The sequence below is a fragment of the Equus caballus genome, chromosome 26 (genome assembly GCF_041296265.1).
Source record: "Equus caballus isolate H_3958 breed thoroughbred chromosome 26, TB-T2T, whole genome shotgun sequence".
Taxonomy (NCBI): Eukaryota; Metazoa; Chordata; class Mammalia; order Perissodactyla; family Equidae; genus Equus; species Equus caballus.
In genome coordinates, this window is record NC_091709.1 from 36928929 (window position 1) to 37000813 (window position 71885).

Genomic DNA, 71885 nt, shown 5'->3' on the forward strand with positions numbered 1-71885 from the left:
TTTTTCCTGTCTGACTCGCCTCTTTGACGGCGAAGTGAGAACAAAAATAGCAGGTGAATAGTTTTGCTTCCTCTTGGCTCTCCGTTTACAAAACACCTTCTACGCAGTGTGACCCCCCCACCCCCACCCCCGCTTTGTTCTTCCTGCTGCAAATGTGGTGTCTCAAAAGCTCACCTCTAGGAGATTCTTGGCTCATTCTGGTGCTACAGTCTTACTGGCCTTCCTCTTAGCTGGTTCCAGCTGCTCTGAAACAATTGCCTTTGGCTGTGTGCCCACTTTAAATCTTTACAATAGATTCTCTTTGAGTCTGGGCTCAAAAACATTCACAGGTAAACATTACTTTATTTGCACTCCTCTCTCATCTTCTTGCATTACTACGTAGTTGTAATTTCAGTTCCTAAGGCCTCTTTCTCTTTACGGTGCCTTGGTGGTGGCCTTACTTTGTTCTAAAATGTCTGGAAATGCCTTTCCTATAGTCTACGATGTCAGCACCTCTCACCTTTTCCATGACGGGGCGCCATGGAGGCAGTTCCCCGCTTTGTCCATAACAGCATCATGCATTCATTAAACCATGGAATTAATCCGGCGGTAGGATGGGATGGTGTGGTAGGCTGAAAAATGTCCCCTGAAAGATATACAGGTCCTAACCCCTGGACCCTGGGAATGTGACCTTATTTGGAGACAGGGTCTTTGCAGATGGGGTTAAGTTCAAGATCTTGAGATAAAGACTGGATTATTGAGACGGCCCCAAATGCCCTTCTTACAAGTGTGCTTCTAAAGGAGGCAGAGAGAGACTATGTGGACAGAAGAGGAGGGGGCGACGTGACCACAGAAGTGGAGATCGGAGTGATGTGGCCACAGTCAAGGGATGTCTGCAACTACCCGAAGCTGGAAGGAACAGACTCTCTCCTCCAGCCTCTGGAGGGAGCCCGGCCCTGCCAACACTTTGATTTTGGCTCAGTGGCACTGATTGTGGACTTTTTGGCCTCCACTATGAGAGAATACCTCTCTATTATTTTAAGCCACACAGTTTGTGGTACTTTGTTACAGCAGCCACAAGAAACGCCTACAGATGGGGAGGTTACCTTGTGCTCTAGAGGTAGCCTGGCCTGTGTGCCAATTCTGGCTCTGTCATTACCAGCTGAGCAGCCTTGGCAAAATACTTAACATCTTCTATCCGCCCAAGCTTTCTACTCTGTAACCATATGGAAGGTGACCAAAAGGATGCCCACCTTGAAGACAATTAACGATTAAATGTGGGAAGTGCATAAAATAACATCTTATATAGATCATTCTTTTAAGGTGTTTTCTTATTGAAATAAAAAATGAATAACCTTGAATTTATCAATTCAATGGTGACAATTTATATTGTGGGGGCCTGGAATTGGCCACCCCAAGATATGTCTCTTTGGCATGAGGATTTAGGGCTGGTTACTTTGCAGACAGGAAAGCAACTGAAAAGTAGAATTTACTTACCCTTTGTTAGGAGACATTTACATTGTAAAGGAAATCTCCATCTGTAAAGATGCCTCCCTCTCTGTACCAGGAAGAATGGGGATGACTTATCACTAGAAACTCTTAATCAATGCCAAAGGCAAAGACTTAAATCTGCATAATAATCTTATTCCTGTTTCTGGTAACCTCGTGTAACTGACTGCCCCCACCCCCAACATTCTCCTTTGTGGTTAACCGAAGATGATATTTAAGGTGGGGGCTTCAGCCATTTTGGCGAGTTACTCAGCTTGCCTGACCTCTCTCATGTATACATGTTATAAAGCTTTGTTTAATTTTCTCCTGCTATTCTTTCGTTCTCTGGCAAGAAGATCCCAGAGAGGGTAGAGGAAATGTCTTCCTCCCCTACAATATGCACAAAATAATTGAAATGCATTCTTTTTGGTCAGATTTTTATGTCTCATACTATGTTCCATGGCCTGAGCTTTTAGTAGAACATGACAAAGACAATGCTTCTTAATAATAATCGTAATAATAGTAATATCAAACACATATTAAGGGCTTACTCTGTTGGGCCCTGTTCTGAGTCCTCGCAACTCCCGCCGCAGTGGCACCGTTTTATTCCCCCCATTTTGCAGATGTGGCAGCTGAGGCCCAGGGCAGTTCAGGACTTGCCCCACATCACACATTACACAGCGGGGAAGGACAGGACACCAGGTGACCAGGACATGGACTCCATGCCTTGGGGAGGCAGAAGGAAGCTGTTCAGAGGAGAGAGGGCTGACTCCATGATCAGGGGTTTGAGTGACTCACACAGGATGGGGGCTCCCGAGGTGCAGAATTCTGATTCAAATACAAGTGATTCAAGAGACGAATAAAACGAGAAAAGACAGAGTGTTATGGGCTGGATTGCATCCTACCAAAAATCCTATGTTGCAGCCGTAACCTCCCAGGACTTCAGAATGTGTCTGTGTTTGGAGATGGGGCTTTTAAAAAGGTGAGTAAGTTAAAATGAGGTGATTAGGGTTGGCCCCAACCCGTATGACTGCTATTCTTATAAGAAGAGGAGATCAGAATGCACAGAGAGACACAGATATAAAGAAAAGGTCATGTGCAGACACAGTGAGAAGACGGTCATCTCCCAGCCAAAGAGAGAGGCCTCAGGAGAAACCAACCCTGCAGATGCCTTATCTCAGACTTCCAACCTCCAGAAGTGTGAGGAAATAAGTGTTTGTGGGGGGAGCCACCCAGCCTGTGGGACTTTGTCATGGCAGCTGTAGACAACTAATACAGAGAGGGTAGGTAAAAACAACTGGCGGCCTAGACGTAGCCACACATCTAATTATTGTTTAAAGACTTTGTTGAGAATGCTCAGCGACTCAGGTTTCCAAAGGTCTTACACTGGCCTAGAACGAAGGTCAGGTATTAAGAGCCTACTGCATACACAGCACTGAGCCAAGAACTGTGAAACACCAAGAAGAGTTACCCAGACACCCCTCCAGAGCAAAGACAAAGCCACTCAACTTGTACATTGCCTCACAGGCCTAACAGAACTTGCAACAGTGATCGCAGAACCCAGTGAGTGAGATTGGAGAAATTACAGTGATTAAGAAGATGACAACACACCAAATGTTGAAAAAGAAAATCACATTTTCAGAAAGAGGGAAAAAGCAACTATAAACCATTAGGAAATTATAGACCATTAAGATTAATTCTGATTTACCAGAAAAAAAATTAATATTTAGGATTGATTATTGAATGGATGGTTTTGAACACTGTCAAAGTAACCTCATCTCTTTCTCGGGGTGGGGTCACTTGCACAGTGAAGGAGTGGAATGTTATAGACCAGCTTCTCCTTCACGGTGTTTCTCTTAACACTAGTGTTCCTTAAAATGGTCACCATAAAAACGGGAATGGTTTGATGGAGGAATTTGCAATGCACTTGATCAAACAAAATGAGTTTGAAAATGTATTATTATTGCTGGACTTTTTGGAGCATATCGTATGCTAATACATGTAGCGAATTGTCCCAAAGGGTGAATATAGTACACATCATTTTTATTTTTATATTTTTTCGAGGAAGATTACCCCTGAGCTAACATCTGCTGCCAATCCTCCTTTTTTTGCTGAGGAAAACTGGCCCTGAGCTAACATCCGTGCCCATCTTCCTCTGCTTTATATGTGGGATGCCTGCCACAGCATGGCTTGCCACGTGGTGCCATGTCCTCACACGGGATCTGAACCAGCCAACTCTGGGCCCCCAAAACAGAACACGCGAACTTAACTGCTGCACCACTGGGCTGGCCCCTAGTACATATCATTTTTAAACATTTGATGAGAGGACCCATGTTTGGAAGAATATCCATAAATACTCATGAGACTAGTCAAGGAACCTAGTTTGGAAACTGCTACAATTAACATGGGGTATGTGGATTTCAGCAGGCCATGTAAAACAATGTCTTCATGATAACCATGTGCAAAATAAGAGGAAATATAGCCTAGACAATAACAATAGAATCAGAAGGATTTGTGGCCAAAGAAACAATCAGTTAATAACTTCCCTCAGCATAAGGAAGGTGTGCCCAGAACTACCTTTAGTCATTTAATCAACAAACTGAATAAAGGTCTGGAAGCCATTTCTTTCAAATCTGCAGATAAGACAAAGCTAAGATGAGTGATGAACATGTTTCACGAGACAGTCAACAAGACTTTGACAAGCTGCCATGATGGACTAAAACTAACAAGACTCTCTTACCAGAGGTTTCTCCTTGAACCGAGGTTTCTCATGGGTGAGTGCCAGAAGGAAGAAGGCAAGAATTGCAAATGAGCTGGAGAATGTGTTTAATGTCAAACCCAGCCCATGGTAACTGTGTGTGACAGGTCCCCCAAAAGTTATGCAACTTGCGACCGCATTCCCTGAATCCCAGTGCACAGGCCACACAGACGATCTGCTGAACCCTCACAGCCTTGTCACGGGCCCGTCCTGTTTTCTAAAAACACCAAGTACCAATCAGTGCACCTGGGTTAAGAGCACAGAGGAGTTCTTTGTATGGTTTCTACAACTTCCCTATCAGTTTCACGTTATTTCAAAATAAAAAGTTTGAAACAAAAAGGAAGAGAAATACTAAGTGTCCAGGGCCTGTGTCAGACCATATATGGAAAATTATATATAAGTCTTGGTACCACCCTGAAAACCTGTGCACATTGTGAGCAGGGTGACAGGATAGGGAGTTTTGTTTTTTTTTTTTTTAAAGGAACTGGGAATACAATCGGGGGTCGGGGGCTGAAGATTTCCCGGGCTGTCTTGTGGAAGACTGATGAGAAGGCAGACCAGCGGAGGTGGGCGCACCGAGGGAGACTTCGGCACCGTGGACAGAGACGTGTCCATCAATCCCTTGGGTCTACAAGCGGACGAGCTGGCTCAGAAGGTGGTGGTCTCCTTCCCAGCATGAAGCCGATCAGCCAGGGGTGAACCGGGTTGGAGTTTGAGCTGGACGCAATGATGTCTAAGGAGGCTTCCAACTCAAACACCCATTGGGAGTCTACACAGCTGTTTAAAAAGCCTAAAGGAAGCAGTGACAGGTGGTGCATCTCAGGACTCATCACCATCGGTTGTTTGCTCATAGACAGGCTCACTCCATTCCATGACTTTGTCCTAATCAAGAATAAATCCTAGGACTGGAACACAATAAGTTGTCCGTGGCTCCAGATTTCTGAGGACTTCAGTGCTATAATGAGAGGTAATTTGAAACTAGTGAAGATAAATACATGAAAATGTTTAGTAGCTGTACAGGGATGAATAGTGTCACCCCAAAATCCACATCTACCCCAAACCTCAGAATGTGGTCTTATTTGAAAATAGCATGTTGGCAAATGTAATTAGTTAACTCAAGATAAGGTCAAACTACAGTAAGGTGGACCCTAATACATTGACCGGTGTCCTGATAAGAAGAGACACAGGGACACACACAGGGAGCAGGCCATGTGAAGATGGAGGCAGAGATTGGGGTAATGTGTCTACAAGCCAAGAAATGCCAAGGATGGTGGGCCACCATCAGAAACTAGGGAGAGGCAAGGAAGAATCCTTCCCAGAACCTTTGGAAGGAGCGTGGCCCTGCCACACCTTGATTTCAGACTTCTAGTCTCCAGATGTGTCAGAGGATGCATTTCTGTTTCAAACCACTCTGCTTGCGGTAATGTGTTCAGGCAGCCAGGAAACTCACACAGCAGTGAAAGGCTGTCTCGCTTCCCGCTGACCAGTTATAACCTCTTCTTAGTGCTTAAAATGGGAAGAAGGGAGAGCAGGGGGTCGGCCCACTTCTTTTATGGGAACCTGATACCTCACTTTCCTCAGCAAGGGACTTACCTTAAGGACAGACAGCTTGCGGTCTGTATCTTGAGCTCCCGAGTTCAGACCATGCTCCAGCCAGTTCACTTCCTTGAAAAACAAAAGAAGAAGTCTGTCTCATGCAGCAGAAACTCAATGTAATTTTCTTCCTGAGTCAAGTTCACGTTCCGTCTCCTGGTTACCTCAACGATCAGATCTGGGCCATCAGACACCACACCACGCCTCTGTTTCCACGCCCATCAGAACTCTTCGTTAAGCAGCCACTAACCCACGAGCTGGCATTTGATGATCCCAGATTTATTGCCCTTGGTTTATGACTCAAAAATTCTCAGAAAGTTCAACCTATGGGGGTAAAGTCTCTAAGCAGGAGAAATTGTGGCATGAACAGGGTCTAGATTGGACTGAACAATCCCACAGAAGGAGGAAACACGGGGCAGCTTTCACTGCACTTCCTTTAAGGGTTACGCTGCACGCCTGCCCAAAGGAGCAGGAGTAACAGCCAATTGTTACTTAGCTCTTCCGTGTGCAGGCCCTGTTCTAAGCACTTCTGTATCCTTATTTAATTCCCACAACAACCTTATGAAGCAGATACTATTATTTGCCTAATTTTTCAAAGGTTGAAGCTAAAGTACAGAGAGGTTAAGTAACTTACCTAAGATCACACAGGAAAGAAGTGACAGAGCAGGGATTTGAACCCTGGCTCCAGAGTCTGTGCGCCTACCCACCTGTGACAGGCAGACTCAAAGATGAGATGGCCACCTGCTCCCCATCTCTTAGTCTTCATAGCTTTGAGTAATCCCCTCCTTCTGAGTGTGGACAGTACCTATGACTCAATTGAATGTGACGAAGGTGATGGATGCTGCTTCCGTATTTCGGTTACGGATGATTATGATTCCATCTTGCTAGCAGGCTCTCTCCGCTGCCTTCTCAGCTGGCACCCTTGGAGGAAGCAACCTCCCACAGCGGAAAGGCTCACGTGGCAAGGACCTGAGGCCGCCTCCAGCCAACAGGCAGCACAGAATTGAGGTCCTCAATCTAACAACCCTAAAGGAACAGAATTCGGCCAACAACCACGTGAACTTAAAAGTGGATTTGCCCCCAGTGGACTGCAGCCCTGGCCGACACCGCGAGAGACCTTGAACAGAGAGGCCAGGGCCAGCTAAGCTGCGCCTGATTCCTGACCTGCAGAAACTATGACATAATAAACGTCATTTGAAGCTATTAAGTTTGATGCAGCAATAGATAACAGCGCCCTGGGTTGAGTCCCAGCTTAGGCACAAACCCACTGAACATGCACCATCCCGGGCCTCCAGACCCTCAATCCAGGGAGAGATGGGTTAGTTTCATCCATTCGCTCAAGAACCAGTTACTAAGCAGCCACTTGGAGCCAGGTGGAATTCTAGGTGCTGGGGACACCACAGAGAAGGAAACGGATAGAGTCCCTGCCTTCATAGGGCTTCTGTTTTAGTGAAGGGAGACGAATGTGATGGTGACTTTTATGTGTCAACTGGACTGGGACAGGAGGTGCCCAGATATTTGGCTCAACGCTATTCTGGGCGTGTCTGTGAGGATGTTTCCGGATGAGATGAACATTCGATTCCGAAGACGGAGTAAAGCAAGTCGCCCTCCACAATGTGGGGGGGCCTCGTCTAATCCATCGGAGGCTTGAATAGAACAAAGAGAGAATTCACTAAAAGAGAATTCATTCCCTCTGCCTTTTTTCAAGCTAGGACATTGGTTTTCCTCCTGCGCGTGGAGTGGAACTTACACCATCAGCTCTCCTGGTCCTCAGGCCTTCAGACTCGACTTGGAACTACACCACAGGTTCCCCAGAGCAATTGGAGACTAAGAACGAGCTCTTAAAGTGAAAAAGATTTCAGATGCAATCAAATCAAGCATATTAACGTTTCTGAGATAGAAGTTTTGAATAGTCACACTAAAAGGAAAAATTCAAACTATAAGCGGATTTACATCAGTTTGGGTCACATTTGCCACAAATACCTTCGGGCCAGGTAAGGGCTTGCCATCAAATGAGTTCAGTTCTAGCTTTGCCACCAAAGGAAGGAGGGAAAAACTACACTTGGTTTTCAGAGCTTTTTAGATATGGAGCATTGCAGGTAAGTGTCTGTGGACAGTGACTCCTTGAGTAGACCTCGGTTTTCCTGGAAAATTTCGAAAGATGAACCTCTCACCTCTAACCATGTTACTCCTATAACTGGCAATGATCTCAGGGATATTTCTCTCTAAAAAAGGTAAATTGAGGCAAATGAGCAATGTTCTCCATAGTATTAAACTCACTGACTGTGTCTACATGTACAGGATAAAATGTTTATGTCCACTTGCAGCTCTGTGATAAATTGTCTAACTAGGAGCCACAGCAAGAAAAAGGAAAAAGGAAAAGCTGACTATAAGAATTTCCTGGGCAGAAAGAAAAAGGCCAGGAGGGAGGCTCATGTGGGCTGTCACGGGCCTGTGGGTGACAGCAGTCAGACTCTCTCTTAAATGGTACAGCCCATTGACCAGCCCAGGGCCACCATCCTCTGACACCTTCCTGCCAAGATCCCCCTACCCCTGCCTACGATTACTGAGCCATGAAAGTCAAACTCCCTTTGGCAAAAGCAGGTGACTCCCACTGTAGAATGTTCCTGAGATTAACTGAATTCATTCTGACGTCAGGAAGAGGTGACACCACACTCAGGTCCCTTCCATGACTCTGCAGCCTTAAATACAGCGAGGATGCTGCAGACAGCAGCAGAAGCTGAGGTTGGAGAGGTAGGCAGGATGGGGATGGCACCCAGAGAAGACACCTGTGCCTGGCGTGGAGGAGCTTGGATTCTCTCTGAGTCATGGCAGGTCCACATCTGGCTGCCGTGTGGAGGAGGGTGTGGGAAGGGTCAGGTGTGGAATGGGAAGGGAGTGGGAGGCTCTCCTTGGTGGGGTGTGCTGGAGGTGGGGGCAGGAGAGCAGTGGAGGCATTCGAGAAGGCAGAAGCAACTGAGTAAAAGAGAGAAATCTAGGATACAGCCCTGGGTTCCAGCTTTGAGAAGCTGGATTGGAAGTGGTGCCATTTTCTGAAATGGAAAAGAGCAGGCAGGGAAGGAACAGTTACAGTGGAGCAGGGAAGCCAAGACATCTGCTGTGGCTGTGACGAGTAGATGCCTGTGAGGTACCCACAGGCTGGTAGCTGCATGTATTAGCTAGAAGCTCAGAAAAAGTTCTGGGCTAGAGACATAAACATTGGCATCCAAGAGCATTGTTTTTTTTTAACTGGTGAGACGGTGTGAGATCACTGGGAGAGAAGAACCAGAAGAATGGAGTGCCCAGGAGGAGGAAGGGGAGACTCTGAAAGGGAATAAGGAGAAACGGCCAGAGAGATAGAAGAAAAAAACAAAGGTGTGGTCTCCTGGGAACCAAGGAAGGGCTCTTTTCTAGGAGGGAGTGGTCAACCGTGCTGAAGCTTCTGCGAAGTTAGGTAAGAAGAGGACAGGAAATGCTGCAATAGACATGAGGGCACCGAGGCCGTGGGTGTGCCGTCCAGGTCCCCCTTCAGGACAGAGGTACTCATTCCCCCAGCTGCTAGCAGTGGTGGCAGCTGACAGCTCACAGCAGAGCCTCCAGCCAGAAATGGGCCTCAGCCAGGGGAGCTGCATTGTGCGATGTCACACACACACACACACACACACACACACACACACACACTGGGGAGCAGCCCACACCCAACTCCTGCTCCAAACAGGAGTACAAAAGCCAGCCCCTTACCTAAACTTGGACAACACTGAAGCATCACCCCTCTTCCAGAGCTTTCTGTGGGTCTGGCTGAGATCTCTGTTCTGACTGCCTCAGGGCTCAGCTTCTCCCTCTGCCCAGCCCTGCCTCCCTCGCTCATTACAAGCGTTGTTGCTGAGAGCACTTCCAAATCAATTTCCTGCATACACATCTTCATTTCAGAGTCTGTTTCTAGGGCACCCAGCCTAACACAGAGACTTAGCAAGACCTGTTTCTTTGGACTGATGAGAATAAAATCTAGATTTTAGGGAGTTGAGGGGTGAGGAGGAGGGTGTGGGGAAGTTGAGACCACAGGCATAGCTGACTCCTTTGAGAAGTATGACTTTAGGGCTCAGAGAAATGCGACAGTGCCTGGAGGAGAATAAGAAAGTCGAGGGTTGGGTATTTCAAGGGAGCGACAATACACCGTGATTGTGTTCTGTCGGTGGCCTCAGTAGACAGGAAACCGAAGAGTCTAGCTCTCTGCCAAAAACCTTCTGTGTGATTTTTCAGACCTGACCACAGGCAATTACAAGACTTGTCCTGGCAGGCCCCATGGGGTCTCTGAAGGGAGCTGCAGTAAGGACTAGGCTCCTGGCTGGCCACACAATTACACGTCCGCTCCCGGCCCGGTGTTTTCACTCCTGGATCTCTTTATCTGAGGTTTTCTCCAGGGGCCTCTGCCAAGTCCTCCTTGTGAGGGGAGGAAGGGAAAGCCTTGAAGACACTGTTATCCCCTGACTTGCGCTCAGTCCTTCTCCGTTCCTCGCCCCACCCTCCCCCTGGGGCCAGATTCATAAGCCAGCAGGAGCCTTCTGTTGAGTGTCCCCTTAACAGTGAGACCACCCCAGCCGATCCACCTGCCCCCTCCACCAGGGCACCTTCTGTGGAAGAAATAGAACAGGGGTGTCCTCATGCTTAAACCATCCCAGTAAGTGATTCAAGGCTTCTGTTACTCTTATTTGGAGCTTGGGGCTTTGATCAGCTACTCTGACTCCTGGCAGCTCAGCGCTCTCTCCAGCTCGGCTGAGCCCTGACACAAACGTTGATGATACCCATGGGAGAAGGACCAAAGCCCTTGGAAAGAACGTGAGACCAGGCAGAGGACCCAGAGCCCCAGCTCTGGCCCAGCACTGGGGAGAGAAGAGAACGTGGGTCAGGTACAGGCAGGGTGTCCAATATCTACAGACTATCTGCGGAGTGCCTGGCGTGGCAATGGGCATAGCAGGTGCTTCGTGGTGGCTGGTTCCCCATTCCGGTGCCACATGCATTTCTGCCACAGCAGGGCCAGCATGGCACTGTTAGATGGGGAAAGGGCTGGAGGAAAAGCCCTCCCAGGGAGTGATGTTGACATGTTGCTGTGTTTCTAGATTCCACAGCAGTCCAGAGAGAAGAGGACCCAGCCAACGTTTGAAGGTGCACCAAAAATGGACTTACATGCCCCGCCTGAGTACCTATTAAGCGGTAGGCACTGTTCTAAGGGTGGTCAAGCTCTATTTGCTGAATGAATGTTCGGATGAATGCCCAGAGTCATCCGGTAAGTTAGCGGCAGACTCAAGACTCAGAGTCGAGGTCTTCGGCATCCCTTTTACTGGTTGTTGCATTGCATTCTAGGACTTTCCATCTTTCAGATTCCTAGACGCTACACGTACCCAATTTGGAATCAGCACACACAAACCTTAAATTATTCAATTTGTGGTTTGCTTATATCTGTACCCATAGCTGGGGCTTTACAGCATCTTTTTGCCCCGTATGGAAATTTGAGCACTGTCCCATCGATTCTCTCTCAGTCTAAAACGCAGAAGTTATGGCAGATTCTGACCCCCTCATTGCTTTCTCTCTCCCGCCCATGACCCCGTGCTTCTGTCTTTGTCACAGGGTGTGGCTCGTACCAGGGTTCTTATTACATCTCTCAGGCTCCCCTCCTCTGTTGGGAGCTGCAAGGTGCTGGAAGGAGCATCTGGGAAACTCGCCGTCAGGTGCTCTGGCAGAGTGAAGTTCAGGGCCTGCCATGGAAGAAAAAGCTTCACATTATATTTGAATCTGATGTGCCACAGGCAATATTTTGCTTTTTTTTTCCAACTGAGGTGGAATTCATATAACAGAAAACTTACCATTTTAAAGTATACAATTTAGTGGCGTTTAGTACATTCACAGTGTTATGCAGCCAACACTCTTGTCAAGTTCCAAATCGTTTTCATCCCCCCAAAAGAAAACCCATACCCATTAAGTAATCTCTTCCCTTCTCCCTTCCCCCAGTCCCGGGCAGCCAAGTCTCTATGGACTTGTTTACTCTGGATAGAGTTCATACAAATGGAATCATACAATATGTGACCTTTTATGTGTGGCTTCTTTCCCTTAGCACGAAATTTTAGAGGTTCATCTGCATTGTAGCATGTTTTAGTACTTCATGTCTTTTTATGGCTGAGTAATAGTCCAGTGGATATATATACTGCGTTTTGTTCATCCATTCATCCATTGATGAGCATATAGAATGTTTCAGGCAGTGTTTTTTGAGCAAGTCCGTAAAAATAAAGCTAAGACTAGAATCTACTGCTTTCTGACTAACAAAAGAATCTCCACCACAATGATGAGTTGAAATAACACGACTGGTGCGGTCAGACAGTTGGTGGTGTCGTAGATTCCAGTGGTGGGTTAAGTATAACAAGTGTGTTCATTTACAATGTCTGAGCAAACTCAATTGCCAAGAAAAAACATACCTTATATATTTGTCATCAAAGAAATTACATTTCTCCACAAAGCCTTATTTTTTTCTTCTTCTTCTTAATTATTAGTAAACATAAGGAGAAGGTTTATAATAAAGGCAACATGGAAGATAGTGTGTATGATGTAAGCTGTAAAGACCCTTCCCCCACCTAGCTAATGGTGTTTCGTACAAAAGAGCCTCTAACCTTCTTTTCCGTACCTCGCTCTTACACAGAGCAGTTGAATGCCACAATGTTTCTTCCTATACAAAATTGTAGCATATGTCATGATTAAGGTCTATCAGAGACATCGTTTCCGCTTCCCCATTGCTTAGGACACGTTGACCGGGTCATCGCTACACCTTCACTGCTTCCCTTCACCTGCCTTCTCTCCAGCACCCTCTCCTCCCAGCTGCCTTGCTCCTGCTCTCCCGCTCATCCCCTCCGACCTGCCAGGGCCCCCTGGGTCTCCCCCACACTGTGAGGCTTTGCTGGTGGCCCTCCTGGCTCTGGACTGCTGGCCACACCTTCCACCAGCTCTCAGCTGAGGTCATTCTTCCCCTCCTGCCTCCTCATTCTGGCATCACTTTCCATAGAACTTCCCAGAAACATTGTGATGCACAAACTCCTCAGGGACTTTATTCTTTATTCTGGGAAACACAGTGCAAACACATCAAGGTTAAGGGAGAGATCGGAGTTTTTCCCTCAAAGAGTAACACATTATCCTGTACAAAGTGTCCTGAGAGATTGGAAACCTCACAACATTTGACAGGAACTGCACTGTAGTTGTAAAGATGTTTGGACATGTTAATTGCTACATCTGAAAAGAACGAGACTGCTAATTGTGTTTAAAATTAAAAATGAAGTAGTTTAATATTTTACTGAGGTAAAAAACTGCTAATGTGGAATAGACTAGCCAGAGGATAATTCTGTAAGTACACAATTCTAAATATCCTATCATCACTAATAAGACGCTTGGGTGGCCCACTAGATACAATGCAATCACAGGAAAACCACACAGATCGCATTAGAAGAGTCAGCGAAAGGAATACAAGAAGGGACAGAATAATCATCGAAGGTACGGTGAGAAGAACATCAAAATTATTTATAAAGGATTGGTTCTCAAAGTGTGCTCCCTGAACAATAGTAATCACCTGAAAAGTTATTAGAAATGCAAATTATCTGGTCCCACCCCAGACCCACTGGATCAGAAACTCTAAAGGTGATGCCTGTCTTTTCATCTGCTTTGTTTTGGGTTTTCTTTTTGAGGAAGATTAGCCCTGAGCTAACATCTGCTGCCAATCCTCCTCTTTTTGCTGAGGAAGGCTGGCCCTGAGTTAACATTCGTGCCCATCTTCCTCTACTTTATATGTGGGATGCCTCCCACAGCATAGCTTGCCAAGCGGTGCCATGTCCGCACCCGGGATCCGAACCAGCGACCCCCGGGCCCCTGAAGCAGAACGTGCAAACTTAACCGCTGCGCCACCAGGCCGGCTCCTCATCTGTGTTTCAACAAGTCCTCTGATATACACTAAAATTTGAGAACCACTGCCTTAAATGACACACAAGTTGTTAACTGATAACGAAATTTGCAGATTTCTGTGTTACTGTGACTTTCTATTTTTGCAGGAGTAGGAAAGGACCCTATTGCGGGGGAGATAAACGGATATGAAACCCCAACATCAGCACAAGAGATTCTTTATGACAGCTGGAGCCTACATCCCAACTGGTCTTGCAGGTTTGTGTTCGTTGTGGTTTAACAGTCTCAGAAACAAATCTGCCACATTTAGGGTGCCTGAATTCTTCCTGCCATAAGTAGGGTCAAACACAGCCTAGGAAGCACAAGAGTGGAAATTGGCCCCTCTTCACCAGACTCTCTTAATGAACTTTGGGAGAGGGAAGCGTGGGGCTTTTGGCATAAAGAGGTATGATAAGGGTGTCAACTTTTGGCCCACATTACTACCTGTCTTAACTGGATTGCCCCGAGAAGGAGATCCAGCGGTGACAATTGAGAGCACATAGTTTTTCTGGGTGGTACAAGGACAGCACCAGAGGAGAGGGGAGCTTATACAAGGAAGGGAAGACTTCCACTAAGCCAACTATCAAAGTGGGTGAGTAAATCTTAATCCCAGGGAAAAGCTCAAGAAAATGGTGTAGATCTCATTCCTCAGAAGTATTCTGGCCAAGGGCTGAAGGGGGCTGGGGCATTTATACCCCCACACATCCTTTCCAAGAACTTCTGGCCTGCATCCAGCAAAGGCACAGGTACTTGCCATTAGAAGGGGCAGGCTGACGTACACAAACAAGTAAAGAGGATCCTAGGGGTCACAGATGGATCACGAATAGCACTGGTACATGCACAGTCAGATAATAATGTCTGGTCCAGATCCTAGGATTGGAAAATGAGGACTCAGTCCCTGCTTAGGATGGGGTTTTATTTTGGTTTATTTCAGGAGCATCGAATAAGCTTTGCAAATGAGTAAAATGAGATAAGAAACAGGTGGGTACACCTGGCTCTCCACAGCCTCTCTTAAGCCTCACATCCACAATCCGTGGTCACAGCAGTTGTACTGAGAAGAGGGGCCTACTAGTGTGTGTTCATCACCTTTTATTATCTCCAACCCAGAAAGAACTTATACTACTAAGTAAGACATCAGTTATGATGCTCAAGAATCATTTTAGGGGCTTTTTGAGAAAAAAAACAAACCTTTGATCTTTTAAATATAAATGGATACCCAAGAATGACCAGAAAATGAGAAAATCTAGCAGCATAAAAGAGAAAGACAAACACAACAAATTGATTCTTGAAGAAATAGAATATTGGAACAGAAGAGAATGTTACAAAAATCCAAATCCTAAAAGATTTGAGACGGTAGTGCATCCATAAAACAAGAATAGGATGCTATTTTGGGGCTGGCCTGGTGGCGCAGTGGTTAAGTTCGCACTTTCTGTTTCGGCAGCCCGGGGTTTGCTGGTTCGGATCCTGGGTGCCGACAGGGCACTGCTTGGCAAGCCATGCTGTGGCAGGCATCCCACATAGAAAGTAGAGGAAGCTCAGGGCCAGTCTTCCTCAGCAAAAAGAGGAGGATTGGCAGCAGATGTTAGCTCAGGGCTAATATTCCTCAAAAAAAAAAAAGAATAGGATGCTATTTTTTAAAAAGAAAAGAATAAGAAAGTGCTTTTGAAAATTAAACGCATAATTGCAGAAATAAAAATTTCATTAGAAGTCAAGTAAATCCTCCAGAACTAAGGGCAAAAATACAGAGAGATAAAAACTGGAGAGAACAGATTGAGAGACATCAAGGGTCATCAAGGAAATACAACTTTCTACTAACAAGGAGAGAGCAGAGAAAATTGAGAGGAGAAAGGATCTAAAAAGTAGTACAATGATGGGAATTCTACTTCTGGAAGAATATATATATCTAGATATTAGACAAGAGGAAGCTCAGGACAATGATCCCTGAGAGAAGAGAAACAAATTATAAAGGCTCTGGAATTGCCCAAGTTGACTTGCTGGAGAGAATTGCCAGACCTCAGCACAGAGAGGAGGAATCCAGAGCCCTGTGGGTTGAGGAGATGGAACAAGGAGTCCAAGAAGACTGAGGCAGCTGGACTTCACAGGGCAGAGTACTAGGGAGGAGAATGCTGTACAAAGAGAGAAAGCTCTGGAGATCTGTAAAGGGTCACCCTCAAGTATTTGGCTAAATACTGATAAAAGTGTGTGTTGCAAGGAAACTTGAGGCCAGGGAAAGAATCACACACAAAGAAACAAGGGATCAATACTACAGCTCATAATGGGCTAAATGGAAAACCTCATAGTTCATGGAGCATCAGGTAGAGTACTCATATGACCTCAATACTGGGGCAAATTTAGCCACACATTAAACACTTCTCGGGTCCCATCTAACAAAAGCAAGCCTCAGAAGGACCAAACTATTTCCAAGTAACTTAACCACATCCCAGAACAAACTCAAGCATATTTATAGGAATACAAAAACATCCAGCACCCGACAATGTAAAATTTGCAATGTCTAGCACCCAATCAAAAATTGCCAGGCATGCAAAGAGGCAGGAAAACACAATCCATAAAGAGGAGAAAAATAAATCAATAGAAACCATAGCTAGAATAGCAGATTGGAACATTAAAATCATATTTCTTATGTTCAAGACAGTAGAGGAAAGTATTAGTATGTTAAAGAGAGACATGAAAGATATTTTAAAAAGGACCCAAATCAAACTTCTAGAGATGAAAAATACAATGTCTGAGAGAAAAATATACTCAATTAAGATTGACAGGAGTTTAGACACTGAAGAAGAAAAGATCAGTGAACTTGATGACATAGCAATAGAAAGTATCAAAAAATGATAGCCAGAGAGTTTTCTCTTTTTTTAAAGACTGGAAAAAAAACCGAAAAAACTATCAGTAAGCAACAGCTAACTTAAAGCATCCTAATATATGTGTATTTGGAAAGAGAGGGTAGGAAAGAAAAAAATATTTGAAGAAATAATGCTAAATAATTTTCCAAACTTGATAAAAACTATAAACACAGATCCAGGAAACTCAACAAGCCCCATTTCCTTCAGCTGAAGAGAGACACCTGTTTCAAATGGGAAGGTTCTGCTGGATGATATCAAGCAACCCAGGGTCTAGTTAGTCCATCAGGACAAGGGCCAAATGGAAATTAACAAGCAAGCCTTCATTCATTGACTGCCACGGGGTAAGCAAAAGAGGCACCGGCTCCCTTTTCCCCACAGAACTGCTCAGGAGACTCAGGTAGATGCAGCACAGATGGGGAACAATATCTCACCCAAGGGTCCCTGAATAAAAGCCTCCTGAACAAAAGGAGGGTGGGGAGAGAGAGAAAGACTAGGAGTGGAAAAATATTGAATCAAAGTAGAGAAAAATGCCTCAGCTGAGGCATCTGAATGGAGGTGCCTGGCACGCAGATGTGCATCTGAGCACAGCTGGCCTGGGGGAGCCCAAGCCCTTGACTACAACTCCCTCTGGAAAACCCCAGTGCCCTGCTGAGTGCCCAGGCTGGTGTGGGGAGGGCAGCTTCCTCCCAGGAGGCCTGCCAGATAAAGCTTTGTTATTGCCTGTGGTCCAGACTAAAACATCACACATAGGATTTTGGCCTGGAACTGGACTCCTCAAATGGGGGGCAGGGTAACTGGGGACTATTTCCAATATGCTGACAAGTTTAAAAGCCAGATCTCAGGAGAGAGATCTAGGCTGAAGACAGTTTGAGGAGCCATCAGCATAAATGACAGCCAGTGAAGTCACAGAGGGGAAGAGACCATGAGGGGAGATCTACTTAAAATGAGAAGAAGGCGGGACTAGGACAAAGCAGAGAGGGACATCAATATTTAAATGACCGGCAGTGAGTGGGTTTGCAATGCAGATTGAGAAGAATGGCTAGAGAGACAGAAGGAACAGCAAATCAGTGTGAAGTCATGAGACCCTGAGAAGATGCTAATACCAAATGCTATTGAGAAGGCAAGTAAGATAAAGGCTGTAAAGAGTCTAATGAGATTGAATACAAGAAACCGGCTGGTGATCCTGGCAAGAACAGGGTAAGAACTATGGTCAGGACAGAAAACCAGACTTAGTGGGCTGAGGAGCACGCGAGAAGTGAGAAAATGAAGATGGGTGTGGACAAATGTAGCTAAATTTGGTTATGGATGGTAGGGGAAAGGACTGATTCTTGGGGGGTAAAAGATATGCCTAATTAAAATGGGAGAGGCTTGAGAATGTTTAATTATTGATGAGAAGGAGGCAAAGTGAGAAGACGAAGCCATGAGGGAAGGGAAAAATAATCAATGGAAAGCCATCTCTACAGAGAGGCTGCTTACAGAACCAGATGGAGAGAGTATCATTCAACTGAGGGGAGCATGTCTTCCAAATACCAGAGGGAAAGAAAGGATGGCTGCAGGTTCAGGTGCGTTTGAGGTTTTGGTGGTGGAAAGCTGAGGTCTGATCTGTTGATTGCTTGAATTTTCCCAGAAAGGGGGAGTGTGGTGGGAGAGCACCTGTTGAAAATGAGAAGTGGTGGGGCAGAGATTTGTAATGAGTGCAGAAGGTTTTAAATTTCAGCCCAGCTGAGGTTGGAGAATGAAGTTTTGCTCGTTGGGCCACGTGATCCTTCAGGTTTTCTCTAGCAGAACCAGCTCTTCCCCCTGAAGTAGAAAAAACAATAACCACAATGGTCACGGGAGAAAACAGCCAATATTTATTGAGCATCATATGCCAGATACTGGACTAAACTCTTTACATGCATTAATTAATTTAATCCTCACCACGCCACTATGATGTGCATACTCTGATGGTCCCCACAAGGAAACAAGATTAAATAACTTGCCCAAGGTCTCAGAGTGATGGAGCTGGGATACCCGCCCAGGGCAAGTCAACTTTCGAGCTCATACTCTTAACCAGCAGCCCAGTGGTCTGTTTCAGAGATGCTTAGCTACCAGTTGGGAAGGGCCGTGGCTGTCCTCCATGGTATCATATAGAACCAGATATCTTTCTCTCCCTGTACGCAGTCAGCCTGCAGCCTGCCTCACTCTTTCCTCCAGCTGCACTGAACACAGGCCTCCAGATATGATGTTCCCTTCGCTTGGAACACTGTTCCCCTATTCTTTTCCTAACCATCTCCTACTTAGAATCTTGGTGTCCACTTAAACACCTCTTTCTCCAGGTCGCCTGCCGAAATCCATACCTCTTGCCACCAAACCAATTGAGTGTTCATACTGTTTGGTTTCTCGCTATTTTTCACTTAATTGCCTGCCTGCTGGGATGAGGAGAGGAATAGATGGTAAAGCCCCAAGGTCAAAGGCAATTCTGGAGATTCCTGAGCAGAGCTGGTCAGGTTCTCCTCCCCGAGCATCCTGAGCTAGTGTTTGTACACCCTAAAAGTTTGCTCCACTGGGCTGCTGCTCAGCTGGTGACTCTGAGCTTTCCTCTACCAACCTCCCTGCCCCAAAAGAAGCAAATTAATTCTTCTGGAAGGTTCTAGAACAGGGTTTCTCTACTGAGTACACCCATTCTGGGGCTTGTATTGAAATAAAGGGTCCACTAGGATGCAATGAAATTCAATTTGCGTGGTTAAATAAGAAATCAATTAAGCTTCGCCAATATTTGATATTCTTCACTTCTGGAGCTTGTTTAGCTGTTTACTTGGCCAGATCAAGCATGTTTACAGATTACAGAGCCATTTGTAACTAAACTAATGCTCAGGAAACAGATGTAACAAGTATTCCTGCAAATAAACCGGGAATGAAAGATAATGCTATTAACACAGAAGGGAATTAGACAATGTCAGAACGGACCCTTCTCCTGTTGCTGGTACGAACTTTTTGTTGCGCCACCTTATGATATAAAAACAATCACAATCGGATTAGAGCCTTCAAGAAGACTATCTGTGAAATGTTTTCACATTCATTGTCATTAACCATTCATCTTCCCCTAAATGATATTGAGCCTTGAGATATTAGCTGCTGACAGTATGAAGCCAGCACGTTAGGAAGACCATAAAAGCAAAGCTCTACAGGGGCTGGCCCCGTGGCCCAGTGGTTAAGTTCGCGCGCTCCGCTGCAGGCGGCCCAGTGTTTCGTTGGTTCGAATCCTGGGCGCAGACATGGCACTGCTCATCAGACCACGCTGAGGCAGCGTCCCACATGCCACAACTAGAAGGACCCACAACGAAGAATATACAACTATGTACTGGGGGGCTTTGGGGAGAAAAAGGAAAAAATAAAATCTTTAAAAAAAAAAAAAAAGCAAAGCTCTACAAGAGTATTTCAAGAGTGTTCAAGTCATGTGACACGTACTCACTCCAGCTCTTTACAAAATTTCACTACAATCGATGACAGTATTTAAAAGCTACTTTTGATGCTCGTAAACCTAATGGTGAAAAACAAAAAGCCACATGTCATGGGGAAACACTTGTTCTTCTTGCCACTATACAACGATAAACTAAAGCATACTCCTTTTCCAGCAAAAACTATTGGAAGATGTATAGAAAATATGGCAGAAGATTTGAAGCAACAAGAGTTAAATTTCAGTGTGGGAAGTTTGACATGTAACTACACGGCAACACACCATAAAGGCAGCTGTTTCTAAGAAGTCCTTTTCAAAAGTGAAATACACAGAGAACTTTGTCAGCCACCAAGGAACAGAAAGAAACTCCGTTAGCCACCGAGGAACAGACAAGATATCCGCACAACATGCATTTACTTCTTTAATTCAAACGAAAAGTTTTAGTGCCCAGATCTTGGTTTCTAAATACCATTCCTCCCTAAAAGAAACCAGGGCTGCTTGGAGAAACGGCTGATTTCAGAGCCGGGGCAGGAAAAAACTGAACTGAACCTGGAACATCTTATGCCAGGAAGTAAAAGAAGTGCTCAAAAAAAAAAAAAAAGACAGAACTTATCAAAAGGAACAGAAGCCAGCTCAAAATGGCTCCCACTGGCCAAAACTGGGACAATTTGAGCATTCAAACAAATAAAGTGGATGAATAGATGGCGTACAGGGGAATTTTAGAATGGTAAAACTATTCTGTATGATACTGTAATGGTGGATACACGGCATTATGCTTTTGGCAAAACTGATAGAATGTGCAACACAAGGAGTGAACCGTAAATTATGGACTTTAGTTAATAAGGTATCAATATAGGATCATTAATTGTAATAAGCGTACCACATCAATGCAAGATGTTAACAATAGGGGAAACTGGGCGGGGTGGGGGACGGGGAGATAAAAGCGGGTATATGGGAACTCTTGGTACTTTCTGCTCAATTTTTCTCTAAACCTAAAACTGCTCTAAAACTGCCGAAATCCATACCCCTTGCCACCAAACTAGTTGACTGTTCACATTTTCAGGATGTCTCTCCACAGACTAGTTGCAAGGGGAAAAACAGTAACTATACGGTGGAGAAATCGGATACCACTTCGACCATGCGATCAAAATTAGCATCACCACTGAGGCGCTCTCGAACACAGCGTGCCTGCAGATGAGCTACCTGGGGACACCCTGCAATTTATGCAGCATTCCAGCCAGGAATACATAATCTGAACCTAATCATGAGGAAATATTAGATAAGCCCAAACCGAGAAGCATTCCATAAACTAATTGGCTTATATGAAAAAAAAAAACAGCCAGTGTCATGAAAAACCAAGGCCAGGTAATTGTTCCAGATTAAAGAAAGCTAAACAAGTTCAGGGAAACTATATACATGTGTATATATATATATATATGTGAGTTTGTATGTATATTTGTGTGTGTATATACACACAGAGACAGAGCACAAGTGTGGCAAAATATTAGCCATTTGGTGAATCTGGGCAAAGGGTATGCAGGAGTTCTCTTACTAGTTTTGCAACTCTTCTGTTAAGTTTGAAATTATTTCAAAATAAAAAGTTAAAAAGAACATGTTTTACGGAAAAAACTGCAAGTGGGACCTCTGATGGGTCATTTTGACTTGAATAGAGGGAGTTGGGGAGGGGGGAGGTTCTGGGTTAAGGTTACAGAGCTAGCAACACACAGGAAATTAATTCATGCTTCATCCATAAACAAACTGTTACAGCAAATAATTTGCAAGTGAAATGCATAAAGTGATACCGGGTGTCACATCTACAGTAAATTTTATTAAAACACAATAGAAGTTTATTGAAATACAATCTAATCTGTACAATATATTGTATTAAGATGGGGAAAGACCATGAAAATCTTCTGTGCCCTGCAAATGCTGTCAACTTAGAGATAAATTACATGTTTTTTTACAAAAGATATTTAGTGACCCTTTCTTTAACAAGTGGATAACGTTAGCATGTTATATAGCAATACTGAAAAACCAAACCATTGAAGCCCTTATAAAACTGCTCTTATTGTAAGCAAGTAAAAATCAAAAGAAATTATACAGGTATATATTATATACATAACTCTCGCTTTTTTTTTTTTTTTATGTGAGGAAGATTGGCCCTGAGCTAACATCTCTGCCAATCTTCCTCTATTTTTCGTGGGATGACAGCACAGAGTGGCTTGATGAGCAGTGCTAGGTTGGTGCCTGGGATCCGAACCTGTGAACCCCAGCTACCCAAGCAGAGCATGAGAACTTAACCAATAGCCACCAGACCAGCCCATAACTCTTGCATTTTTAAATATACTTGGGAATATTTCCATTTGTTTCTGATTTTTGTTGCCTAAAATGTTGCGTGCATCTATAAAAATTCTAGCTGCCCACTAAAGAAAGTGGGGGGGGGGGGGAATTGCCAACATATTAAAAAATCTTTCAAGTGAAATGTTTTAGTTTGGAGCCCATTGTTCTAAATATAGAACAGTTTGCAAGAACAACATGTGGACAGCAGGAAATGAAATTTTAATAAAAACTTTACTCAAAGAATCATTGGAAAGGCTTTCAACACGAGTATGATTGCCACCAGGAATTTCCTTCTTCCATTTGGATCCACATATCCTCGTGGGGTATTTTTCCATTCGTGACGTCCTTGAAACAAAACACTGACACACTCGAAATCAAACCTAAAAATAGTCGCAAGGCGATAATCCAAAGTTTTTAAAAATGAGGCCTAACAACTGGGTAGATTGACTAAAAAATCACCGCTCACTTAAAAAGGGTGAATTTCATAATATGTAAATTATACCTCAAAGTTGTTTCTAAGGCATAGTCAATTGCGCTGTTCTCTACAAATATTCATTTTACCATAAAATTGATAATACTACATTGCTTAGTTGTTATAATTAATAGCTAAGCATTTGATGGCTTATTCCGTCTCTCATCCTGCTTATTTTCACAATGTACATTATCTATTACTAAGGTATTTAAATCACCATTTGGATGGTGGGCTCAAATTGTTTACTCATAAAGGTCGGCGATCACAGCTTAGAGGCCGCCGATCTGGAGCCCACCGAGCCCGGTGGCCTCCCGATTCTCCGCCCGGGGCCCGTGCGCCCCCGGCCCAGGCGCCCCGAAAACAAGCGCTCGACGCGTCCTGGTTTGACTCTGGACACCGCCGTCCTTCGCGGCAGCGCTCTGCACGCAGGACTCGGCCGGCCCCGCGCGGAGCTTCCTCATTCCAGCCTCCCTCGCTGCCCCCGCCGCCGCAACCCCTCTTTCCTAAGCCCCCGGGGGCCGCGGCCCGGGCGGGAGAGGGCGACGCCGAGCTCGAGGCAGCGCCGGGGGCCACAGGCAACAGGAAGGGCGGAGGGCCTCCAGAGCCGCGCGGCCTGCGCAGGCGCACTGGCAGCGCACCGCGTGCCTGCCAGGGTCAAGGCCTCCACGTAGGCGCGGTCTTACGAGAATACGAGGGCGGACCGCGAGCTGGCAGTCACTGGCCAGAAGGAGGACGACCGACGAGGCGGCGCGGCGGCGCTCTGCCGCCCACGCCGCAGGCCCAACACTCGCCAGGCTCGCGGTGCGGCGCGTGCGCGGAGGGGCGGGGCGAGCGAGGGGGAGGGGGAGAGAGCGAAGGGGCGGGGCGAGCGTGGAGACAGGGAGAGCGGAGGGGCGGGGCGAGCGCGGAGGAAGGAAGAACGGAGGGGCGGGGCGAACTCCGAGGGGCGGGGCGAACGCGGAGGTAGGGAGAGCGGAGGGGCGGGGCGAACTCCGAGGGGCGGGGCGAGCGCGGAGGCAGGGAGAGCGGAGGGGGGCGGGGGCGGGGGCGGGGCGGAGGGGCGGGGCGGAGGGGCGGGGCGGAGGGGCGGGGAGAGGCGGCCTGCGAGAAGAGGCTTCTCTCGCGCAGCTGAGCGCTCGCCGGTCGGGGTAGCCGAGGATGTGACTGGCAGGGCCAGCGGCGGTCCGCAGATGATGTTCGCCGTCCTGGGCGCGACGACCCTGGTGCTGGTCGCCGGGGCGCCGTGGGTGTTGCCCGCAGCCGCAGGTGAGAGACGAGGGGTCCCGGCGCAGGCTCGGGCGCGCGAGGCTGGGCGGCGGCGGCGTGGAAGCCTGGGCCCCGGGAGGTGGGTGGGAGGGACAGACGTCCCCTCTGGGAGACCGCCGGTCGTCCGTGGTCGCGGCGTTCAGGTTGAATTGACGGGATCGAAAATCAAACAAGAGAGAGTGGTGTTCGCGTTCTTTGTAGGCCGCTTGCTTGGGGGCCAGTGTACCGGTCCCCCGGCCGGGGACGCCGTCCTCGCCGCCCCTCCCGCCCTCCCTCCGGCCGCGCCCCGGGCTCCCACCCTCGCGCTGCTGGGTGTGCGAGGGCCTTCGCGTCGGGTTGGTTTGTTTCCGAATAATCCCGCGGCGCGGCTGGGCACGATTGATAACGAACAGGGCTTTAGCTACGAACTGTGTTGCTGTTTCTGAAACGTATTTCCTGAGTTTGGTAAACACTTACTCAGACCCACTTGGGAAGAGGATGAGCATTGCAAGAATTCCTCTGCCCTCAGGATTCGTACAGTCTAATAAAAAGTAATAATAAAAGAAAAGTACACCGGCAAAATACAAAGGCTAGCGGCCATCAGGCGGCTTTGCTGCCTTTTTTAATGCTTAGCCGGGATGCCTCGGGGGAATGGCAACTATTAGAAGGCTGACTTTGTAGTGAGGAGGGGTACCCACAGAGAAACGGGGCCTAGCGACCGAGGGCAGGAATCCCGGAGGTCCCTGCGGCCGCCTGGTGGGTTCAAAATACTTAGCTGTCAGTTTAGAAAACTGTGCCTCGATGTGATACACTGTGTCCTATTTCTCCAACGCTTCCACAGATGTAGTGTGTGGGATGTGGGTGCTAGGGTCCTAGTGGAACCCGGGGTCGTTTCTTTGAAATCTTTTGTTCATGAAAATTCTGCATTAAACTCATGTTTGCTTTAGTATAAAAAGAATTTTCCGAGAATTTTCAGGTAGAATTGACATTCCAGGAGGAAGTACGGGAAGATCCCAATTTTAACCTAGGTTAGAGGAGAGCAGCTAAAATTAAGTTTATGCACACCTGGCATTTATGGTGCTCTTAACTGCCAGGCACTGCTCTAAGTGTTTTGAAGGTATAAATTCCTGTAGCTTTCAGAACAAAGCCAGGCACTGTTATCTTCGTTTTACAGATGAGCTGAAGCCCTGAAAGATTGAGTAGCTTGTCTAAGACTATACAGCTAGCCAGTGCTTGAGTGGGAATCAAACCCTGGGAATCCAGGGACTGGCCTGGTGGCTAAGTTCACGGCCTTTGCTGCAGGCGGCCCAGTGTTTTGTTGGTTTGAATCCTGGGAGCGGACATGGCACTGCTCATCAAACCACGCTGAGGCAGCGTCTCACATGCCACAACTAGAACGACCCACAACGAAGAATATACAACTATGTACTGGGGGGCTTTGGGGAGAAAAAGGAAAAAAATAAAATCTTTAAAACCCTAGGAATCTAGCATGAGAGCCCTGGGCTTTAGACTGGACTGTTTTCCTAAGGGCCAAGCAGTTTAAGTTATTATCCACCTGTAGTTAAGGGCCCAGTTATCTTTCAATTATCTAATTCATTTTCTTCTCAAAGGAGTCGTAATGTTCAAAACTAAATGAAATGTTAATCCTAACTTGAGATCGTTACATTGATCTATCTTTCAAATTCATAAAAAATATTCATACTTTTAAACCTAATAAATGCAGTTCTGGGACCCTCGCCTAAGAAAACTAGCCAAAATATGGGAGGAAATTCATATTTGTGTGGATGTAGATGTTTGAATTTCTGTCAGACTTAAAAAGCTAGTAAATCATGTCTGGTCATCAATATGAGTGTGAAAGATTGGAAGCAACCAATTATATAAACAGAAGGATTGGATTAAGTGCCCTTTTATGTATTTTGCATATTAAAAGGGTGAAATGCACTATTATCAAAAGGATGTTGCTAATTCTGTGACCAAACTCAGTAGGTCCGTCTTTTGGTGAATGCAGAGCCAAAAAGCACAACTAAGGCGAAGTGAGTGAAGAAAAAAGGTTTATTGCTTGCACAAGTAATGGAGGATAGCTCCCACCGCAGTGCGCCCCCACCCCTTCCCCCAGCTTAGTGTGGGTGGAGATTTTATACATCAGAGTGCAATGATAGGTTGCAACTGTGTAACAACTGGGCCTAATCAGGGCGCATGTGCAGGCGGTTACATACTGAGTTCTATGCCATTACATACGGAGCTCAGTGGGATATGCCAGTACATAACAGGTCCCAGGTAACTTTTGGACGCTTGGAGCTGGAGCAGTTTGCCGGGTCCTGCTGCTATCATGTGAGTTTCACTGTAGGATGGCAAAATCTGCAAAAAGGAGGACACCAGCTTCTGAAAAACAGTACATTTAGTTTTCTCCTTGTCTGTGACAAATAAAAATGGCAAGCAATAGGATATATTGGAGTATATGAGGAAGACATTTGGTATAAACCTAATTCGGCCTGACTTTGTTTTTTCCAAAAGGACATGACTGTGGCTGTTGAGCAGCTTTGTGTATCTGCTTAGACATTTCCTATGGCCAGAACAAAGGCCCTTGAGATAAAGGTGCAACTTCCCCCCTCATTGGCATTTCCTTAGGGATATGCATCTTTCCTTAGGCTAGGAACTGATTGCTGCACTCACCTTTGACCACCCAGCTCACCTGTGACCGCTCAGCTGGAGACAACAGACTGCCACCCTGCTGCGTTCACTGAGACAGAAGACCTACCTGCTGTGTCCATCAATGGCTGTGCCGACAGAGCAGTCTCGCGACTGTTGTAAAAGGGACATTTCAGTCCTATGTGAAACATCCTCTCTGGGGGTATATAACCACTCTGTACACCCCACTTCTTTGGTGCCCTTTCTTCCTTTGGGAAGAAAGGCCTCGGGTTATAATCCTCAGATTTCAGCTCAGAATAAACTCACCCAAATTTTCATTTATAGATTGGTTGTGGATTATTTTCATCGACATCTGGAAAACGTTTGATAGACTCTATTTACTTATGGATCAGATTTTCATTAACCCTTTCCTTGCCTGGTTTCTAGTCACAATACTAATAGAACAAAATCTATGAAATCTGCAATCCTGGTTAATAACTGTATTTCCGAGTCCCTGTCCGTTTATCAGCCAGGTATTTGTTGCTCTCCCATGTGCCGAGATGCCTCTGACTCCAGGATCTCCTTCCTTTAGCAGCAGCAGGATTGCATCCCTGAGGAGGTCCCTGGCTCTACTCCATCAGGTTTCGTCTTCCTAAATCAAGGCCCAGAATTACTGAAATATTCTGGACTGGAGACTACAAATGCCATCAGATCTTCTGTTAACCTCTGTAAACCCCAATCACTGCCCTTTGCCTGCATAGAATCTTATAAAATTCCAAGAAATGGGATGGAAACTAAGTTTCGAAGAGTGGGATAAGAGGAAGTATTCTATTCATTGATGAAGTCTTGGAGAATATGAGTGTAAAACGGAAAATTGAGAGTGGGGACACTCGATGAGTACCTCCCCAAATTTTAAAAAAAATTCAGAAAATGTTTTCTCAGATGTCTCCCCTTTTGCCTCTATACCATAATATCACTAACTGGAAAGTAGAAGCGATCCCAGTAGAGAAAGTTCTACGCAAGGACCCTTATGGCAGGAAGTCTACAAGGACGTAACATGTTTGCCCTGAGGGAGAAGGAAAGGCTAGAAATGTTTTAGCAACAGGGAATAAATGGAAAAGCTGATCTCTTAAAAACTGTAGCTTACGATAGTGAAAGAAAAGCGCTTTGTAATGAAGTTCTGTGACCCCAACATTACACTGATTACTCTGTAATGAAGTAAAACGAAGATTAAGCGTGAACGTATATAGACCCAGCCCTTCAGGAACTTGTAATCTGGTTGGAGATTTGTGTTTAACATAAAGAAGCAATTTTTTTTAAAGACGTTTTCATTCAACGAGTTTTGAGCGCCCACTAGATGTTAGTACAATGTTAGTGCTGAGGACATCGACTGTAGCGTGAAACTGAGCAGTACAGATTCATGTGGCAACATGGAAAGGAAGAGCAAGGGCAGCATGAGCTGCAGTATTTGAGGAAGTTTTTCTCTAAGGGCTCGAACTGGAGCTGGTCTAGGAGGATTCAGGTGGTCAGAGAGGAAGAGAAACGCAAATTGGAGGGACCAGAAAGGAAAAATGAGAAGACATCCAAAGGGCGGAAGATTTTACTACAAGTATAAGAGAGAGAGTAGGTCTCTAGAAAATAAACATAAACATAAATATAAAATAAACATATATAAATACATGTAAATATAAAAATAAAATAAACATAAAAATAAACAGAAGGGTTCAGACTTGGTATGCTCAGCAGCCAAGACCTTTGCAGGTTCCGGTCGGGCTTGGCTGACGTGATAAACATTGATAATTCTGTCTACCTCTGAATGTAGAATGTGAAACCAAACTGAGGCTGTAAAACCATTGAACCTTGTGTTCTTTACATCAGTATCACTTCCAAGACCAAAGAAAAATTCTGTTTTTATACAGACTTTTTTTTTTCCAGTTGAAAGACAGTGCATACTTTTTTTCTTTATTTTTTCCAGCTTTACTGAGATATAGTTGACATATAGCACTCACTTTTTATAGGTTAAAAAAACTCGACCCTTTCCCAGCTCTCTCAAATGCAGATATAAATAATTAGCAGTCTCCTTGTGCTGAGAGCAGTCATAGGTTTTTAAAAGTTTTTTTATATATTTAATCTTGTTATATTTAAATATTCTTTAATTGTGATGTGAAGGGACAAATATCGTTTTTAAAAATAACTGTAGTGTATGTATAACTGTCTCTTTCTTGTTGCCTTTATAGAGGGAACAAACCTAAAATCTCCTCAAAATGTAGAGGTCTACATCGTGGATGACAGCTGTATCCTGAAGTGGAGCGGAAGCGATGAGTTTGTCAGCAATGTGACTTTTTCAGTAGATTATCAAATGTACGTTACTCTACTTATTGATTTGCCAGAATCATCTGAAAAAGTTTTATAATTTGAACACCGTAATTTTTTTTCAGATTTGTGAAACATTTGTTTTTTTCATTTTTTTAGAGAAATTTTATGTCTACTTTATGTAGTGTTTATAACTTCATTTCTACAAATAGAGACTTAGTCAAATTCATCTTTGGGCGTTGAAGCAGAAGAGGTTTTGGGGATGAGGATGGCAGACAGCTTCTGTGGTCCACAGCCGTATCGTCTCTGTTCTGGATGCTCCAGCATCTTTAAATATGAATTAGGGTCTGAACTAGAGCATCTCTTGAGGATATGGGAGAGTACCCCAAAAGGCCCGTCCACAGTCTTGGACTAGGCCGCCAGGTCTCATGTGATCCCCACCCCTGCAACCATAGCCCCGGCCTATTGTTCTCCAGGTGATCGCTAATAAAACTGTGGGGTTACTTTAGTAATTTGTGTGTATATGCATGTATATATATGTGTACACGTGCACACAAATAGATACATCTATAGTTTTTCTCGGATTTGATAATTTAAGAATTTTTCTCTCTAGAGATTTTTCTTTAAATTCAACTTTGAGTTTTGTTAGCAATTTTGCTTAGTTCAGAATTTTCTTATTAAAGAACTGGTTTCGGTCTAACAGAGGTGATTTCAGATTCCCTGATTGAAAGTTACCCTTATAATAAAGAGCAGAGGCACGGACAGGGCTCTCATATCCGTGTCCCTTCACACATTATGTTGTTGTCTTTCCACGCTTCCATTTGACTTTAGCATCAAATGCCTTATTTCAGTGTGTTCTTACTCTGTTCTGTTCTGCTAGCTTTATAAATAATTGCCTGGTAAAAACATGCCAGGCTGCCAAGTTCAAGGAGACAGCACAGGGCTGTGTATTATGGACTGGAGCCAGGCTGCTTAGCTTTAAATCCGTCCTCTGCCACTTACTCTATCACAGTTTCTTTATCTGTGAAGTAGAGAGAATAACTGATAGGACCATATATAATTTACCATCCAAACCAGGATACTTTTGAGAGTGAAAAGAGGCTCTTAATTTTAGATAAGCTGGAACAATAAGCTTAAACCAGGATGGCCCCAGGAAGATGGGGCTGGGACACCCCAGTAATAAAGTGTCTAACTGAGAAGGTGGTTAGGAGTGTGGAACAATTGTATATAAAGTGTTCAGTGGGACAGAGTAAGTGATCCATTGCAATGTCGTTAATAGCAGCAGCAGACAATTATTTTTTAATATTGTGTTTCTCAGAATGTAGGACATATACCACTGGTGACAAATGCTACATAGACACATAAGTAAGCTATTAGGATTCCAGTGCCTGTAGAATGCAGGCTAAGAGATCAGTGTTTGTGCCTTATATCTCAAATTTATTATGCTGTATGTAGTGTGAATATTCATTCTTTTCTTCAATAATTATTGAGTGCTTTTGATGCCAAACACTCTCCTGGGTGCTAAGAATCTATCAGTGAATAGGAGAGATAAAGATGGCATGTAGTTATATTATGAAGCTGTTTTTATGAAATGAATTTTGTTTTGGTTACATATTGGTTACATGTTCATTTTCAAATTATATTCTGTTATGATGTAAATATTCTAGATGACAAAGTTGGGGTTTTTTTAAGAAAATGTGAAAGTAGCTACCACTGCCGTAGCTCTCTTATATGCAAAAGCAGTTGTAATATTGTGTGTGGCTGCATCTCCTGGAGCAGGCAAGACAGATGTAAAGAGTGAGGGTGGGTTGAAACCATATCAAGGCTTAGTTTTAAATTTTTTAAAGATTTTTGTTTTTTACTTTTTCGTTTTTCTTCCCAAATCCCCCTGGTACATAGTTATATAGTTTTAGTTGTGGGTCCTTTAGTTGTGGCATGTGGGATGCCACCTCAGCATGGCCTGATGAGCGGCGCCATGTCTGCGCCCAGGATCTGAACCCGCGAAACCCTGGGCCCTGAAAGCAGAGTGCGTGGACTTAACGACTCGGCCATGGGGCTGGCCCCCTAAATTTTTTATAAGTTTTTCTGTTTATAATAAGAGTCTCTGGATTTTTTTTTTTTTTTTTTTTTTTTTGGTGAGGAAGGTTCGCCCTGAGCTAACATCTATTGCCAACCTTGCTCTTCATTGTTTTTTTTCACTTGAGGAAGATGAGCCCCCAGCTAGCATCTGTGCCAATCTTCCTCTATTTTGTACTCAGGACACCTCCACGATGTGGCTGATGAGTCAAGTAGGTCCACATCCAGGATCCAAACCTGCGAACCCAAGCCCCCGAAGCAGAGCTTTAACCACTCGGCCACAGGGCCAGCCTCTGGAGTCACTGGATTTTTAAAAATAGATTCTGATGTGGAGCTGTTTCTCAGGAACGGTATCATTAAATGCCAGCTTTAATCTCAGATAGGTTTCAACTTAGAAAGCAAATTTACCTGTTGCTTTATCTCAAAATGAGTTTATTCGGGAATAGCCAAGATGTTCAGGATGTGCATGCTATGGCAAGCCAGAGGAAATCCAGAAAAGAAAGGAGGAGAGCTGCTTTTAGAGAGAAAAAGGCAGAGTAGGGAGGGGCTGTTCTAAAGAAAGTCCACCGGGCAAAGTAGTAGTTCAGGGCGGAAACAGCTTCTCATTGGCTGAGCTGCAGCGTTTCTCATTGGCTGGCTATTGCTGAATGGGATGAGAGATCTCCCTTCAGCAGTACTTTTACTCCCTGTCCAAGATTTAAGGGTAGGTCTCCTGGTTGGTGTAACTGACGTGTATTACAGAGCCTTAGAGCTCCCCCTACAGGCCTTCCCAACTCCGATTTAGTTAGAGTTTCTTAATTTCCCCAGAGGTAAAGTGGAAGGGGAGACTGGCCCGGAATGAAGTGTTCCATATGCTTGTATACATTTTTTGGTAATTTTTTAAAATGTTTCCTTTTTGAAAAATAAGGAAGACTTGTCTTTGGGTCAGCACAAAAATTATTTCAGTATCATCCCTGGCTTCTGTTATCTTAAAGCATCTTTAAAATGAAGTCTACAATATTACCCCCAAAAAAGCTGATGCTGGAACTATGAATCAGGCTTGACAAAAATACCTTCTGAGAGAACAGTTTCTCTGCCTGGTTTTAGGGAGACAGGGCCTAACATAGGCAGCCGTTTTGAAACCTAATGTTTGTTTTCTGGTCCTCACCTCCTTAGTCTCTTCTCCTGCTTTGTAGCAACATGTCTTTTCTGTTTTAGGGTCTCCGTGCCATTGAATTTCTTCATGTGTTTGAAGAATCCATCATCAATCACTTAAACTTTTTGATGGAGCAAATTCACCTTGAGGAATTTGTTAGTTTATGTTAACATTTTCAGTTCTTTGTTTCTAGTGATGTAAGAGAAGAAATTATGGAGAGCAGAAAGTGGAAGGGCTGGTTTGATTTTGAGAAGGGCAGAAGAAATTCTCAAACCATACTGATTCTGAGGTCTTTCTTAGTGCTAGTAAATCTATTCATAGGAGCAGGTCAGAAAGGAATCATCAAATCCAGTTCTCAGATTTTTCAGTGAGGAAGAGAACATCCAGAAATACAAAGTAGTTGGCCAAGAGGCCAGCCCAGTGGCATTGTGGTTAAGTTCACGTGCTCCACTTTGGTGGCCCAGGGTTTGCGGGTGTGGATCCCAGGCGTGGACCTACAAACCACTCATCAGCCATGCTGTGGCGGCATCCCACATACAAAACAGAGGAAGATTGGCACAGATGTTAGCTCAGCAACTATCCTTCTCAAGCAAAAAGAGGAAGATTGGCAACAGATGTTAGCTTGGGGCCAGTCTCCCCCCCCCCCCCACCCCTCAAGAAAGATAATTGGCCAGAGGTCACACAACTATTTTTAACAAAGCCAACGCTAAGTCCGCTTTTGCATTATGGATCATTTCTCCCTCAGCTTCTTTTAAATCCTAATGCACACACAAAATTCTAGAACGGTATTAAATTAACTGTGTCAAAATTGTTCCATTTTATAAATAATAATTTGGAATTTATGCATTGAAAAAGAGTGGAATGTTACACACTCAAGTGTTACCAGGACATTAACTCAAGTGGAAGAAATAGCTCCTTAAACTAGCTTTATAATGTTAGTAAACAGAAAATGTGTTTGACGCTCTTTTGTAGTTATACATTTGCTCATTCATTCATTTGCTTTTTAATTTTAAAGACCTGAGATCGATGACTGGATAAAATTACCTGGATGTCAATATGTTACTAGTACCCAATGCGACTTTTCTTCACTCCAGCTAAATGTTTACGACGAAGTTAAATTGCGTGTAAGAGCAGAAAAAGGGAATGACACTTCTCCATGGTATGAGGTCGACTCATTTATACCCTTTCAAAAAGGTAAGAAAAAGTTACCAGCTGAATTACATTATATTCTTTGTAAAATATTAGCCAGAACAGCTCACTTACTATGCCTACTCGTTTGCATAATGTAAAATCTCCCATCTTAAAAAGGAAAAAAAAGAACAAAGATTCTCTTAAATCTTTATCTTCTTCCTGGTGTGGCCTCATTTTTCTGCTTTCCCTGTGGTAGCTGTTCTCAAAGAGTGGTCCCCAAGACTCTTTCAGGAGGTCTGTAAAGTCAAAGCTTTTTTCATAATAATTCTAAGACTTAGGTGCCTTTTTCATTTTCGTTCCCTCTCGAGTGTCTAGTGGAATTTTCCAGGGGCTGTTTGCTGTGTGTTATGGTGACTGAATGAGGGAGTAGGTGTGAGAGACATCCGTCGTCTTTATTAAGCCAGACATCAGAGAGATTTGCACAAAATGTGAAACAGCACCCCTCTTCCCACTAAGTTTTTTTGTTTGTTTTGGGAAATATAGTTATTTTTTATAGTAAATATTTGTTACCATGTAAAGGGTTTGTCATTATTGTTTTATTATGAATTAATAAATATTTTAAGCTTTTTATCAGTTTTAATGTTTAATATGCTAACTATCGTAAGACATGACCCGTATAAACAGAAGCTCTTTGGGACCCTCCATTTCTTTAAGAGTCTCAAGGGATCTTGAGACCAAGAAGTGTGAGAACCACTGCCCTATACCAGAACTCAAAGAATTACCCATAGCGCCCCTCTCTACTTCTTTTCCTCCCACTCCCTCTTCAGCCTACTCCATTCGAGCTTCGTTCCTCATCGCTTTGCTAAAACCACTCTTGTCAAGGTCACAGTGACCTCCATGATGCCAAGTGAATTCCCAGGCCTCTTCTGGTTCATTTCTTTTGTAGCATCAACATGGGTATCACTCTCTTTTTCTTGAAACTTCCATCTCTGGATCTCTAGGCTACTGCCCTTTCCTGGCTCTCCTCTTGCTCACTGGTCACTCCTTCACCAGTTTCTCCTTGTCTCCCAAACCTTAAATGTTGGTGGGTCGTCAAACCTCTTCTCTTTCTGCACTCACTCCCTGGTAATCTTACGGTTTCCAATACCATCTGTATGCTCTTGACTCCCGAAATGATGTCTCCAGCCCCATTCCTTCTCCTTACCTTTAGTCTGGAATCGCCAACTCTCCATTCAACACCTCTACTTAGACGTCTAAATGTCATCTCAGATTTAAAACGGCCAAACAATGCTCTTGATTTTCCCCCTCAAAACTGGCGTTTCTTGTAGTTTTTGCCAGTTCTCTTAGGGCCATTAACTATTTGTTTGCTCAGGCCAAGAGGCTTGGAGTCCTCTTTGACATCTCTTTTCCTCACACCCTTCATCCCATCCATCCACAGGTTCTGAAGGATGAGCCTTCAGAGTCTGTCCTGAATCCGGTCCCCTCTCACTCCCACCTCGGCCACCCGCCTCCAACAAGCCACTCATTTATCACTTAACTACTACAGGAGCTTCCTCCTGGTCTCCCTGCTTCCGCGTGCATTGACCAGGATGATCTTTCCAGAATGAAGGTCAGGTCGTGGCATCATCTGATCTCAGCCCTCCCGTGACTTCACAGACTAGTTAACTGCTAAGTTCTTCCTTCATTATCTGGCTGCTGGCGACCTCTCTGAGCCCATTTTCAGCCACTCAGCCGTTCATTACCCCTTACTGTCCCTCGAAAATGTTCAGCACATTCCCATGTTAGAGGCTCTGACCAGACGGACCCTCAGCCTGGAAGATCCTTCCCCTCGATAGTCACATGATTTACTCCCTCAGTTTATTCAGGTCTCAGCTCAAATGTCTCAGACAGGCTTTTCCTGACTCACTTATCTAAAACAGCTCTTCCTACTGTTCTCTGTCCCTTTAGATTACTTCATGTTTCCTTAGAGCACACAGGACATTATATGTCTCTGTTTATTTGGGGTTTCTGCCGCATCCCCCACTGGACTGTAGGCTCCATGAGGAACTCTCTCCGTTGGACTATGCCAGGCGCATCCTCAGTGCTCGGAAGTACCTGTTGAATGAATGTTTTGGAATTGTATTAATAAAGTTGTATAGCAAACATTTCTGTTTTTACAGCTCAGATTGGTCCTCCAGAAGTACATTTAGAAGCTGAAGATAGGGCAGTAATACTGAACATCTCTCCTCCTGGAACACAAGATAGCGTCATGTGGGCCATGGATAGTTCCAGCTTTACGTATAGCTTAGTCATCTGGAAAAACTCTTCAAGCGGAGAAGTAAGCATTATTTTTACCTTTGTTTGAGCTGAGGAAAAAGTGACATGAATTAGTTCTAAAATTTGACTTACACTTTTTTAAAGAACAAACTTCTATTTTTTTTTCATTATAGAAAAGGACTGAAACTGTCTATCCCAGAGATAAAATTTATAAACTCTCCCCAGAGACTACTTATTGTTTAAAAGTTAGAGCAAGACTACGTGTGCAGCGGAAAGTTGGTTTGTATAGCCCGGTGTCCTGTATAAACACCACAGGTAAGGACCAAGTTTTGCTTTAGATTCAATAACTATGTAGACAGATTCGCAAACTATTAATTTCGGCATTTTTCCCCTTAGCTGCTGAAGTTTATAGGATGGTTTATTAGATACTAAAAGAAAAGCATTATAACAGCGTTTATATAAGCAAAAAAATGTTATTTGGGTTTTTTTGTCTCAAGTAGATAGTAATGAAAATTAATTCTGCTTAAAAGTCCAAATGTTTTCTAATGACAAAAACTGTTATTATTTGTTCAGAATCCACAAAAAGGAGGAGGTAGTTGCTAGAAGAATAGTCAGTCTTGCAAAAAGTCTACTTTTATAAGTGAGATGTAAAAACAGGAAATCATCCGGATATGTTTAATCACTGACATCTTGCTGACAGTTAAGGTCAAGGGTGGGAGCTTGGCTTTATTACTTTAATTGTAAATTTAATATGCTTTGTTTTTGAAATCAGACAATACAGAAGGGTTTAAAGTAAAGTTTGTCTCACCTGCGTCCTTACCCGCGAGTCCGTTTAGCAGAGATGAGTATGGCTGGGAGTTTGTGTGTATCCTTTCCTACTTTCTCAGGGCTTAGAGAACATAGACACAGACATACAGTTTTTTGGGTTTTGTTTTTTAAATTAAAAAATAGGATCCTGCTAGGTATATTTTATGACTTGCTTGTTTAACCTAATGTTTGAGGACCTCTTGTATGTCGGTGCATATAAATAGATCACGTTCTTTTGAGTGGCTGCGTGGTATTACGTAGTCTGAATGTTAACCATCACTTACTTAACTATTCTCTCATAAGGATAAAATGTAAGCCTTTTATCTGCTTGCCCACGCTGTTAAGAATTCTTACCATATGCTATGTCCCTAGAGTAAAAATGTTTGCATTTTTGTGTATTCTTTGTCTTCTAGTTGAAAATAAACTGCCTCCGCCAGAAAATATACAAATCGATAGTAATAATTGGAACTATATTATTAAATGGGATTACAAATATGAAAACATGACTTTTCAAGCTCAGTGGCTCTAGTAAGTTTTATTCCATAAATTTCCTTTTGCCTAGTTTAGTTTGCCCTGTTTATCATGCTTCTTTTCTCCTTCTTTTCACTCTACTTCAGACACCTGCCACTCCGTGCACGCATGTTGACCGATCAAGAGGCAGCTATGATATATTGGAAACATGAGATTTAATTCTAGTCCCAGCTCTGCCAGATGCCATTGAGCTAATCACTTAACCTCTTTTGGCCTCAGTTTCTTCATTTGTTGTAAAATGAATGTATTCTAATAATACCTAGTGTTCTTACCTGCTCTTTTTTAAAACAGCGTGATTCCAGTTGTGCGGGTTATTTCCCCAATCTGGAGTACTTGGCAGGTGCCCCTGATCTTGTCTTCCAGATTCACTTTTTCCATGAGTCCTTGAAATGGTCTCAGTCCAGTCACTCTGCCTTGTTCAATTCAAGTTAGCCTTCCCATTTTCTTGATTATTTCAGTGCGTTTGATAGATTTTTTAGTGATTGCTTTACTAGGAAATTAAGAAAGTTGGAGAGAACTCTGTTCTATGTGGTTGAGTAGAGATTAGCTAGATATGGATGAAGTCTGAGCACCCTACCTGGAAGAGAACTGTGTCTACTTCATATTGACTGGAAAATTGTAGGGGATAAAGAGAAGAGGAAAATCAAGTGGAAGAAGTGGATTATGGGGAGAAAAGGAATGGGGAAAACAGATTTATTGAGGGCAGAGGAATAGAGGGGTCAAAGACAAGTATAGCTAAGGCAGGAATGGAAGAGTGAGAAGACAGAGATGAGAAAGAAACAGAAAAACGAGAGAGAAGGGTCGCTGATACTCCTGTGATCCTTTAATGTTAGTTTTAAACCAAGAACAGTTTGCATAGTGGAAACATGTTCATGTGCCTACATGCCCCTCAATATATATATAAACTCACACACTGATTGGGAAACTGAGCAGTAATCTTTTGTGTATACTTCACTTTCAGGAGTATGTTAAATAATAGGGCCAGAGACTGAAGAGGGATAAGAGTTTCTAATGGCTGGTCTCTGAGTTTCTTTCTTTCTTTCTTTCTTTCTTTTTTTTTTTTTTGCTGAGGAAGATTCACCCCGAGCTAACATATGTGCCAGTCTTCCTCTATTTTGTATGTGAGTTGCTGCCACAGCATGGCCACAGATGAGTGGTGTGGGTCCATGCCTGGGAACTAAACCCAGGTCACTGAAGTGGAGCATGCCAAACTTAACTATTAGGCCACAGGGCCAGCCCCCTCTGACTTTCTTTTGCGTTCTTGGCACACCATACAAAGCACTGAAGGAATTGTAAAGATAAGCAAAATAAAACACATGGTTCTGAAAATCCGAAGCAGTTAGCTGACATGGCATAGCAAAGGGTGATTTAGCACTGAGGAGTGGTGTGCAGATTATAAGGGTTGTAGAAATCGAACTGTGAAGGTGGATGGGGCTGGAGAGACCAAAGAGGACATTTGGAAGGAGATGAGATGTGGACAAGGCCTTTGTTGTTGAATCAGCCGTTTTCGGAGTGGACAACTCTTGTTGTTGACGTCCTGGGGCATCCTAGGCAGGGGCCACAGCACAGGGGAAAGCTCAGGGTATGAAGACTTAAAATGAGGTGGGGGCAAAGGGGAAGTATTCATTCTCTGTTGCCCTGTAACAAATTACCGCAAACTTAGCAGCTTAAAAAACACCTTTTTTGTCTCAGTGAATTCTGGTCAGGAGTCCAGACATGGCTTAGCTGGGTCTTCTGCTCAGGGTCTCACAAGTCTGCAATCAAGATGTCACCTGGGGCTGCGATCTCACGCCAGGCTCATGGTCCTCTCTAAGCCCCTGTGGTTGTTGGCAGAATTCATTTCTTGCAACTGTAGAGCTCATGGTGGCCTGCTTCTTGGAGACCATCAGGAGAGGGCATCTCTGACGTCTGGATCCTCTTTTAAAGGGCTCATCTGATTAGATCAGGCCCACCCAGGATAGGCTCTCTTTTGATTAACTCCAAGTCAACTGATTGGGGACCTTAATTTCATTTGTAAAATCCCTTCACCCCTTTGCCATATCATGTAACCTAGTCAGGAGTTCATGGTTGCTGCCCATACTCAAGGGGAGGGGATTCTGTAGGACATGGGCACCAGGGGGTGGAATCCTGGGGGCCATCTTGGAATTTTGCCTACCACAGCCAAGAAGCCCTGCTCCGAGAGGAGCAGAGCATCTGGGCGTGGGAGAGCAATGAGAGAGAAAGTTGAATAAGTAGGATGGGATAAGGTTAGGCTTAGTCTCGGACTATGCTACAGGCATTGGGTGCCACTGGGAATCTCGTGTTGAGGGGTGAGGTCACACGAGGTGTGCACTCGAGGAGGGTGAAGATGGCTGCATTCTCTGTGGTGTGATGGACTAGGGGACGCTAAAGACGAGGGAGCCAGTTGGGAGGCTGTTGTAATCCCAGGCTTGAAATGGGGGGCTTTGAGCTGTTGGTTTCTGAGCAACTGGCTTGACCTCTCCAGGCTCTGTTAGGCGCCCATGTTCTGTTGAGACTTGCTCTTACAACACTGGTGTGTCTCTCTGTTACAGCCCTTCCCCACTGATGTGCTGGTACATGTTTAGCAACTGGCTTTCCAGAAGGGAAAAGCCTTATTTGTAGTGTTTGCTAGTTTTCATGCTACAGGTACTCCCACCATGGCCACTTGGAAGCCACCAACATGGTGTTGGTGAATATGGAGTTGGGAAGAGCAGCACAGTAGCATCTCCATTATGTAATATTTCCACCCAAGAGATACAATAGACATAAATAGGCTTGAGTGTAGATAATAAAATGTAGTCAAATAATTTGGACAGAATTGAGTTTTGAGTACTTATTACTTTTTAATACGATTTAAGTTTATACAATTTAATTTTTAATAATGGCTGTGTTTAACAACTGGCTCACAGCATTCCTGAGAATTTGATGGTTGTTTTTGTGCACTGGTGCGAGCCAACTCCAGCACACCACTCCTTTATCACACTCTGGAGCAGGATCTTTGCTCGTCTTTTGTGTTGTATACATGTGTCTTCCACTGTTCTGTGAGTTTTCTGAGGGTGTGGACTGTTTTTCTCTGTAACCTTAGCCCCTAACAGAGTCTAATGTATTCTGGGTACTCAGTAAATATTTGTTGAATTAATGTGTTTGGAATAAAAAAATTTTTTTGTCTTGAAAGTGGCTATTTAAAAAAGTTTCCTGGGAAACATGAGGATAAATGGAAACAACTACCAGACTGTGAAAATGTCAAGACTACCCAGTGTGTCTTTCCTCGAAGTACTTTCTCAAGAGGAATTTACTTTGTCCGTGTACAAGCGTCTAATGGAAATAACACATCTCTTTGGTCTGAAGAGAAAAGATTTGATACTGAAATACAAAGTAAGCCAGTAGTTTTTTGCCTTAGATATGATTCTTCAATTTGGTGTAAATTCTTAAAATCGTTTTTCTTGTCGGAATTGAACATTGCGTCTTCACAATTTTTTTCTAGCTATCATCCTTCCCCCACTTATTAACCTGAAATCCGTTAATGGTTCTCTGCGTGTCTATATCGGTGCTCCAAAAGAGTCTGAAAACAAGTCTGTGGACCAGCCTTACCGACTAACTTATGAAATTAATTTTTGGGAAAACACTTCAGATACTCAGGTAAAAAGACGGTGTAGTATAAATTTGCAGTTTAGAGTTATAACTATGATTTGGGTAAACAAAGCTTGAAGTTAAAATTTTAGGAAAGTTTTTAAACTTTCAGACCATGTGATTAACTCAGATATTTACAAGATGAAGAATATTAGCATCTTTCCATGTCAAAACATCGTAAAGTTATGGATCCCCTGCACCTGGGCCCCACTTTGTTTTTAAAATTCAGATCCCTCAGCCTGTTCCTACTCTGTCTGAATCTCTGGGGGTAGAACTCAGGAATTTGCCTTTTTAATGTGATTCCCAGGTATTCATCCAAACCAGGGTTTCTCAACACTATTCACATTTGGACTGGATAGTTCTTTGAGCTGTCTTGCACATTATAGGATGCTTAGCAACATCTCTGGCCTCTGCTCACTAGATGCCAGTAGCGCTCCCTCCTGGTTATGACACCAAAAATACCTCCAGACATTGCCAAATACCCCCTGGGGCAGGGCACCTCCCATGGGGCAGAAATTGGTTCTTAGGGGGCGAAAGAATCTTAGATTATGACGGTTGTGGCCCTCCAGGAGGAAAGCATGCCTCCAGAGTTCAACTTTGCCCAACAACATATTATTCTTCAGTATTCAACTTTTTGGTGAGGGAGAGATTAGAAAAAAATCATCTTAAAAGGCTCCTTAGGGAGGTGGAGAGGAAGAAAAGATTGAGAAACACTAAAATTCAAAACCCACTGAGAAAGATTAGACACAACGTCGGTTAAGCTGTATTATTCCTATTTCCCCGTCGAATTACAATCAAGGAATCAACCTGTAAAAACTGTGTGCAGTTGAGTTGGTAAATTCTGTAAGTTTATTTCATTTTCTGTTGGAAAGCTAAGGCCATTCCAGTGGCTTGGCGACTTTCATTTTAACTATCTGAACACACTGTAACCATAGCATAATTTAGCCCATTGAGAGTTATGGTCACTTCTCAGTTGTCCCCAGATCAGGAAAACCTAAATTTGGTCTCAAGCTACCATATTGTGTAGCCTTAGGTAAGGTACTTTAGCTCTCTGAGACTTTGTTCCTCTTCTCTAAAGTGGTGGTAGTCATAGTAACTAAGTTTTTTGGAAAGGCTGTTTATAAGCTTTAAAATGAGGTGAGATCTAGGAAAATACCTAGCACGTTGTTTGACCAATAATAGAGATTCAATAACTTTTAGTCGCCATCCTGTCATATTCTGGATAATACATCAATAATTACAGTCCTAATAGCAACTCATATTTATCGAATGCTCATTATTTATCAGGTCCTGTGCTAAGTTATTTCCATGAATTGTCTCAATCATTCTTCAAAACAGCCCTGCCAGACAGTACGATTGACTAAATGACTGCGCAGCAAATACTTGGGCTGGAGTGTTCATTACTGCTTCAGTCATGCTGGGCTTTAGACGGTAGAAAGTGAGTGGAGGCGATGTGAGCAGAGGCCTGAAATGCGCCTGCGTGGTTCAGTTTGGCCCTCATGCTTCTCTTGTTGCCGAGGGGAAAGCATGCTCCGCGTGGTCTCTGGCCAAGGAGGAAGACAGATTCGTGGAGCAGACCTAGAGCCGATCCACAGCCGCAGTGTGAGCTCCCCCAGCCAATAGGGACGCTCATGAGTGAGGAAAATAAATATGTTGTGAGCCATGGAATGTTTTGTTACACAATTATTTTGTTGTAATTATTTGTGGTGATGTGGTATATAATGTGATTATGGCGATAGCAGACTAATACAGATATGAGCAGTCATTGTCCTCGTTTACAGATCTGGAAATAGAGCCCAGAGAAATTAAATAACTTGCCTGAGGCTGCAGAGCTGTAAGTGATACCTTAATACAGCCAGTTTGAGGTCAGAACCCCTGCCCTAAACCATTCTGCCACTAAGCAGAGTCATAGGACGGCGATTAAACCAAATCAGCATGTACTTATAAATTAGAGTTGTCTTAGGAATATGTCACATTCTTTTCTGGCAGCAGCATTTTTCATTTTCCGATTGGGTTATTATGTGTTGCCCAAAACGAATTTATATTTCTTAAACATATACCAACCAAGTGTTTGGGAGAGACCAGCCTTAGATTGAATATCTAAAGAACTCAGAAAATAGATATTTGCTATCTGATTTCGTGAGGCGGCTAAATTTTATTAATGATTTACCTTTTTTTTTAATAGAGTAAAATTCTACAGAAAAAAACTGATTTTACTTTTCTTAACTTGAAACCGCTGACTGTGTATTGTGTCAAGGCCAGAGCGCTCATCCTTGAGGAAAAGTGGAATAAAAGCAGTGATTTTAGTGACACTGTGTGTGAGAAGACAAAACCAGGTCAGAATCTTTCATTATGTCTCTTTTGAAAAAAATGTAACTAGACAGTAAAAATAACTGAATTCGTTGAAAATTATAAAATATTTCCTTTTTACTGAAAAAGAGAATATTTTCTTCATGAACGATGAGTCGAAAGTAGACCTCCAAGCTAAGTCTCACAGTTTTAGAAAATACTGTTAATACTCAGCTCAATTCAGTATTTTTAATGCTTTATATTTCATCCAATATCCACAATTAATTCCCTTTAATTACTATTCTTTAGCATTTAATGGAAGACTATTTTAAATTTTTTTTACATAATGCTTAATATAGTTGTCATGCAGAAAGCACTTAATTAGTTCAAGTGCAAATTTTTGTATAAGGGAGTGAATTCCTTCCATTTGGTATTTTACAGCTTGTAGGGCTGACCTGTGGGAGCTTAGTCACAGGGTGTGTTTACTTGTGCTAGCCGTGTGTTTCAGAAGAAGGGCTGGAGAATACTGAGTGTGCTTGGAGCTCTGTGTCAATGTTGTGTCCTTCACTAAGGACCTCTCATTCACTGGCCTGAGCCACTCCTTAAATGTAGATCCCATTGCCTGCACCTGTGGTGTGTGCCAGGCTGGCAGAAGTATTCCTGAGGGTATTATTTAATAGGTTTTGTATTTCCTTTCACATAGCTAATCTTACACACAGACGTCAGCACTATTAATGTATTTGTGTGTCCAAACACGTGTTGATGCTAAACAGCATTTATTTTGTTTTTAGGAAATACTTCCAGAACCTTGCTTATAGCTGGGATTTGCATTGCATTACTTATTCTCGCAGCTGTCGTTTATGTTGTGAGAGTCCTCTGGAGATGTATCAATTATGTGTTCTTTCCATCAAGTAAACCTCCTTCTGCTGTAGATGAGGTATGTTCTTTTTTTTGATCAACATCTGGGTTTTTCTTAAAATGGGAAATATATATATCTTTTTTGGTGAAGAAGATTGGCCTTGAGCTAACATCTGTTGCCAATCTTCCTCTTTTTTTTTCTCCCCAAAGCCCCAGTACATAGTTGTATATCCTAGTTGTAAGTCCTTCTAGTTCTTCTATGTGGGATGCTGCCACAGCATGGCTTGATGAGCGGTGCGTAGGTCCCCACCCAGAATCTGAACTGGTGAAACCCTGGGCTGCCAAAGCAGAGTACATGAACTTAACCAATCAGCCATGGGGCTGGCCCTGGGAAATATATTTGATTTCAACAGAATGTATATGTTTCCTTGATAGTCAGAAAATAATACAGATTGATTTGGGTGTTTTCTTCAAAGTTTCCGTACATTAGCTTTAGATACGGTCATTTAATGTAGTACAACACAGATTAGTAAAGTTTATCCTTAATCTCATATTTTTCTGGCAGTTTACTGTGGCATTTGTTGTGCCATTGGAAGTCTTTATATTAACAAAAAGGCTAAAACGTTATCATCAGTGCAGAAACTGTGTTCACTGGAAGAAATGACAGAAAATGAAATAACGCAACTTGAGTTTTCTCTCATGACACCTCACAGGTTTTTGTGTGACCCTCCTGTGAGGTCAGCATATTTAAAGAGGTCATCATTTAGTGCTTTCAGGATGACAGTGATGAAGACCTGGGCAGAGACTCTGCCCTGGGGATGTATGTCCCTGTGGGGGCGGGGCTGCAGGTTGCCTGCCTTGGGAGTATGGTCAAGAGCTCAGGCGCTGCGGCTAGAGGGCCTGAAAGTGAATTGTTGATAAGCTGTTATTAGCTCTGTGAACTTGAGCAAATCACGGAAGAGTGCTTGAGCGGGTACCCTTAGGCTATACGATGCAGCCAGTGCTCCTCCTCCATGGAGGTGTGCGCAGGTCCCCCATAAAGGCTTAGCACTGTGAAAATGCCCCGTGAATCCTATTTCACTCTCATATCCCTGAGTTTTTAGATATCCTTCCTGTATACTCTAATACTCAGCTGTCATTCAGAGAACTTCAAACTAGCTTGTTACAACATCTAATTAATCTTAGCTGCACAGGGAAAAATTAGTTTATCACTTGTGCTTCTTCTGGATATTTGTGGATTGGATGCAAGAATTTTTATTATTTCATAATAAAATTTGCACAGTCCCAGTGCTCTCCTCTCTCCTGCCTCTTCCGTGCTCTTCCACCCCCTGCCCTGTCTTAGGTCCTCTTCATGTACTCACCAAAAGCAGTATTAAGACGTAAGTGACCTCACTAGTGATGCTTCTGTTCTAAACATTACAATGCAATTGATATGCTCCGAGCTGACTTTCTAATATGCATGCCTAACATGGCTTTCCTAGATAATGGACTTAGGAAACTGAAGCTATAAGGACTAGAAAACTAGTTTTCGTTATTTTAAATAATCTCTTTCTATTTTTTTTCCTTTTTTACATTAGTATTTCTCTGAACATTTACTAAAGAATCTACTCCTTTCTACTTCTGCGGAACAAATTGAAAGATGTTTTGTAATTGAAAATACCAACACTGTTAGCGCAGCAGAAGAAACTAATCACGCTGGTGAAGATTACAAAAAATATGGCTCCCAAACTAGTCAGGATTCAGGAAACTATTCTAATGAAGATGAAAATAGTGGAAGTGGACTAAGTGAAGAAGTTCTACTACAGGGAGCTGTGTGACCGGAAACCAACTCTCAAATGGTAGGGAGTTTTGTGGGAGTTTACCGGGAGCCTGACCTCTTTGCTTCTCTCAGTAAGTATCAAGAAGATTTTCGGTTTATGGGGAAGAAAAAACATCTTCAAGTCATAGATCCTAAAAATATAGTCAAGCACTTAACTGTTTACAAGCAGAATTACAGGAATTTGGAGAAAAGTTCCCTACATTCTCTGCCACGTGTAAAGGCTTGGAAGACCTGTCTGGGCTGAGATGAGTTAAATCCGGAAGATGTCGACTGTCTTTCTGATGGTATCTTAAGTACCACTGTGCTGACTGTTTGTGGCTAAGGGCAGTACGTGTGTTCCTGTCAGTTAATACTGTCACGGGGCTGCTGGTTGCTCTGTGTCATTGGTTCATTCTCCATTCCCAGTATTATAGTGCATTATTTTTCAAGAGATGTTTAGAACATCTGGTCTTTTCGTTTGACACCGAAGCAGGCCCTTTGGAAATTTCTTTAGAAAAGCTGAATACCGCCACCACAGGTTTTCTAAAAAATCGCTTTCTCTAAAAAACATCCACAGATACCAGAAACGTGATCCTTAAAATTTTTCAGGGGAATTCTGTCCACTAATCCCAAGGACATTGGCTCCAACATCACACTTGCCTTTCCCTGCCGCAGTTTAGGATTAAAACCAGGTAATCTTTTCGATACATTAAGAGTTCCTGATTCATAACTTATTAGAACAGTGGCTTCTGACTAGAATTTGCATTCACAAAAGTTGTAGAGAAATGGAGAACTATCTGACTAGCAGAGTTCCTATTATTTTTTAAGATATGGGAGTCTGTGGAGGTTAGGCACAAATGCACGCAAGAAGCCTTGGGACCAGAAAATGCTACTGATGGACCAGACAGAGTAAGAAGTAGAATAATTCAGTAGGAAAGAAGCGGGTGACTTTAGTGACAATGAAGCATAATGTGTATAACTAGCTTTTAATTTTCAACATACCTTGGGGTTGTTTAGCCCGCCCTGGTGGTCTAGTGGTTAAGATTCGGGGCGTTTACCGTGATGGCCCAAGTTCATTTCCTGGTCAGGGACCCACACTACCCATCTGTTGGTTGTCATGCTGCAGTGGCCACATGTTGCTGTGATGCTGAAAGCTGGGCCACTGGTATTTAAAATGCCAGCAGGGTCACCCGTGGTGGACAGGATTCAGCAGAGCTTCCAGCCTAGACAGACCAGGAAAAAAGACCTGGCCACCCACTTCTAAAAAAATTGAAGACCCGTGAATAGCAGCGGCAAATGGGTTTGTTCGTTTGTATGGCTTCCCTGGGTCTTTTTTCATACCAGGCCGGCTTCTCTACCATGGCAGGCAGTATTCATGGATCCCCTCAGCTCAGCCTGCGTATACTCAAGAAAATGCAAATTATTTATTATCAAAGTGAGGGGCAAATGTAACTGGAAAGAAAACCTAATTTTAAAAATTGTATACTGCTTTTCAAAGGTACCTCTAGCTTATGTTTAAGTTGGTTTGGTGTTTGGGATTATTCCTGGAGATCCTTTGCAGGAAAGGAGTCTAGGAGTTCTGGCAGCCTCTAAGGCGAAACCCTCTACCTGACTTCTGCGGCCGGGAGGGACCAGTGAGGGGAAAGGAGAGGAAGCCACCCAGCGCCTGCCTATGCGTAACAGTCTTCCTTATGTAGTGTGTCTGCCAAGATGACAGCTTCACCTGGGTGGGAGGAGAGGCTGAGGCAGCTGCCCAGGGCGGGGCTTGACACTCAGCACGCCCTTGGCATGGGCACAGCTCCGCAGAGCACTCCATGTGCTTTCCTGGGTCTGCGGTCCCAGCTTGTGGCAGAGTATGGCAGGGATCAGGGCGGCCCAGGAACCCCCTGAGACACAGCTCTCTGCTGGAGAATCCCTCAGTGACCCCAGCACACCTTTTGAGAGCAGGTCTTTGGGGTCAGCCTCCATTCGTAAAGCCCCGTCTGTGGAAATTTGCCTCTTTGAGGGTAGGTTGGGAGCCTGGCGTGACCCCCTGCCACCACTGCTTTCATACTCTGCCCATCCAGCGGTCCCCTCCAGCGCTCAGGCCCCAGATTTCCCACAGGAGAAAGCAGCTGTGGACTGGATTTCCTAAAAAGAAACAGTGTCTTGTGGGACGTGGAGGAGGGAAAACTCAGACACTAAAAGGAAAAGACACCGATGAAATGGTCGGGTCCCTAAGATGTGGGACTGCAGGTCTTTACGTGGTAAGACCCTCTGTGGGCCTCGATGAACAAGCCTGGGGGCATCAGCAGCAGCATACAGAAACACCCTCATTTCTCCCTTGTCCTCTAGACGTGAGAATGCACTCCCGTTCCATCCTTCATCACGGTCCGCATGTAGTGTTTCCAGGCTGTGCTCACTTGGAAGGTGCTAAGTATTTTTTCTGAAGAATGATGTACTTGAAAATACCATATACTTGGGAGCACCAATAAACTGGCTCAGAATTGCAATGTTGATAGTTCTTGGAGAGGCTGGATGTAATCTAAGAGTTTGTGTAAAAGATTTGTATCGTCACAGCCAGAAATAATAGTATATTAATACATATGTGAATAGCGACATGCGCCTGTCAACGTGTATATGCCTACTTACAGCAACACACACACACGTATGTGATGGGGGCCGCATTCCATTAGTATGGCCGTAAAGGATTTATTAGGAGAGATTCTAATTAGAAAATTAGAAATGCTGCTCAGAACCCTAAACTTTTAGGATCTGACCAGAAATTTGCAACCTGTAAAAAAGTTATTTTAAAAATATTATTTAGGGTTTGTATCTTCTCCCCAAACTGTGACTTCTAAAGTAGCCTCAGATCCCTCTTCAGAATTTGGAGTGGACAGAAACTTTCCTACCTCTCTTTTCCTCCCCGTTACGCTGTGACTCCCTGACATGTTGTGTTTTTGTTTCATCTGGTGTGTGTCTGTCCCCAGGAGACTGGAAGCTCCATGAGAGCAGGGGCTGACTTTTATGCATTACTGTACCCCCAGCATCTATGGCAGTGCGCTGCCTTGCACATAGAAGATGCACAGAAAATAATTACAAATGAATGAAATCTAAAATTTGAACCAAGTCGGTGTTTGTGACCATTTTCGTATGTTTTATTGAGTTATGGAAGGACGTAACCATGTCGTCAGTGTTTTTATACAATAAGCTTTTGTGTTTTTCATTTGTAGTTTTGTCTTAAACCCTATTACTGTAAATAATTTTATATAATAAACACTGAGGCCAAAAGTCTTTGATTTTTTTGTTGTGCTTGAACTTAATAAACATTTCTGCGCCAAAAGTGCTTCAACTGGTGCCTTCATGAGGCATTCATAATAGAGGTGCTGTGCCCCCACCGAATGTTCCGATGTCCAGCATGGGGTATCGTGAAAGAGCCACCACTGCTGTCACTGTCCCACGGAGCTCCTGGACAGGTAGCCCTTTTGCTTGCTCCTTTCTTTTCCATGATCTCAACTTAAGACTTGGCTGGAGGAATTGAATAAATGAGTTTGCAGTAGTGTTGCGTGCTCTGCCTTCTTGAACTAAACTGTTTTCCTTTTACCGGTATTTCTTCTCAGGATAAGCTCTTTCTAAGGAGTCTCTGTAGTCCTATATGTAACTACGTCTCTCCTGAGGTAGCCACATTCAAATCTGAAGTTGAACACAATTGATATTCAAGCTGGAAACTCTTCTATATTTGTGTTTTTTTTTTTTCTGTGAGGAAGATTGGCCCTGGGCTAACATCTGTTGCCAATCTTCCTCTTTTTGCTTGAAGAAGATTGTCGCTGAGCCAACATCTGTACAATCTTCCTCTATTTTATGTGGGATGCCGCCACAGTGTGGCTTAACAAGCAGTGCTAGGTTCGCGCCTGGGATCCAAACCTGTGAAACCCGAGCCACCGAAGCAGAGTGCACAAACCCAACCACTACGCCACCAGGCCGGCTCTATATTTGTGTTTTTAATGGGCTTCCTCAAATTTTTTTCAAAATGGATGGGGAAGCAAATATTAACAGATTCTTCTCTAATGCCCAAGAGATGCCCTGTTACTTAACAGTAGTGACAAGTACCAATAGCACCCAGTTTTTTCTCTCTACCTTTTCTCTTGGGTTTAGGAGATGACAGAATTATAGGTCTTGTGGGCCACATGAATACATGTGGATATTTGTGGCGGGACATTGATATTGATGGAGGAAAAATAGGATTATTTTCTACCTGACCTGAGAGAAAAAAAGCAAGGAGAGAATTTGATATGTTTTTAATGCAAAGGATATACAAGTGTCCTACCCTTCCTGTGGTCTGTCCCCACTCGGAACTCTTGTTTTAGCAGAGGCTGTCTTGTGAATGAGGAAGTAGCCATTGATGAAGATGAAGAAAAAAAGTTGACAGATCAGATATTCTGGCTTGGAAGATAAAAAGTCTTGAGAAGGTAGGGAAATAGAAAAATTACACCTCTCAACAGTCGGTTGAAATTAAGCATTTCTCCTCACATGACTCTCACCACCCCACCCCACCTCACCCCACCCCCATCCTCCTCCTCAAAATTTCTTAGATCCATCAGAGAAGAAGAAGCTGAGGGGAAAGTGAATGAATGAATAAGAAGGAAGAGATTTTCCTCTTTCTCCAATAGAAAGATGGTCCCTTTTTTCAAAAGATTGAATTAGTCCTTAAGTATATAAAAAATAGTGTCTGTGTGTGTACTCGACTCTATTGTTTATTCCAAATTTTATAATGCTTTAATACTCTGGAATTTTACTCATAAAAAGATAATTATGAATTTTATGGAATAAAGGTAAATCATCCACTCTGATCTTCCTAAAGGAGCTCCCACCATGCGCACGTGGAGGAGTCATCTTTGTGCCCATCTCTACCTGCACATCTGTCTCCCGTGCTCCCTGGGAGAGAGTTTATAGCATTTGCCAACATAGATCCTTTTCTGTTAGATGGCAAGTCCCACGAAAGCAAGGGCTATCTGGTTTTTTAACTTTGTAGCTGACACTTGGTGAGTGTTTACTAAGTAGTTAAGCAGGGCGTTGAAGGCACATCCGTTGACTGGATTCACCAGTAGGGGCAGACAGGTTACCCTGTTCAGATTCACAACTGGCTGGTCTTCTAGAAATCGGTTCCTAAATGAGTGGGTCATGAGGAAACAAGAAGGCAGTGTGTAGCTTAAGGCTGTGTATGTCACTCAGAGTCGCTAGGTTTAGCAAACAAAAATACAGGACACCCAGTTGAATTTGAATTAAATTTGAATTTCAGGTAAATAATGAATAGTTTTTTTAGTGTAAGTGTGTCTTAAATATTGCATGGGGCATACTTAGACTAAAAATTTTTTTGTTGTATAATGCTTTGGCTACTCTGGCATTTTACTTAGGGAAAGAGATGATTATGAATTTTTTAGTATAAAAATATATCATTCCCTCTGTGAAATCTTTTAAATGACTTCTACCACATAAACATGAAGTTGTCTTTGTGCCCCATCTGTCATTTCAGATAAACAACAAATAACCTTTTAATTTATGCCCTGTGAAATATTTGGGACATATTTATACTAAAACATTATTCATTTGTTCATCTGAAATTCATGTATAACTGGGGGTCCTGTATTTTCATCTGGCAACCCTGGTAATGTTAAGTTTCAAATGTCCTCTTAGACCCTGCCAAACCCCCAAACCAGTACAAATAATGCTGTATACTGAAGTTTATACTAGCTACATTATGCATAACATTTTATTTACAATTTAGAACAATGGTTAAGAGAGCTAATATTGCAAACATTATATATCCAGAAAAATAAATTCCAATCTAATTCTGCCCCAAGGAGGAGGCGCTGAGGGGGGCATCCCCATCCTATGGGGGTGCAGGCCTTTGGGCGGAATCTGACCTGCTGCCCACCTCTCCTCATTTCTCACCTGGCTCTGATCACATTGTCTCATACCACAGTTACTTTTATGCTTATTTTTTCCTTTCCAATGAACTGTGGGCAACTTGAGGTCAGGTTCATTCGTCTTTGATTCCTCAGGCCAAATGGCACCTGGTGTATTGTGAGTAGTTGCTCCAGAAAGGGTGTGTTGAATTGAAATGGATTCACCATTTTCTTTAGAGTTATTGCCTTCAGATCACTCTCCAGGAGTTGGATTACTTGGTCAAAAATCAGTAAGATTTTTGACAGTGCAATCTACAGGATTGCATTTATTTGTGGACATTTCTTCTTTGCCCCCTAGACTGCACCCTCTTCGGGGCAGGGACAGCCTTTTACTCATCCCTTGACTTTCCTCCACATCTCCACTGATTGATCTCTTACTAGGACATCAATGAATGGAGATGATAAATGAACCTCCAGACTCCCCTCCCCTCCGCTCTCTGCATCTTGGGAAATGCATCCTTTTGCTCAGACCAGAAACCTTCATGATCTCTCTGACCCTCCCCTCTTCCTCACTCCTTATCCAATCCTTCACCAAGCCCTGTTCATTCTACCTTCTAAATAGCTCTTGAATCTTTCCCTTTACCCCGTGGCCCCCACCCTTGTCTACACCACCATCTGGTCGGCCGCACACCAGCTCCTAAATGGCAGCCCTGCTCCTCGCTCGTCCTTCTCCAAGTCATTCTCCTCACAGGATAGAGTGGCCCTTTAAAGGCAACATTCAGGACATACCAGACGTTTTTCCATCATCCTCAGGTTAAGCCCCAAGTCTTTCTCATGCCTAATAAGGCTCCTTCTTCCAGCCCAGTTGCCCCCGCCTCACTTCTGTTCCTTGAATGTTTCATGCTCTTTCCCACCTCAGATCCATGGCGCATTCTTTCTGCCTGGAAGACTCCCCCTCTCCAGCCCAGCCCCCACCCCATCCTCCTGGCTAAGTTCTCAGCCTAGACACTTTTCAGAGAAGACTCTGCGACTCTTGTGATGACCCCTCCTCTCCTGACTAGGCTAGGTCCTCCTTCTGCAGTTCCCACAGCACTGTGTCATTCCACATCTCCCTAGAAATTGCTCGTCTAATACCTTTCCCCTGCTAGACTGTCAGCTCCAAGAAGGCAGGAATGGTGACAGTGACAGTCTCGCTCACTGTGGTGATCCCAGTGCTCAGCATCATGCCTGGCACAAGGTAGTGCTTAATACATGTTTTTAAATGAATGGTGAATTGCATGCCTTCCTTGTACCCATGAACTCAAATGGGTAACAGGAATGGCTGTGGGCCTGGAATGAGAGAAGTTGGAATATCAGGGACACAGAGTTCTGGGCAAGAGGCAGGTCTTTATGACTTCTGCCAGTGCTCACCAGAGAGCATCCCCCAGGGAGGAGGCACTGGACCGCCAGATGGACAGGCCCACTCGTCTCATGGAGGTCAGCTGGCCGCCATCTTCAGTCCCCTCCATGTTTGCACAGTGGACTCGTGACTGGAATAGCCATGAAGGAACCTACTCACGGACCCAGCAGCATGGACTCCCTGTCACTAAGGCTGACTGTCCAACCCCACAGTAGCCTAGACTAGTGCTAAGCCTGACACAGTAACACCTTTTGCCCATCTTGAAATGAAATTCCCTCTATGTTTATCTTGTACCCTGCAAACTCACTGAACTTGTACATTAGCTCTTACAGTGTTGGTTTTGTGTGTGTGTGTGTGTGGATTCCTTAGGATTTTCTATATACAAGATTATATCATTTGTAAACAGAGATAGTTTTAATTTTCCCTTTCCAATATAGATGCCTTTTATTTGCTTTTCTTGCCTAATTGCCCCAACTGGAAGCCCCAGTAGAAAGTTGAATAAAAATGATAAGGTGTCTTCTTCCTGATCTTAGGGGCAAAGCTTGCTGTCTTTCACCACTAACTATGATGTTAGCTGTGGGGTTTTTCGTAGATGTCCTTTATCAGATTAAAGAAGTTCCTTTCTATTTCTAGTTTGCTTAGTGTTTTTACCAGGAGACGGTGTTGGATTTTTGTCAAGTACTTTTTCTGTGTCTACTGAGATGATCTTTTTTGTCCTTTATTCTATTAAAATGGTGTATCACATTGATTGGTTTTTGTATGTTAAACCAACCTGCATTCCTGGGATAAATCTCACTTGACCATGGTGTATAATTCTTTTTACATGTTGCTGGATTCAGTTTGCTAGTATTTTGTTGAGGACTTTTGCATTGATATTCATAAAGGATATTGGTCTGCAGTTTTCTTCTCCTGTTGTCTGGTTTTGGTATCAGGGTAATGATGGCCTTGTAGAATGAGTTGGGAAAGGTTTCCTTCTCCTCTATTTTTTGGAAGAGTTTGTGAAGAATTGGTGTTAATTTCTCTTTAAATGTTTGTAAACTTCAGCAGTGGAACCATGCTGATTTGGGCTTTACTTTTTGGGAAATTGTATTCTAATGGTACTGGATTACTAATTCAATCTCTTTACTTGCTATAGGTCTGTTTAGATTTTCCATTTCTTCTTGAGTCAGTTTTTGTAGTTTGTGTCTTTCTAGAAATTTATCCATTTCATCTAGGTTATCTAATTTTTTGGCATACAACTATTTACAGTATTCCTATATAGTCCTTTTATGTCTGTAAGATTGATAGCAATATCTCCTCTTTCATTCCTGATTTTAATAATTTCAGTCTTTCTTTTTTCTTGGTCAGTCTAGCTAAAGGTCTGTCAATTTTATTCATCTTTACAAAGAACCAGCTTTTGGTTTGGTTGATTTTCTCTATTATTTTTATATTTTCTATTTCACTTATTTATTTATTTTTAAAGATTTTATGTTTCCTTCTTCTCCCCAAAGCTCTCCAGTACATAGTTGTATATTTTAGTCGTGGGTCCTTCTAGTTGTGGCATGTGGGATGCCGCCTCAGCATGGCTGGATGAGCCGTGCCATGTCCGCGCCTGGGATCCAAACCGGTGAAACCCTGGGCCACCAAAGCAGAGTTCGTGAACTTAACCACTTGGCCATAGGGCTGGCCCCTATTTCATTTATTTTTTTACTCCGCTATTTATTATTTACTTCCTTCTGCTTCTTTGGTTTAGTTTGCTCTTCTGCTAGTTTCTTAACGTAGAAGATTGGGTTATTGATTTGAGATCTTTCTTCTTTCTTAATTTAGGCATTTTAGCTGTAAATTTCCCTCTAAGCACTGCTTTAGCTGCATCCCATAGTTTTGGTATGTTTTCCCCTTTTTTCATCTCTAAGTATTTCTAATTTCCTTTGTGATTTCTTCTTTGACCCACTAGTTGTTTATGAGCATGTTGTTTAATTTCCACATATTTTTGAATGTGCCAAATTTCCTTCTGTTATTGATTTCTAATTTCATTCCATTGTGGTCAGAGAGCATACTTTAAAAATCCTTTAAAAATTATTGAGACTTTTTGCATGGCCTAACATATGATCTATCCTGGAGAATGTTCCATGTGCACTTGGGAAGACTGTGTATTCTGTTGTTGTTAGATGGAGCACTCTATAGATGCCCATTAAGTCTAGTTGTTTTACAGTATCGTTCAAGTCTTCTATTTCCTTGTTGATTTTATGCCTAGTTCTATCCATCTTTGAAAGTGGGATATTGAAGTCTTCAACTATTATCATTGAATTTTCTAGTTCTCCCTTCAATTCTATCCATCTTTCTTCATGTATTTGGAGGTTCTATTGGTATGTGCATATATGTTTATAATTTTTATTTCTCCTGGTGTATTCACCCTTACTACTTTTGTTTGTAGTAACAACTTTTGTCTTAAAAATCCATTTCATTTGATATTTGTGTGTGTGTGTGTGTGTGTGTGTGTGTGTTTTTTATTGAGTTATTGATAGGTTACAATCTTGTGAAATTTCAGTTGTACATTAATGTTTGTCAGCCATGTTGTAGGTGCACCACTTCACCCTTTGTGCCCAACCCCCCCCCCCACCTTTCCCCTGGTATCCACTAAACTGTTCTTGGTCCATAGTTTTAAATTCCTCATATGAGTGGAGTCATACACAGATTATCTTTCTCTTGCTGCCTTATTTCACTTAACATAATTCCCTCAAGGTCCAGCCATCTTATTGCAAATGGAATGATTTTGTTCTGTTTTGCAGCTGAGTAGTATTCCATTGTATATATGTACCACATCTTCTTTATCCATTCGTCTGTTGATGGGCACTTAGGTTGCTTCCACGTCTTGGCTATTGTAAACAGTGCTGCAACATTTCATTTGATATTATCACAGCTACTCCAGCTCTCTTTTAGTTACTGTTTGCATGGCATATCTTTTCCCATCCTCTTAGGGTGGGTATTGTTTTTTTAAGCTCCTCAGTTGATCCTGAAGTGTGGTCAGGGTTGAGAACCACCAGAACAAATACCTTAAGCTAGGAGAGCAAGAGGGACAATCTTGCATCATGAGACCTGTCTATTTAGCAGAATGTTTCTAAAACTTGAGAAATGTTTGGACCTCTTTAAAGAAAAAGCTCTTTTGGCACCTCCCAATGTTAAAGTATTATATAAATACATGTGAATATAAAACTAAATATAATCTTCAGTTTTTAGGTCTCATACAACCACAAACCAAATCCAATTTATAAATGAATTATACTCAAAACTACAAAACAATAAAAGCAAAAAACGTTAGTTCAATATTTAGGATACTGTTATTTTGTTGAAATTGAATTGCCCCTGGCAGAATGAATCTGGTCAGAGTGAAGGTTCTTCTGAGTACAGCATGGCTTGTCTACCACGCACCCAGCAATGAACCAATTTAGCCATTACTTTTTTTAAATCAAACTGTGATGAGTTGCTGATTGTACAGTACACAGACAGTTAATATCATTTGATCACCTTTGGCTGGAATAGATCATATTAAGTCCACCTCTGTTTAGGTCCCATTACCTGGAAATGATCAAAATAGTGCTGCTATGCCCCAAGGAAACCCTAAACACAAACACACATAGGTTCATTCTGATGATTCCAGAATATGCTTATATTAGTTTTTTAAAGCTTACCATCAAAGTGAAAGCAAATTTTTAAATTTCTGGAAGACAGTTACTATACCCCACAAATAAATCTGCAATTTGAAAAACACTGGCTTGGAGTTTTTCTTTAATAGTGTGCCCCAATCCTTTCCAAAGGGTTCCACATGAATCCTTAGGCATTGTTACCCTTAGAAGATACTTACTCAAAGTGTAGTTACACGGTGAGTTTCTTGACATTCTATTTGTGAATCTCATCTTGAGCAGCGAAGAAAGAAAAGCAAAAGTAAGAATCTTGTGCTGGTCACCACGACCTGACCTAGAAATTGTTTGGTTATTGGTTTTACTCAGTAAGATAAGGCAGTCAAGCAAATACTTATCCACCACCTCCTCTACTACAACCACCTTTGCCTTTTAATAAGCATGACTTTCTAGTAAATGAGTCATTGAAAAGAAAGCTCCACATCCACAGTAATAGACTCGGACAGGGTGGGAAGAAGTAGACCCTGCTTCGGAGCCAAGTTTGACCTAAAAGGAGACAGCCCCGGCACAGGGAACCATCACAGCACTGCACACCCTGCTGGCTGAGATGACTCAGTAAGCTCTGACTAACCCCCTTACTCTCACCTGTTGAACAAACAACTGAAAATGCCAGTACAGAGCAGTCAGAGCCGTGACCCAAGAGAGATGACTAACACTGCAGTGTGTGCTGCCCCATCCAGCCCCAGGAAGAGACCAGACTATGCAGGGTACCACCTTGAGGTTATGGCTACAGTGGAGTGGGAGCACACTGTTTGGAATCACTTCTTCCTTCTTTGTCCACTGAACCCAATAAACAGCCTATAAATGGTCTATGAGGTCTCCTCTTTCTACGGAACATGGTATAACGTGTTTAGTTGAACTGACTCATATGGGAAAGCTTTGCAAGGACCCGAATGGAATGCTTTCCTTTCATCTTAATTCAGCTAGTTAACTCAGTGGCCCTATGGAACCATGGTTAAGCTCTGTCAGAAGATGAAAAAGAACAAAAATAACTTTTCCCAAAGTGATAGGCAAATTAGCTTGTTAGGTATACTCTAAAATTCTCTGAAAAATTTCTTCTTGACAAACCAAGAAACTGAGTATCTCCATAGGTTTTATTTGAAGGGTTTATGTTAGGCCCAATTTTCCTGTTACTGAAAAGTATTCTGCTTGCATCTCCTTGGCAGTCTGTTCAGAGTTATGTTAGGGTTTTTGTGCAGTGTTTACTGAACTCTCTGACTGCACGGCATGATAAGAGGAACATGAGATAGCTTTCTAACAGGGGAGGGACACGAGTCAGGTCCTTAATTTTCACCATCTGGTGTCTCTTTTCTCCCAGTCACACAGCACTCCTATAGTTCAGGCTCTCCCAGAGAGCTCAGCCTGAGAAGAATTTCTTTCTACCTTGTCTAAGCATGGTTGAGAGCATGGCAAAGTATTGGAGAGAGCTCATCGAACCATTCACTTTTCTGAACATAGAACACAGTATGTGGACTTCAAAATACCCTATGAATTCTCCTTTGTTAAACTACAATTCAGTATCATTCCTTGGACTTTTCAAGGGACATGACCTCTGACCTCTCCCACCTGCATCTCCTGCCTTTTTTCTCCTTGCCTACTACACTCAAGCTGTAATGGCCTCCTTTTTGTTTCTCGAAGCTCTTTCCCTCCTCAGAGCCTTTATAAACAGGGGCCTCTCCCTTGATGGTGGACCCACCATCCCTCCCCATCCATGCTCAGTGGTGGTCTGCTTCTCCCAGGTCTCAGCTTTCATGTCACCTCCCCAGAGAGACCTCTCTGTAGTTCCGGACCTGACTCCTGGACCATTTTCTTCATGGTTCTTATCACCATTTGTTACTGTTTTTATTTGTTTGGTTACCAGAATCTAGACTCAATGAAGCAAAGACTAAGTATGCTTAATCTGTCAATTGTACCCAGATCCAAGCATGGTGCCTGAAATGTGTAGGCACTTAGTTCATATCTGGCAATGAAAGAGCAAATAAAAGAAATGACTATAAAAATACTTCTTTATTTTCTGAAGAATATGGCTGAGGATGTCATCCATTATATTACCCAATAATGTTCCAACAAAGATTAATGAAGTAAAATTCTCCATGAAAAAGTTTATATTTCCACAGTGCTAAATTTAGGGCAGACAAATTCAGCAGAGTTGCAGGATATATAATCAACACATGAAAATCAGCTGCATTTCTATATACTAACAATGAACAATTCCAAAAGGAATTTAAGAAAACAATCCCCATTGAGGATAGCATCAAAAGAATTAAATACTTAGGAATAAACTTAACCAAGGAGGTGAAAGATTTGTACACTGAAAACTACAAAACATTGCTGAAAGAAATTAAAGATGACATAGGTAAGTGGAAAGACATCCCTTGTTCATTGATTGGAAGACTTAAGATGTGGTTAAAACGTTTCATACTACCCAAAGCGGTCTACAGATTCAATGCAATCGCTATCCAAATCCCAGGGACATTTTTGCAGAAATATGAAAAAAAATCCTAAAATTCATATGGAGTCTCAAGGGACCCCCATATAGCCAAAACAATCTCGAAAAAGAATAAAGTTGGAGGCCTTACACTTCCTGGTTTCAAAACATGTTACAAGACTACGGCAGTCAAAACAGTGTGGTATTGGGATAAAATCGGACACATTGATCAATGGAATGGAATAGAGAGCCCAGCAATAAACCTTCTAGTGTATGGTCAAATGATCTTCAACAAGGATGCCAACACAACACAATGGGGAAAGGACAGCCTCCTCAACAATTAGTATTGGGAAAATTGAATATCCACATACAAAAAAAAAAAATGAACACTTATCTTATACCATATACTAACTCAAAATGAATTAAAGACCTAATTGTAAGACCTAAAGCCATAAAACTCCTAGAAGAAAACATAAGGGAAAAGTTTCATGACATTGGATTTGGCAATGATTTTTTTGGATATGACAGCAAAAACACAAGCAACAAAAACAAAAATATACAACTTGGACTGTACCAAACTTAAAAACATCTGTGCATCAAAGGAAAAAGTCAACAGAGTGAAAAGGCAACCTACAGAAAGGAGAAAATATTTGCAAATCATATATCTGTTAAAGGGTTAATTCGAGAATATATAAGAAACTCCTACAACTCAACAACAAGAAAACAAATAACCTGATTAAAAAATGGACAAAAGACTTGAATATACATTTCTCCAATGAGTACATACAAATGACCAACAAGCATATGAAAAGATGCACAGCATCACTAAACATTAGAGAAATGCAAATCAAAACCACAACAAGCTATCACCTCACATCCATTAGGATGGCCACGACTGAAAAAACAGAAAATAGCAAGTGTTAGCAAGGATGTGGAGAAATTGGAACTCTGTGCACTGTTGGTGGGAATGTAAAATGGTACAGCTGCTATGGAAAACAATACAGAGTTTCCTCAAAAAATTAAAAATAGAACTATCAAATGATCCAGTAATCCCATTTCTGGGTATATATCCAAAAGAATTGAAAACAGGATCTTGGAGAGATATTAGTACACCCATGCTCATTTCAGCACTATTCACAATAGCCAGGAGGTGGAAGCAACCCAAATGTCCATTGATGGATGAAGGGATAAAGAAAATGTATACACATACAATGGAATATTAGTTAGCCTTGAAAAAGAAAGAAATCCTATGACATGCTGCAGCATGGATGAACCTTGAGAACATTATGCTAGGTGAAATAAGCCAGTCACAAAAAGACAAATACTTTATGATCCCACTCATATGAGGTATCTAAATTAGTCCAACTCATAAAAACAGAAACAATGGTGCTTCCCAGGTAATGGGGGGTAGGGGGAAATGGGAAGTTGTTCAATAGACATAGAGTTTCAGTTTTGCAAGATGATAAAGTTCTAGAGATCTGTTGCCCAACAATGTGAATATAGTTAATGCTACTGAACTATACACTTAAAAATGATCAATGGTAAATCTTAATAAAAAATTAAAAAATTTTAAAAAATGATCAATGGTAAATTTTATGATATGTGTTTTTTACCACAATATTTTAAAAAGGAAGTATCTACTTATGTTTTCTTAAAGTCTATAATTCATTGTTTTGGAAAAGAAAAGAAGAATTTAGAATTTTGATTTGTGTGTTTATTTCTTATTTAAAAGATTTCAACCACAGTTTAGCAGTTTTGCAGTCTGGATTTTCATATTTTGGCTTTTGCTGGTAAGAGCAAACTTTCATGTTATTACATGTTTTCCATGGAAGGTTTCTTTGTATTTTATTTCTTTCTGGCAGTGGGATTAAAGACTCAGGTTTTGGTGTTCGATGATCTCATTGAAAACACTGGGGAAAAAAAGCAAGTTGTACGCAAATTGAGGAAAAATAGATTGAGAGGAAACAAACCCAGATATTTCAAGTTTAAAGGCTAATAAATGATAAAAGTGGGTCATGATTTTAGTAAAAAAAGAAATTCAGGACAGACTTAGAGTAACTGCTTCATCCTTGGTTCTGGAGGCATTATTTCCTGCTTTCTGTAAAAAGAGTTCTTTTACCTCTCATTATTTTAGCTGCCAAAAATACAAGCATAGAAATGTTTTATTATTGAGCAAAGGCTGTCTCCACCCATGCACACAGAAGCTGATACTGTGGTACACCAGCCTTTAAGGGAAGAAAGTTTATTACACAATCAATTGGTAAGGAGACAGAAGGAAAGACTCTCAATTCTGTCTCCCCGACCCAGGGTCTGGGATAAGGTTTAAAGGATCAGGCAGGGCAGGCTGGTATGTGGAAGCACTGGCAGGATGAGTTTCAATTGGCAGATCAAAATTTTCTCTTCTGCTCATGCTCCTGGCTGGCTCACCACCCATGAAAAATAGCCTTAACATTCTCCGGTTAAGATGAGATCAGCACAGTAAACAAAGGTAAAGTTGTTATGTAGATTTAAGTCATTGCTTCTCTATTGATAAGAGTGTCTAGAAACTTAGTCATCCTCTCCTTCCTGGTACAGAGAGGGAGGCACCCTCACAAATAGAAATTTCTCTTATAAATGTAAATTTCCCTTACAAATGGATAACTTCTACTAGGTTGGAACAGTTTTTCCTTGTGTCTGCTGTTGTTTAAAAATAATCAGCCTATGGCCCCTCGGCCGAGTGGTTGAGTTCGCGTGCTCCGCTGCAGGCGGCCCAGTGTTTCGTTGGTTCGAATCCTGGGCGCGGACGTGGCACTGCTCTTCAGACCACACTGAGGCAGCGTCCCACATACCACAACTAGAAAGACCCACAATGAAGAATATACAACTATGTACCAGGGGGGCTTTGGGGAGAAAAAGGAAAAAATAAAATCTTTAAAAAAAATAAAAAATAAAAAAAAATAATCAGCCTAAAATAATTCTTATGCCAAAAAGGCATAATTTGAGGTGACAAATTCTGTTGCTGGTCCTGTGGTTACAAATCCCCCTTTTTGGTTGTTGCTTCCTCCATCTTGAGAAATACGGGGTAGCCATTCTAGCTGCTTCCTACTGGTGAGTGGCATAGGCCCAAGAAGGGCTGGAGGGATGAAATTCTTTAGCACTCATTTGGAAATATTCCCTTTCTCCTGGTTTTGGGTTGACACTTTACATTATTAGAATTTTTGCACGTTACCCCATCTCCACAACAAAGGTGGTCCAGAGGAATATCTGGCAGTGTCCAGTTTCTTAATTCAAATTCCCTCCAGGCCTCCTGGATCAACAGGAAGTGTCTCCCAAAATTAGGTATATACAGTGTAAGCAAGTGTTGGGGAGGAAGAAAACTTCCTCTACCCATTCTAGTTCCTTCTGACTGGTCTAAGAATTAAATTGACATGAGACACAATAACAGAAGAAAATCAAACAAAGCTTTATAAAATGTATACATGGGAGAAACCCAGGAAAACTGAGTTCCTCACCAGAATGGCTGAGGTTGCCACCTTAAATACCATCTTCAGCTAAAGACAAAAGGAGGATGTTGGGGTGGCAGGAGTCAATTATGGGAGATTACCAGAAAAGGACAGTAAATAAGATTAAGGTAATTATGCAGATTTAAGTCCTTGCCATCTGCATTGATAAGAATTTCTAGAGATAAGGTCATCTCCCTCTTCATGGTACCAGAGAGGGAGACACTTGTACAAATGGAGATTTCCCTTACAAATGTAAATGTCTATTACAAAGGGTGACTTCTACTTGGTTTTCAGAGCTTCTCCCCTGACTGCAGCTTCTTAAAAATAAACTGCCCAAAATAATCCTCATTCCACAGAGACACATCTTGAGGTGACAAATTCTGCTCCCCTACACAAGTAACCAGGTTTACTTGTGTATTTAATAAAAAGTATTTCTAGAGAAACAAAAAGAAAAACAAGGCTAATGGTCATGGCAAATTATAAATCAGTTTTGGAGCCCAGGGGGCAACCAGTCAAAAAGATTTCTAGATGTCAGGGTCAAAGGATCTTTTGTAGTTTGAATTGTCTCTGATGGTATCACCAGGTGTTCAGGTGTCTTTTTGAGTGGCTTACACAGCAACAGACATGAATGTCTCTTACGTTTCTATCAAGTTGTCCAGCGTTAGTTTGCAGGGCTCCAGGAAAAAGATTGTTTTCAGTTCTCAATGATTCCAAAAGAAAATGATGGGGGAAAATATTGAAGACATTAGTTTGGACATTTGTAGCCAGATATTTCAGGAGACTAGGAAAATTCAGGATCTAGTTCAGTTTACAGATAGAAAACAAAAAAAACCCCTCAAACACAACAGGTCTAGAATCTAATATCCACAAGTGTATATTATAGTTTCTACTGAAACATAATTTTTCTCTCTAAAATCACCCTCATTTTTACTAAAGATAGACAAAGAAAGACTAATTGGTTGGTAAAATAAGTCTGGTTTCAATAAACTTGGCCCAGTTATTTACATAAGTATGGCAAGAATAGTAATTGATCATATGGGCTCTTTTAAATCTGCTTTGCTGGAACTTTTTATAAGGAATCTCAGATTGAACATTAAAGGCCTCTTGAGGACAGGAGAGCCAAGGCAAGGACTTTTCATCAGATTCCACCTGCAATGCCTATAGATTTTGGTGAATTCCTCTCTTCCCTCGAGGTTCCCCAAAATACCCCAACTTCTTTGCACCTGCCATGGAAGTGACCTTCTTTACTTACCCAGTAAGGTTGCTTGGAATCCTGTAAGAAAGGTACCAGGCCAAATTCCAAATTGCTTTATTTGATAAAGTCAATCTTTGTTTCTTAGCTGTCTGGTCATATCTGAGTCTGCATGTTTCTCTCTAATATGACATTCCAGTCGAAGCTTTGGTAATATAACCAATGTTTCCCATTGTGTCCTACTATAAGGAGAAAAGATTCTTATTGAACTTATGTAAATAACTATATTGCCATGAAAATAAGAATTTTACTCACCAAGAGTCTCCAAAGTCTGGAGGAATCAGGTACGGATAAAAAGACAAATTTTTCAATTCTGTTTACAAAGGTATCATTTACTAAATTGCTATAAGTCACATTTAGCTTAAGAGAAAAGAGAAAAGGTGTCCTTAAATCAGAAAAACCAAAACACTAAAAAATCAGCAATATTTCAGATGAGAAGTCATAAAAATTATAATCATCCTCATCAGTTCATTCAGTCCCGTGTAACAATTCTCCATCTTAGTCTTTTGTTAGCAGTTTTATGAAGCCATCAATTTCTCAGTTAGAGTTGTATAATTTCATACCCAGCTCAGTTTTATAATCTGAAAGTTTATCAGAAGCTTGTATTCTAGAGTAAGTGTCAGAGTCCTTTCCATGAATCTCTCTGAAGATGAAACATTTGCAAACGCATCAGAGTAAAACAATAACTCTCTGTAAATGACAGAAGACTCAAAAATGGCAACTGACAAAGAAACCCAGCTATTTCTGTGACACACAACACTTTAAGACACTAACTAGAATTATGATTGGTAATTGGGACAGATAAGAATTTTAGAAACTTTATATAATTTTTAAAACACATATTAATAACATTCACCCACACAATATAACCTAAGAAGGTTTATCATCATTTGTTTGACAATGTTTCCCATGTAATTTTAGGAAACCGTTTTGACAAAAGTTAGAATTTATGTGCCTTAGGTAGACTTACTTAAAAATAAAGAAAACTTTTTTATAATCTTTATATCAAGAACACACTAAAAGTTGAAGAAAATTATCTTTTTAAGAGAGAGAGAAAACCAAATTCTAACTTCATATCATCTTACTTTTGATATTAAAACTTATTCACTTAAGTAAATTCATTTTAATCTTAGCCAACTTGACCATGCACAAAACTCTTTTTTTCAGATTTCTTCTTCCACAAACCTTCTACAACTTTCTTTTTACATTCAAAATTTATCCCATACCTCCTTTTCCCCTAGTACTTTAGGACAAGTTTATCTTTCTTAACAATACAAACAAACAAAAATTTCTATTTTTGAGCCAGCCCTGATGGCCTAGTGGTTAAAATTTGGTGCTTTCATCACTTTGGCAGCTTGGGTTCAGTTCCCAGTCACAGAACCACACCACTTGTCTATCAGTTGCCATGCTGTGGTGGCAGCTCACATAGAAGTAGAATGACTTACAACTAGCATATACAACCATGCATTGGGGCTTTGAGGAGAAAAAAAAAGAGGAAGATTGGCAACAGATGTTAGCTCAGGGTGAATCTTTCCCTGCAAAAAGAAAAAAAATCTATTTTTTATACCTTCTTTACTAAAAACATACATTTTACTTTCCCTGAATACAAGTATGTTTCCCTTATTAATTTTAGAAGCTTTAAACACATATATTAATTAGAATTTTAACTCTTACAGACTCCTTAATTCTTAGTGAAAACTAATAAGTGAGCAACTCTGAACTGTCTTTTACATCAGCATTCTGTGGTTTTGCAAATTTATAAATACTTTTCATAATTTCTAGAAACATGCTACTTCATTGTACAACTTTTAAATAAAATACAATAGATGTTTACTAATGAACTCAAACATCTTTTCTGTGTAATAAAAAGGCAAAAATAGATAAACCCATATTTAGTAATTGATGTCTAATATTTTATCTTATTGATAAATGATCTAGATAGTTAAAGAATTTCCCATCATTTAATTTAACCTGGCAAAACTTCAAAGTCTCAAGTTACCAAGAGATTTTGGAAATTATTTTAAATACGCATCATATAGTGCATAATAATTACTTTTTAAAAGTTTACCCAAAAACTTTTATCTTACTTATATCTATTTAGTTTTGTTTCCAGTGATTATACTTAGATGTCCTATGAGAACTTCATGAGACATTAGACAACATCAGCTCAGTCTATGCTATTATTTTGTTGACAAAGAAGGTATGAGCTTATTTCACTAGTAAACCCAGGCTGCACGTCTGCATCATATCCAATGTTGATAACTTAGAAGATATGCCTATTTCAACCAAACTAACAAACTTAAATAAGTTTTTATCTACCAAAGACTAATTTACATCTTGTTAGCTTGAAAAACATTTGGGTTAGTTTCTATTACATTTAGGAGTAATTTATATAAGTGCTTACCTTAAGCCAATTAAATAGAGCTCTTAATTTTGGCCATGCCATACAGAGGTAGAAAAATATCTCACATTTACAACATATACCTGTAGACACACATGAGCACACAGGCAGACACGGGCAGAGACCTCACAGCTTCCATTAAATTTTTGCTGTGAATCAGGTGCAATACAAAACTCACTAGTTTATGCGAAACATTTGCATTTCAAAGAATGGCTCTCAGGTCCTAGAGAAGATGGGAGCAGAAAATCTATATCATAAAGTCATAAACATTCAAGTTTTCTCTAAGATGGAGTTTCTGGGGCATATTTGCCTGATCAGTTTCTAATGTCTCAATATCTATGAGCATTTTGAGAGGAACAGGGGAGGCTTTGGGGTTGGCAAAAAGACAAGTGAACTTTAGACCTCTTTCTGGAGTCATACTGCTGGCCCTGCAGGGATTTGCAAGACAAAGATGGTTGTTTCCAGTTCTCCAAAGAACTGGATTACAGTCTGAATGATAAAAGATGTTGACCCACCCTTTCAGCTACACTTTTCCAATTGCTTCTTTATAGCAGGGAGATTTCTAGTTTAAGAGGTGAATCAAAATATTTTATGTTCTAAAACTTCAGGACAATATTTGCACCTTTTAAAAAGTCTGTACAAAGTATTTAATAAAAGCCCTCTTTCCAAGAGCACAGTTCAACTCTAGACCAATTTACCCTGGGGCTGGGGGTCAGGTGGGGCTTTCATTAGCATCTGTAAGACCATGAGAGGAAGCTGAGACCCCAAGTCTGATTAAGTTCTTATGACTAGTCATTACAAGAGCTCTCTAAGAATTTTTCCAATTTGGAAGTTTTTCCAATTTAAGGATCCATTGTCTGGCCATTTTCTCTGGAGTCTAAAGAATACTGTGGCCATGTGGTGTTATAAAAGAATATCATCTCTTTCCTTTCTCATGGGATTATAGCTAAAAGTCATCCAGTTTTAGAGAATGTAGCCCAGGGGGCTACAGGCGAGGATCAAATTAGTGTTTCCCGTTGTTTCAAAATTTAGACACAGCCAGTCAAAAGTATATTTGTGCTGCAGCTAGAACCAGATCTCAAAAAATATCGAGCATCCCCGAAACCAAGACCCTTACTCACAATGAAGGCTAAACCAAGGCTTTCTCCTAATGGCCAATGCAACTCCCTGTGGCTGATGGCAGTTTGGTAGGACCCTTGGCTGCAAAAGGGGTGCAAGTCACATTTCTGCCTGACCATCTCTGACTGCAAAATAAGCATCACATTTTTGTCCGAGTGTATTTTGGGGACCTCCAACCTGACAATTATTAAGCCAAGCCCTCAGGACACAAAACAAGCTTAGTAAAATCTTACAGTACTTTGTAAATATTTACAGCTTCTGGAACCTTTAGGTTTTAAGCAATTGTGGCTCACTCCACATTAAAGATTTTCCTTGTTCTTCAGTTTGGAGGCTCAAAAGGAGCCCAAAGTGGCCACTGTCATTTAAGATTATCCCAGGTTGTCTTGCCAGTGTTTACAGTTATTCCCATTTTAGAAGGTTTTTTCCAAGGTGGATGCAACAAACAAGGTTTTTCTAGGGGATAGTGTTTAATGTCTGATAGTGTGCTTTGTGGGAACAGCTCCCTCAAGAATAAGGGTGGGGTTCACTTTTTCCCTTATGTGCTTTGAAACCCACAAAGTTCAGGTGATTTGAGCCCTGGATGCGCTGCCACTACTAAATGCCTCACCTCACACAATGAGGGCCCAATAAGATATGTTCTTCAGACAGGGGCCCTATGAGGCCATTGCATGTCATGAGCAGATGCCCCAACACCTCTGTAAGGTCCCTATTCACCTGGGAACATCCCAAAGGAACAGAGGGAACAGCCCCTCTTCTTTGGAGTCAGAAGACCCTCATAAGGTTAACTTCTCAAGGGCATTTGTGACTGTGGCTGAGAAACTCAGTCCCCAAATAGCCAATTCTATTCAGACAAAGCATTAACATGCAATACAATTCTATGTATAACATAGACCAGAATACTGGCTGGTTTGCCAGGAGTATCTCAGAACCAGTGCCAGGAGCTACCCAAAACCAGACTACCAAGGGCAAGTCAGAACCAGAGCTGGGAGTTGCCGAGATCCAGAAGCAACTTCACCAGTGAACTTTGTATCCTTCCTCTAATTACCTTGGATGGTTCAGGCCCAAGGTTCAGGACTCAGCCCACCAGGATTCCCCAGAATACAAGCTAAACCTACACTCCCAGGAAATCAAACCAGAGAGATGAGGCAAGGCATGGTCATTTTCTTAAAGTTACTCACCCAGAACCCAGAAACATCTAGATTGAGAAACTGTCCCTTCCCTCAAAGAGAAAAGCACCATGGCACCCAGAGCGTCACAGCTGGGAAATGGGAATCCAGTCAGCCAAGGCTCTAGACAAAACTGTCTAGGCAGCCGCTTAGGGTCGACAAAAGGCCTGTGCCCCACCAAGGGCTCCAGAGCCTCATGCAGGCAGTCACAGGACCTTGTGCCTTTGTGGTCGCCAGAATTGTTACCAAGCAAGGGCTCTCTCCAGCCTGGTGCACAGAAGCCAATACTGTGGTATACTAGTCTTTGAGAAAAGAAACTGTTTATTACACAATTGAATGGTAAAGAGACAGAAGGAAAGGCTCTCAACTCTGTCTCCCAAACGCAGGGTCTGGGGTAAGGTTTAAGGGATCAGACAGGGCAGGCTGGTATGTGGATGCACTGGCAGGATGAGTTTCAATTGGCAGATCAAAATTTTCTCTTCTGCTCCTACTCCTGGCTGGCTCACCACCTCCAAAAAATAGCCTTAACATTCTCCGGTTAAGGTGAGGTCAGCACAACAAACAAGGGTAAAGTTGTTATATAGATTTAAGTCATTGCTTCTCTATTGATAAGAGTGTCTAGAGACTTAGTCATCCTCTCCTTCCTGGTACAGAGAGGGAGGCACCCTCACAAACGGAGATTTCTCTTATAAATGTCAATTTCCCTTACAAATGGGTAACTTCTACTAGATATTTGGGTTTCTCTTTGTGTCTGATGTTTCTTAAAAATAATCAGCCTAAAACAATTCTTATGCCAAAGATGCATGTTTTGGGGTGACAAATTCTTTTCATGTTCCTGTGGTTACAGATTTATTATAAACTTTTATCACCTGCAAATCTCTTTTGAAAGCAAGCGTGCAATTAGTCACACAGGCTTTTGTTTATGTTAATGTAAAGTGAGTACTTACTCATCGCTCTTAAATAGTGAAGGAAGGGGAATGCCAATGTCTAGACTGAGAAGGAGGGCAGGTAAGTCGGATGCTGGAAGACAGTAGTTTTTAAACATTTTGCTTGTGTACCCCTAAAAGAATTTCCTAAGTCCGTAAATTAGCACTGCCAAATTAGCTGAGATAGATGTAGTCAAAAGTTAGTGTGGGGGACTGGAGCTGTCCGGGATATGTCTCTTTGGCATGAGGATTATTTTGGGCTGGTTACTTTTAAAAACTGCAGACATGAGAAAAACTCTGAAAAGTAGAATTTACTTACCCTTTGTTAAGAGACATTTGCATTTGTAAAGGAAATCTCCATCTGTAAACGTGTCTCCCTCTCTGCACCAGGAACAAGGGGGGATGACCTTATATCTAGAAACTCTTAATCAATGTGGAAGGCAAGGACTTAAATCTGCATAATAACCTTATCCTTGTTTACTGTGCTTTTCTGGTAATCTCCCATAACTGACTCCCCCCATCCCCAACATCCTCCTTTGTCTTTAGCTGAGGAGGGTATTTAAGGTGAGAGCTTCTGCCATTTTGGCAAGTTACTCACTTTTTCTGGGTCTCTCCCATGTATACATGTTATAAAGCTTTGTTTAATTTTCTCCTGTTATTCTGTCTCATGTGAATTTAATTCATTGTCTGGCCAGAAGGACCCAGAGTGGATAGAGGAAATGTCTTCCTTCCCCACATTAGCATAAGGGAAGCCATCTTATGGAAGAAAGTCATGTTGGAATTACAAATGACTCTGACTCAGCAGAGCCCCCTTCCCTGCCTTATTCTTGCATTGTGCTTTGGAAAAATGCTTAGAACTGCAGGTAGGCAAGCCAATTAGCAGTCAGTCAGTAACCAGTAGAGAGAATGACTTGTTGGCCAAAGATTTAAATCCTCTGCCCAAACTATTCCTTCTCTTCCTGATAAGAAAATAACTAACGTTTCCTTGGATTCCTCAGGAATGTCACGTTCAGCAGATCTGAAACTTCTGTCTACAGAGAGGCAGCCAAGGGTCTGTGGTCACCTGACACTTGGCAGTCCTGAGCCTCCTCCCCCTTCCCTGCTTCTTTAGGTACATTCTTATGTAAATATCAGTTTCTTTAACCTTTAGTTTCACATGTGCATGAAGCTAATGTTGAAATTACGGCAAACAGGAGTTACAAATTGTTAAAAGCCCAGATGGCCTCACGCTGGGCTCACACTAGAGTCTTGGCTAATTTGGGTCCTTAAAGTTTTATTACAGGGAAACTGATGTCCAGAGGATATCAAGACCCTGAAGCTTCCCAGACCCCAACTCCTGTGCTTCCTGGGGCCAAAATCCACCAGCCATCACTGAGGCAGACAACCAAGAATAGCCACCTTTTGATTCCCTTATCTAGCTATCCACCTCTCTGCAAGCAGCCTCACAAGGCCCAACACAGGCTGGCGGGAAGGTACCAACCTGCAATGCCACATACTCCTCCTCTCCAACCCAAAACCTCAAATAAAAACCCCTATCTTTTTTCCTTCCAGGAGGTGGATCTGAGCTCTAACTCCCATGTCTTCATCTGGCTGCCTTTGATAGTAAACTTCTTTCCTTGCCACATGCCTGACGTTTCACTTATCGGCCCTACTGTGTGGCAGGTAAAAGAATCTGTGTTTGTGTTCAGTAACACATATACTGCCTTATGCATTTCAATTGACATCTAAAATATTTCCTGACAAGTTTAAATGGTTGCAAAGGATGTACTTTCCAGTAGGTTGTAAATATTAACATTTGAAGATCAACTTGCTTTATAACTCTTATAAAGGCACTGATGGAATCGAATACAAACGCAATTGATCCCCACCATCACCTACTTTGAAATGACAGAAACTCTTCTTATTGGTTCTGAAATTTTGCATCATTCCTTTTCCTCCTTGAATTCATATTCTTCTTCCCAGGGATGTTTATCTTAATGTAAAATATATGTGGATCACACATCTTTGCAACAAAAGAGTATATAAATTGATATGATTTTTTAAAAAATTTTCTATGACCATACAGTCTTTAAATGTTAAAAACAAAACAAAAATATTCTTCTGGATTGAATTATCATTGCAATTATTAGTAGTATACACTTGATCCAAACGTAAATACTATTTATACATAAATATTAAGTTTATACATAAATATTATTTAAACAAGTTTTTCACAACTTTTGATAAATAATTTTTAAGCATAAGAAGTAAAATCTCATTAAAAATACATCTCTTAATGAAATGAATGGAGCCTCTTCCTTCAATTAGTGCAGGTATCTGCAAATGATTATCACTTTCTTGTGAAATTAAGACAGGGTCCAACATGTCCAGTGGTCCTGTTTTCCGTACTTTTGATGAAGCTTTGCGATGGGCCAGGAAGGAGTTTTGATAGGTCACTGTAGCTTGAGTCTTTGAATTCTTTCTGAGTCGTAGGTCAAGGGCTACTTAGTGAACTTTCATCAAAAATTATTTCTGTTTAGATGGTAATCGTCAATAGCTAACATCGTAAAAAGAGG

At 42.3% G+C, this 71885-nt stretch overlaps 1 protein-coding gene and 1 long non-coding RNA gene across 4 annotated transcripts; one reads left to right on the plus strand and one right to left on the minus strand.

Annotated features, from left to right (window-relative positions):
• Positions 1–4269: 4269 nt before the first annotated feature.
• LOC102150829 (uncharacterized) lies at positions 4270–9675 on the minus strand. 2 transcript variants are annotated; one of them, XR_011433014.1, is made up of 6 exons: positions 9560–9675; positions 7569–7658; positions 6526–7464; positions 5983–6142; positions 5819–5890; positions 4270–5180 (listed from the first exon to the last, which is right to left on the minus strand). It is a non-coding gene; the product is annotated as an uncharacterized lncRNA (long non-coding RNA). The 2 variants fall into 2 exon arrangements; XR_011433015.1 differs by lacking the exons at positions 7569–7658; positions 9560–9675 and having other exon boundaries at positions 6453–6740.
• A 13536-nt stretch (positions 9676–23211) lies between these two features.
• Positions 23212–48865, plus strand: IFNAR1 (interferon alpha and beta receptor subunit 1). Of its 2 annotated transcripts, XM_023630056.2 has the most exons (12): positions 23212–23699; positions 24027–24164; positions 29009–29132; positions 33311–33489; positions 35586–35743; positions 35856–35997; positions 36903–37017; positions 40196–40395; positions 40505–40659; positions 42836–42986; positions 43731–43876; positions 45375–48865. In XM_023630056.2, exons 2-12 carry the CDS (start codon positions 24089–24091, stop codon positions 45612–45614), a joined length of 1686 nt encoding a protein of 561 aa, XP_023485824.1. In that variant the 5' UTR covers positions 23212–23699; positions 24027–24088; the 3' UTR covers positions 45615–48865. The 2 variants fall into 2 exon arrangements, with proteins under 2 accessions (XP_023485824.1, XP_070108664.1); XM_070252563.1 differs by lacking the exon at positions 23212–23699 and having other exon boundaries at positions 23962–24164.
• Positions 48866–71885: the final 23020 nt, after the last annotated feature.

Coding starts and splice junctions, on each gene's coding strand:
- IFNAR1 (XM_023630056.2), top strand. CDS start 24,089: ATGATGTTCGCCGTCCTGGGCGCGACGACCCTGGTGCTGGTCGCCGGG. Junction 33,490..35,585: donor ATTTATACCCTTTCAAAAAG/GTAAGAAAAAGT, acceptor CTGTTTTTACAG/CTCAGATTGGTCCTCCAGAA. Junction 35,744..35,855: donor AAAACTCTTCAAGCGGAGAA/GTAAGCATTATT, acceptor TTTTCATTATAG/AAAAGGACTGAAACTGTCTA.